This window comes from Papaver somniferum, chromosome 4 (assembly GCF_003573695.1).
Source record: "Papaver somniferum cultivar HN1 chromosome 4, ASM357369v1, whole genome shotgun sequence".
Classification (NCBI taxonomy): domain Eukaryota; kingdom Viridiplantae; phylum Streptophyta; class Magnoliopsida; order Ranunculales; family Papaveraceae; genus Papaver; species Papaver somniferum.
The window spans coordinates 605,842-677,930 of NC_039361.1; the positions used below are offsets into that span (position 1 = coordinate 605,842).

Consider the following 72,089-nt stretch of genomic DNA (forward strand, 5'->3'; position numbering starts at 1 on the left):
GTGCAGATCAAGCAGAATTTGACAAATAATATAGAGACAGACAATTTCAAAATCATGGAGGTAGTAATAAAATGCAAAGAAAGGATAATCCACCAGAAAGTTCAGGAGGTCAACAACCATATTATAATAAAAGACAAGGAACTGGAAGGATAGTATGGTAACAAATAAACCTGCCAAAGCTGAACACTACAGTAGATAAAGTATAGGAAGATGTCATTCTAATGGAAGAAACCCAGAACCACATAATGTAGGAGATGAACCACCACCAGGGAGGAGGAGCATAGAATTTTGTGTATATCATCGCTTTCACGGTCACACAACAAGTGCTTGCACAAATGTGAGGAAAATCATATTGTGAATGATTGAACAAGGAAAATTGGATCATTTCTTAGCACAACAACCAAAGAATTTACCACCACCACCACCAGGAGGAAATGTATATGCAAAACAGAAAGGAAAATATACATTTGTAATTGAAGTAGGCGCGAAAGTGAAGAACCTATATTGTAATTCAATTGTACATTCATTAAGAAACATAGAAGACTTCGATGACAATGTCTTAAGAAGGGCGTATGCGAGAGATGCTGAGGGAAGGGAAATTCTTAATCTTGCGAAAATATCACCATTGAAGGATTGGCAAAAACAGACTATCCCATTTAGTACGGAAGAAACACCAGGAGGAGGGGAGTCGCATGAATGTCCATTAGTAGTGAGATTAGGAATTAATCCGAAGCCAAAAGTAGAAGATGATGAAGATGATGAAGCAAACACTTGGGGAATAAATAGAATACTTATAGATCCCGGAAGTTCTGTTGATATTCTCTTCTATTGTACATATAAAACCATGGGTGGAAGGGACGACGAATTGATTCCTTCAACGTACAAAATTTATGTCTTCAATGGAACTGCGAACAAGCCAAAAGGTGAGGTGACTATGAGGATTCTTCTTCAGAATATGCCTACAGATATTGTGTTCTGTGTTGTAGATGTCGAATCGCCCTATAATGCTCTAATTGGAAGACCATGGCTGCATAGTATCTTGGGTGTGGCCTCAACATTTCATCAGTGCATAAAATTTCCCTTACTTCAGGGTGTTGGTATTATAAGAAGACACCCAATTGAAAATAGAAATTGTCAAGAAATTGACGTTGACAAGTGCGAAGAAAGAGAGAGTAAGCGAAGAAATTGGAAAAAACATGCTGCAGATAGTCAAAGAGCCGAGAGGTTAATGGTGGATACAATATAGTTTAGAGTTGGACAAACAGAAAAATAGAGTACTGAAACAGGGTTTAAAAGTATGTGAAACCCTAATAGTTATCGCACATAGAAGATTGAAAGGGGTATGCGAAATAGTATTCTGAACAATATCTACGAGTTTAAAAAGATACAAAAAATGAAGGGGATAAATGAGTAATATGGAGAATGCAGATGTCTTTCTTTATGAGAAATAAGTTCATAAGAAATCCATGTACTAGAGTTATATAAACTCAAAATTTGAAAATGGAATGACAAATTCTAGTTTCATGAAGTGATACCATGTCGAGAAAGAAAAATTAAAATCTTTATAATAAGACCTTAATAAAAGGCATCAAAAGTGATTTTAATCAGATTGGCTAGGAATTGAATGTGGCGTGCAACCTAGTTCGCATACATGCAAGAGGGAAAAAAGTAAGACCTATCAGACGTCATAGTCGGAGAACCTAAAAAGCATGACTCAAGGGAAAGCAACACCGACCCTGGAACTTGAGTCATGGAGATTTGGGGTGAGAACAAACGAAAATGCCCATCCGGGAGAGGTACCTTTGATTTTCAGTCTAAAATAATAATCTTAGATTGAGAGAATAAGGTGAGAAAGTCTCTCCTAAGGAGTACAGAAACTCGATCAGGGCTCCGAGGTACACGGTTGAGTCAAGAGTGCCCGGGGCGTCTGGAGCGTACCTTTCCACTCTTGACAAGTCCTGACTATGATGCACTCAGTCCGAAGATACCCCACTTAGGGTGCGGTCTCGCAACCATAAACCTCATCGGTGTTGGGATGTGAGACTGCAAAATCAACTGGTTGCGGAATTAACCAGATGGGAAGAGCCATAACCTTAACCCGGTAGAGGTAAGCTTCCTTGAAGGGGCAATCAGGGGGAAGATAAGGACGACACTCTCCATTAGGGAGCTGAATTGTGTCAAAAGACGTAAATGTCATAAGACTTTTTACTCAAGGGAGTATTAAGACTTATCATATTTATGAGATAAAACCTGAAGAGGAAATAATGCAAGAAAAAGATAAGATGAGGTCAATGGGTCGATACATTACAGTGTAAAGACCGCCTGCGATCTCATCGCATAGAATTGAGGCAAGATAAGACCTTTACATAGGAAGGAAAAATAATACCTTGTGAGAAACATAAAATTTTATACTAATTTTGTTTGCAGGAATTTACAGGGAAATAGGAATACTGTGAAAGCATTCACACCAAATGCATGAAGAACTATAAAATAGATTTAATCATACTAAGTCTATCAAGATGTGTCAATTAACAGAGGCAAGAATGGGAATGCAAAGGGAATGTTATTTTCCCCATTTTATAGACTCATATACATGCGAGAGAATGATATTTTGGACACGAGTGCGAGAAAAGGGAATTTATATTAAAGGAGTGAAAATTAATGCTCAAAATGTGCATTTTTTTAAGGTTACATGAAAATATTCAGAAGGCAAAGAATTTACAACAAATGAAAATGATTAATCTTCATCTCGCTCAGCCTCAGAACCACTTATTTCTTCTTCAGATTCTTCATCTTCTCCCTCACTGTCTGAAATATCAGAAATATGTTCATTATCAGGGATTTCAGGAAATTTATACTTTGTAAGAGGGATGTTATTCTCAACACAGACTTTCTTAACAGCAGCTTCGCGAGCAAGATTAGCATCATTGCTATTGTTTGAAACCATGATGATGAAGTTCTTCTTCAATTGCTGATACTTAGAGTTGCAAGAAAATAAATATTTTTCTTCAGAAGCAAAGCGAGTTTCTAATTCTTCAATCTTCTGAGGATAATTATTCTCTTCTTCAGAAGCTAAGCGAGTTTCTAACTCTTCAATTTTCTGAAGATAATTCTTCTCCTTATCTGTGAAATATGAATAAGCAAGTTAGAATACATATAAAAAAATGTCATTCTCAGAAAAAAGATAAGTATTAAAAGAGCAATATTTTACCTTTATAATTGGAAACAATGTCTTTAACCAATGCAAAATGTTCAGCTTGAAGACTCACGTTTATGGCTAAGTCCTTTCTAGCATCATTCAGAACTCTAGCAACCCAACTAAATTCAGCTTCGCTTTCTATGAGAAGCCGAGAGCGAATTAAATTTCTTTCTTCAACAAGTATGTTCTTTTCGCTTAAAGCTAAATCACGTTCTTTTTGAACCTCAACAATGGATTCTTGGAATTTTTCTAGTGCTTTCGCACCCTTAAGAGTGATCTCGTCTTTCTCATCAATAAGCTTATTCTTCTTTGTTTCCAAAACTTGAATTTGTTCTTGGCTCTCATGAAGACGATGTCTAAAGTTATTAAATGTAGTCAATAAAGATCTATGGCTTTTTCTAAGAGCATCATATTTCAATCTTAATTCTTCCAAATTCATATTTTCAAATCCTTGGTTGGGATAGTTATTTAAAGAAGAATTAAGGTGTTCTAAAAGAGTTTCACCATCAGGAAGATTGGCAGCCTCATCCGAAAGGTTATACAGGTATCCGAATATAAAAAAATAAGAAATGAGAATTATCGCATAAAATAGAAGAACAAGGAAAATAAAGGCTACATACCAATGAGTTCATCATTTCTTTCTCGGGCTCTGCGAATCAAATCAGAATTGGTTGAATTCTCAGCTTTAAGCTTGGCATTTTCTTTCTCAAGTTTACTAAGTCTCCTTTGGTAGTCCGAGGAGATTACATAAGATAAACGGGCTCCCTGCGAGAACGAAAGGAAGTATTACTATTAGGAATAAAGCAAAACTAAAGAAAAGACAAAAGGTAAAATTGCAAATATTACCAAAGAGCCGATTGTGAATTGTAGGTTTGGATTTATCGCAGAGGCAGCTCCACGAAGAGATCGATCATCTAAAGTAGGAGCATCACATATTTTAGAAACCATTCCAAAAGCACGATTTAATTCTTCATTATCAACAGCAGTTAGGAGATCTCCAACAAAAAGATTGGACAACTCTTTCAAAGAAGAAGGAATTGATGAATCATCAGAAACAGAGATATCATCCTCACTAGACTCTGAACTTGAAGAGGAATCGTATATTTTACGCTTCCTAGAGAGATCATCCATTGTAGATGTCATTTTTGATGAAGATTTAGACGTAGGCCTTTTAGGAATATACTTACCTTTAATTGAAGTCTTAACACCTAAAGATTTCACCTACGCGAATAATCAAGATAAGAAACAAAGGCAACAATATTTTTAAAATCAAAAAGAATGTTTCTTACTTTATTATTCTGCGAAGCTGATGCATTGTGTGAAGTTTTAGACCTCTTAGCGGTCTGCAAAAAGTGGGATTATTATGAGAAATTGAGAACATTTATACGACTATAAGAAACTGGAAGAAATTATGCGAGATTGAGAACATTTATGCGAAACCCCATACCACTTTCTTTGTCTCAGCTTCGGAAAGTACAAACTTCCAAGGTTGGTAAGAAGAAAAGTTTTCCGGAAGAGGAATATCAGAACCATCCTCAGCTTTACCAGAAATATAAGGACCCTCTAGAATGACAGAGTAATTAAGCCAGCTCGAGTCATTAGATCCGCGAGCAGAATTGTTAGATTTGTCATTCCAATCAACATCTCGCATGATCCTATCATCTTCAGCGATACCATATTTTCTTCTAAAGCGAACGACCCATTTAGTTAAATTGCTTTTCATAATTGCAACACAGTGATTTTTGAAGAAATTATCAAGAGTATATTCGGTAAAATCAATGACCTTATCACGATGCGATTCTTTTCGCACCTCATAAGGATAAGAGGACTCTAGCCCAGCTGCGCAACGAGAATATTCCAATGCTATTATGATCGCATCACCACTTAGTTGGAATATTCCCCGTGCGAATCGATCATCAGCAAGAATTTCATAAAATAGGGGTATTTCGGGGTTAAACAAGGGAATTGGAAGAATGGAAAGTTGTCCCTATGAAATAATAACTCTTTGATTATTCCATTGATCGGAATTGATCAAATCAAGACTAAGTTTGGATGAATAGTCAGATGATGGGGGAAGAAAAAATGAGTAACCTCTCGAATGGAATTCATTCTTCAACCTATTGAATTCTGTCTCCATCTTCTTGCCAACAGGAGCCATTTTAAGAATGGGAATGAAAATGGGTAGAAAGTAGAAAGAAATGAATTTAGCTTTGATCAGAGAAAGCAGTAGCAGAGAAGATGAAACAAGAAAGTAGAAAGAAGAAGACGAAATAAGATATATAAGGAAAAATCAGTCCCATTTTTCAAGGTTTCATTAATGCGAGGAATGAACGGATAAAAACAGGCGGTTAAAATGACGTGTCAGATAATAAGTGGTTAAAAATGCACGCGTAATTAAGGAAAACTGGAATTCCAGAGGAGTGTCGGTAAGATTGAATACGAAAAGATATACACATGCAATATTATAGGATGGAAATTTCTCATATCACTCACTTCACAATGTAAGCGAAATGAGAAGAGGCAAAATGTAGGAGTGGGATACCGCACATATAAATAAGTATGCGAAGTAAGGATTATCTGATGTAAGCGAGGACTATCGCACATGGCAAAGATGAAGTGACGTATTGGATGATGTCAGCAAGATCACGAGTAAAGTGTGATGTTCTATGCGAGGTATAGTCTGTGCGAGAACAAGTGATTGTAAATGAGCGAATGTATCGCATAGTGATTCCGAAAATAGTAGATCTCTTAGCTGTCATCCACTATGAGGAATCGCTATATAAAGGAAGAAATTCATCACATAGAGACAGAGATATTTTAGTGTGTGTTAGACAAGAAACTAGGAGAGAGAAAGTTTGTTTGGAGAGGAAGTAAAATCATTGTAAAGTCATTATTATCTATTGTATCCAATTATGTAGATGGGGAAAAACGATTTGCTGGTTTTTAAGGAATTGAGGAGACGACCGTACAGAGGAGACTCCTGAAACCGAGCGAAATTTTAAACCTCATACAGATACACCGCTGTAAAGGGGGTGCTTTAGATTCGAGAGATCAATCTTTAGTACTCCGACCTAAATCAAGACAATGACCGTTCCAGAGTCAATTCGGTCACAAGAGAGGATGGGTTGATCTGTAGGAGGGAAGCTGAGAAATGTGTGGAATCAATGGTAATCAAATATTGTGGGTGTGTGAATTATGAATACGATAAGCTCTAAGTGATTGAAATTGCTCAATTGAGGGTAGTTGCTCAATTGATGAGTTGATGATCTCGTGTTGTCGATGAGACGTGAGATTGATGATACTGATGATGCTTCAATCATGATTCAGAGACTTATTTATATTGATGGAATTCTAGACACCATGATTCCATGAAGTGTGACAGTTGATGGAATCAAGGAGTGGGGAAGTGGAGACCGTGTTTGAAACCAGTTGCTCAACGTGTGGAGACTTGGTCGATTTTCCACCCACTACCTTGTGAATTCCTTCAACTGATTGCACTACTTGCTCACATTCCATCGTGTGTTTGAACACACGTGCCGTAGACTGCCAGACCAAAACCTTAAGTGATATCCCCCAAGTGACACGATTGACGTCTCGTGGTTTGTTAGTCAATTGATGACTTCGTGGTTTGATGGACGATGAGTCCATTTAGTCGTTGAGTTAAACATGATGTTCTGAAACTCATGAATTGAACATGTCATGAGACAGAGGTATAATTCTTACGATGGAGTGAGCAAGTATTGCTCATTCGATGGATCGTTGAATATTGATTGTTGAACCAATATTGAGCGAATATTCCTCATCTGAGCAAGTGTTGCTCATGTGATGAATTGTTGAATATTGATTGTTGAACCAGTATTGAGCGAATATTCCTCATCTGAGCAAGTGTTGCTCATGTGATGAATTGTTGAATATTTGATCGTCTGAGCATGTGTTGCTCATCTGATGGATTATTGGCAGCGTACAAAAAATGTTAATTAGAATACTGGTCGTTGAACCGAGAATAATTAATAAAATTAATGACCATTAGGTCGTCGTAAAATTATTAAGGTTAGAATCTGGAATGATGATCCTTGGATTCAGAAACCCTAATTTGATCAATTGATGATCAATTCATGGTTCGTCAGAATTTCAACCATGGGACCAAGGAGGGAGCGACTACATGGGACCGTGGGTCAACCATGTAGTGTCCATATGCTCACGTGAGCAAATACGAAGAACTCCTGAAGAGTTGACGATTTATTGGTGGAAGAATGATTAAATGCTGGCTTAATCATTTATTCAAGAATGCTCGTCTGAGCCTTAGGTGAGAAAACCTAATTAATTATGACGAAGCGAGGGATCAACCATGGAGTCATGAAACCAGACCTGGTTGTTCCGTGACTTCCTGACGATCACTTCATGAAAATCCAAAGTGTTTGGGAGAGTTTTGGACCTAATACGAGCAATTGTGCAAATTAGGTCAAAACTTGTGAAAATTGATGGGACCGGCTTCCGTGAGCCAAAGATCCAATCTTGGTCGGTCAAGATAGCGTGCTCATATCGCCAAGGCGTCCGCGTCTCAGTCCTGAGAATTTTGATATTTCCTGGCGTGCAATTGAGCATCCATTCGAGAAAATATGTCAAAATTAGGGTTTCGACGAAACTGAGGAAAACACCATGATATGATGAAAAATAATTATAAAATAAGGAATGAGGAGGCGTGGGACCGCCGTGGTCAAGGCATGGTCGGCCGGTCTTGACCACGGTCCCGTGGTGCCTTTTCCTTATTTTTATAATACTTTGATGATTTTATGAAAAATTAATGAATTTTGAGAAGTTTAATGAATTTAGGGAGTTTCCATGAATTGAAGGAGTTTTCATGAGTTTAAGGAATCAAAAAATATTAAAATAATAAAAACAAGGGCGTGTGGGACCGTAGAAGGCATGGCCGGCCGGCTAGGGCCCGGTCCCACGAGTTTCCCTATTTTTTTTAATATTTTTAAGTATTTTGATGATTTGAGGGAATTTTTCCTAATTTGAGAGAAATACCATGAAATCAAGGAACTTGATGAATTCAAGGAATTTATTATTTTATTCTCTATTTTGCATAGGTTCATCGTTTCGTTGTATTTTTGAAATACTCGTTCGTGCGGTGACTGTTAGTGTATCGTCGTTGGATACACCTTCACCATTTGAATCAGGGCTTACTTAGAGGTAGATCAGACCCCCGGTTGTTGATTATTTATTACTAATTGTGCAATCCAGTAGAGAATAATTCACAAAACTGAGTAATAAAATGTTTATTATTAATTCATAGGATCAGCTGAGGATTCGACTATGAATTCAGAATAATAAAGTGAGCATTACCATTCCATGGGATCGTAGATTCGACCATAGAATCAGAGTAATTAAGATTTATCTATTACCATTTATGATACCAGTTGTGGATTCGATCATGAAATCGGAGTAATGAGATAATATAGTTATTGCTATTCTATGAGATCAAGTCATGGATTCAATCATAGAATCAGAAAAATTGTTATTGCCATTCCAGGGGACCAGTCGTGGATTCGACCATGGAATATGATCAATTGTAATTAGGAATAATTAAATTTGTGGCTCTATACTAGCAGAGCAAGCTGTCTAGGAGAATTAATTATCCCGATATGAGTTTGCCGGTAAGTCATATCCTTTATATAGTCATGGTAAACTTGTTGTTTGTTCTTGAAGACGTCATCGCTCTATACTAGCAGAGCAAGCTGTCTAGGAGCCGTCCATCACGTGATGCTTTATAGAAATAATCACTGAAAGTATTCAGTATTCATGAGATATGTCGTTGTCCAGTCATGAGACTACATATCCACATGTACTCTGAGAGAAAGTACTCTCCGTTGAGAATTCGATGAGAGAGCCGTGTCTCGATACTCACGTCTGATTGCTGAATCAGAGCTTCATATAATTATGAGTTTACGAATTTAGCCTTTGTCGAAAATCCACCATCTACATTAAGTACCCTGCTTACTGAGGAAAGTTGTGTTCCTCAGTCAGCATTAAATGGTGATTTTCCGGCTATCAATAATAATTCCAGTAATTGAACTTAGTCGTAAGTTGAGATATTACCGTATTTAGAGATCATGAGCAAACCACGACTTGATGGAGGATTCAATGTCATGATTGGAGTTTCGTTTGATGAGCATAAATTGGTGTTGAACCGCTGGTTTGGACGACAAGTCCGTGGTCGGTTAGGATTCGCGGGTCGGGCCCAATAAGGAAATCCTTAGACAAATAGGTTTTAGAAATAAAATTGATATAAAAGGGATTAATCCTTTTTATTTTTTTTATTTTCATACAACCGACCAGTGCTTCATCACCTCTTCACCACCTTTACGCTAGCAGCAGGAGGAAGAAGAAAAAATTTCGCCGGCGCTCCACCGTCCGCCGCCGTCCGATCACCGACCGACCAGATTCCGGGCAGCGCCGACCAGGTAAGCGCCGATTTTTTTTTTACAGATGTTATGACCTTCATGAGTTGTTCATGTTTTGATCATGGTGAAGTTATATACATGTGTGTATATTAGTGTGAGTCTTATGAAAAACCCTCGTTTTTTGAAAACGTATGGTCGTTTGATCGTTAGTTTTGAAAGCTAACTATAATCCCTGATTTAGGAGAGATTTTTTTTTTAATATGAACCTAGGTCCAATGATAAAACTTAATGTATGAGCTTTCATGTATACCAAAGTTCATCATAAAAGAAGTTAATTTTCATGAAATTGGAAAAATCCTTCGTTTTAAAGACAAATAATGATGACACGAAGGAAAATATGTATGATGAACTTGTGTCTAGTGATAAAATTTTTCTTATGAGCTTTCATGTAAATACAAAACTTTATCATATGTATGAGATGTGAGCTTTCACAATATTTTTTGAAATAAACCTTCGTTTTAAAGACAAATAATGACGATACGAAGGAAAAATAGTTATATATATATATATATATATATATATATATATGCAGCCGTGACATATATTGTGTAAAATATGATGGTATATTTTATTTGCATGAATTTGTTTTCATTAGATAAAAATCTTGAGAATTTATGTAAGCAATGTTGCATTAATTGTTGTTTTTTCGAAAAACCAGAAACGTGGGTTTTGAGGAACCTTCGAAGATAGACAATATATTTATGATGAATATTTTATTGTTGTAAACTTCATAGGTCAGTTGTGTGAATGTTCACATTATGAAAATTGTGTCCGTTATTTTATGAAAAATCAGTTTTGAAATTAATAAAGTTTCGTTCGTTTTTTGCAGTTTACGAAGATAGAACGATTTTGAGCTGTTTACTCTAGCATTACTATCACTATTGTTGGTGGAAGTATAAAAGGTAAGAGTTAAGAGTTACATTTTTTGCTTGTATTTCCTTGATTTGTATCTGGACGGCATACTGAAGTAGAATGTAGTGTGAACCTTTTCAGCTACTTAGCAAAGATGTCCAATTCCCAAGCTAACGACGCCTCGAGGGAAGAGATGTGCGTTGATGACGGTATCTCCAAAGATGAGACATGCATGGATGAAACTTCCGTTGGGGGAGACGAAGATGAAATCCCTGGTATTAAGAATGTCCCGAACATAGATGATGCATTCTTTGAAAAATATATTCCAGGAGCTGAGCAACATTTGAAATCCCCAGTGTATTGTCTTTTGATAAATCCCAGAACTGTTACTCAGAAGAAATTGGTGACTCCTAAGACAATGATTCGATTTTGTCTTGAACGAGGGGTCTTCACCTCATCAATCATATAGTTTAAGCTTTCTCGACGACCTTTGGAGAAATTTGCCGGATGGGCGAGGCATATGTTGGGTTTTCCTCATGTGAGGACTATGCTCGACCAGGCGCAGGTGACGAGAGCTATTCAAGCTTCTGGAGAGTTGTTCATTTATCATGATGCAAGTGGTATTGTGGCTCTGTTTGCTCGCTGGTGCATTCCCACTCACACTTTAATATGTAGATGGGGAGAGTTTACCATTACCTTGGAAGACGTGGCGGCTCTGATGCATCTCCCGATCACGGGCAATCTTCCTGGGGATCTTTCAGATGAGGAGACCGCCGTTTCTCATGTCTTGACAGCTGCAATAGAGAAAGAGAATAAGGCTGGTAGTAAAGGATGCTATGCTTCCTGGTTGACACACTGGTGGCCCAAAGACGAGGTTTCTGATAAACCCATCGACGGTATGTTACCCATTGCTGCTTTCTTATGTTTATGGCTGTCCAGAGACGTTTTTGAAGACAGTGGAAACCTGTTGAAGCCTTTTGTGATTCCCTTTGCTATTAAGATGGCTCAAGGTGAGCAACTTCCGATAGGTAGTTTATTCTTAGGCTCCTTGTATTACAACCTGGAATCCTTGATTATAGACTCCAGTGTGTCGTACGGCTCTATGAATATTGAGTGTTATGCCAACACGATGTTTCTCCAAGCTTTGATGTGGGAGCATTTTAAGAATTATGCACCTACTCCACGTAATGTTCTGCAAGGACCGAATACTGATGCGCGCCATACTTTCCCCGAGAAAGATAATGCTAGGATCATTCGTTGGTCCACCAAGCAGCCTCGCTCTAAAATACGTTTTATTGATGTGTTAGATGAAGAATCTGAGTTCAATTTTCGCCCGTGGGTGTCACTCCCTGATTATGTTTCTCAGTCGGTGACTTTCAATACTGGAGAAGGCACGAGTTTGACGTCTGGTGCGCATCTGAGTGATGGCGAAAGATCTTTCATGTTGAGTTGCACTCCTGGTCATTTGCTATCAGTCACGTTTGGATAGATTTCAGTGGATGAGTATAACATTGATAGAGCAGCTCGACAAATGGGTATGGATCAGTGTGTGCCAACCATACGGAGGAGGAAGCCATCAGTTGAGCAACTCATGACTCATTTGGATTATACTCACGTGGATGGGAGTATCTACTGGTTTCATGGTTCTGGTAGATTCGCCTATGTAACCCCGGGTTATGTGGAATTCTGGGATCAACAACTTGGGCGTTTGCGTGGCTTTGTAAGATTTACCAGACCTCCATTCAAGGATCTCCCTTCGGATGAGATGATTTCCAGTCGACCAAGATTGAAGTATCTTTCTGGTGATAAACGAAAGTCATCTCCAGGATGCTCTCAGTTATATTTTTTTCATATAATCTTCATGAAATTATAAGAACTGTATTCTGATTATATTACTGGATTTCACCACAGGACGGTCGTAATATACGACCTCGAATCGGTGTAGATTTCTCAGAGACTGAGGCGTTTATTCATGGCGGAGAAGGCAGGCATAAAGGTTATAAGCTGTTACCCAATACTGTAAAGTCCCCAGTTGGTGCTTTGGTGAGTTCCCAATATTTACCACTGTGACTTTCATTGCTATTAACATTAGAATCATGAAGCCAATGTTGTTAATTTTGTTGCAGAATTTTACTCCGTCGAGTCTTGAAGGTCTTCAATTTTCTGCTACTGAACAAGCAATCGCTGATTTGAGTGACTGATGAGTGCCAAATATTGTATATATTTATCCCTTTTTGTTGGCATTTAACTCATCTTTTATGCATTAATTCTACATTTTATCCCATATTCTGTATTTTCATTGTTTTCAAGAATAAATATTTTTATTAATTAATTTTGCATTTTTAGGTAATAAATAAAGTTCGGATGACTTGCGGAGCAAAAAGAGCAGAAAAGTAGTGAAAAGCCGGGAGAAATTACGCAAGGAAGCCGCGAAGAATGGTGCGCACAACCTCATTTTCTACACACAAAAGCGCCTCCGTTCTCAGCCATCAGATCAGTTCTCAGAAGCATCCGATGGTCGCTCCTTCATAGAGCATCAAAATCTGAAGTCTCTGCCAAGCACCACAGCGCTGAAATTCCAAGCCTTCAGATTAGATGGTAGTTGAATCCAACGGTCGCTCCCTTGCTGTGCATCGAAGATTGATATCTCCGCCTTACACTACAGTACCTAACTCCATCAAGTACCGTTCGTTTCGTTGTATCCATTCATCCGACGGTCGCTTCTCGCTTGCCTCCGCATCACCGTCCGATGCACCTACCAGCTTCGCATCCAGTGACTCAGCGTCGCAGAACATCAAACTCGATACGCCCGCCTAACACCCAAATACCTAATACCCTCCTTCCCAAAACAGTCGACCTCTCCTCCCTCACTTCTCCACAGCAGAGAACCACCATCACCTTCCCCTTCCACCGTACACCACCACCTTCTCCACCTCAATCACCACAACGAACACCATCATCACCCTACCACCCTAAACATCACCTCCACACTTCCCCCTTTCCTTTCACTCTCTCTAGCCCTCTATTTTAATGATTTCACACCATAACCCTAGGTGATAAATCATTAAAACAGATGAGTCTAGAGAACAAAATAGAGCATGGGTATGGAGTAGGAGCAATTACAAAGCATGGGTCGACGATTTCAAGGATCAATTTCAAAGAAATTAGGTAAACCTAATTCAACTGATTTTTGGGGAAGAACCCTAATTTTGTAGTTTTGAGAAATTTGTGTTGTGGGTATAAATATGGGTGTGGGATTGGTGTAGAAACTTTATGCTTGGATTAGCCGGCGTCCAGGACTTTCATGTCCTGTTAATGTGTTTTTTTTTCTCTTCAGTTTTGTGCTGTTTCATGCACTTTTCATGTTCTGTTAATGTTGTTTTTTTAGTTCAATTTTATGTTAATTTTCAATTTCAGTTCAATTTCATTTATTTTCATATCCTGTTTTGTTCCTTGTGATGTTTGTTCCTTCATTTCAGTTGTAATGTTTGTTCTGTTAAGGTTTAATTTCAGTTGTGATGTTTGTTCCTTGTGATGTCTGTTAAGGTTTAATTTCAGTTGTTTCATGTTCTTGTGATGTTTGTTCCTGTTGTCTTAATTCACTGTTAGTTTAGTGGAATGCTAGGCTAGAAGCCTTTGAAGCACTGAATTGATTGAGTAATGGAAGAAATCAGTGCTCATAGCAAGCTGATTATCTTGCCATTCCATTTTTGTATGCTTAGGGTGCATTGTGTTGATTGAGTAGTGGGGAGAAACTAGTGCTCACTAGTGACAATGAGCAAGCTAGTTCTCTTCCCACTCTGGAAGAATGCCTTAGTTTTGCTCCATTTCAGTTTCACTATCATCCCTGCCCTTGGCTTAGGCCTTGGTTCATCTTGCATTGTTCTTTACTTTTGCCCTGTGTTGCCCTGTGTTGCTTCCATGTTCATGTTGTTTGCCTTTTTCTTCCTTGCTTATGCTACTGCTGCTGTTGCTTCCCTACCCTGCTACTCAGTGTTTGTGCAGCTGCTTTCTTTGCACTGCTGCTGCTGTTGCTGCTGTTTTCTCCAGCTTTGCTGCTGCAGTACTGCTGCTTTCTTTCTTCCCTGCCTTGCAAACTGCTAGTGCTGCTGTGCACTTGCCTCTGCCCTGCAGTACTGCTGCTGCTTCCTTCTCTGCCAAGCTGTTGCTGTTGCTGCTGAGCTGCTGCTGCTGTTGCTGCTGCTACTGTTGTTGCTGCCAAGCCTGCTGCCAAGCAAAAGCCCATCAGTCCAGTTCAAGGCCTAGTTCTCAGTTCTAAGCCCACTGTCCATTGTTTGTCTAACCCAAAAGCCTAATTCAGAGACCAAAGCCCAAGTTCTTAGTTCATCATTCAAAGGCCCAAATCCTAGTGCACTTCAAGACTAACTGAGCCCAAGCTCAGTTCATTTTATTGTTATCAAACCCATTAGTACTCAAAGCCCAATTTAAGCCAAAAGGCTTCATAGCCCAATAGCAACTAGAACCCAAAATAGTTAGAAAACTCCAAAACACACCCGATCTCTGTGGATCGACCCGTACTTGCACGAGCTACAACTGACAACCGTGCACTTGCGGTATTACTGTAGGCCCCCGTTTTTATTGCGCTTCATTTTATACATATCTCCGGGCCCACCAAGTTTTTGGTCGGGGATAATTTTTAGAACCTTTTCAAAGCCTACCAAGTTTTTGGCGCCGTTGCCGGGGATTGGTGCTGTGTTTTTCTTGTATTTTTATTAGCTATTTTTGCATTTCACTGCATAGCATTTGCATCTGCTTCACTTCATTTGCTGTTGGACCTGCTGTTCTGAACCTGTTTTCCTCTGCTGGGACGCCACCAAGGAAAAGAACCAAAACCCAACTGGGTTTTTGCAACAATATCAGAGCAGCTGGGCTGTGCTAAAAAGGTAAGCCTAAACCCATTCCATTAAGAGAACCCAACCTGTGGGCTTCCAAATTTCTTTAATTGTGGGCTTGTAATAATTAACCCATTTTTTTTGGGCTTTTTATTTCTCTATTTTGGGTTTGTAATTAATTATTTTTGGGCTTGTTTGTTTAATTTGTGGGCTTGTATTGTGTGGGCTTGTTTAAATTCTTCCATTGGACTTGTATTTTGGACTCTGGGTTTAAACCCAGCTGAGCTTATAACTGATTGTGGGCTTGTTTCCACTCAAGAGTGGACCTCGAAACCAAAGTTTTAAAACAAACGTCGGGCCTTAACCAACTGGGCCAAATTCAACTTTCAAAGTTAAAACTTAGTGTTTCGTGAGCCGCAGCCTTCCATTCCGTTAGAGGACAAACAGTGGGCTTACTCCCATTCAAAAACCAAATTTTATTTTCTTTTTCTAAAAAAAAAAAAAAAAAAAAAAACAAAAAATTTCCTTTGCTCCCATTCAAAAACCAAATTTTATTTTCTTTTTCTAAAAATAAAAAAAAAAAAAGTTTTATTTTTCTCCCATTTAAGTCCAATTTTAGTGTTTTGAAACTTTCCATGTCTCTACACTTTTTCTTTTGGGTTGATCCTCAACTCTTTAGACTTTTGGTGTATGGTGATTTTTTTGTATATAATCCAGTAGATAAAATTTCTTAAAAACCCTTTTGTTCCTTTTGTATATATTTTGCTAATCCAATATGATCTCGGCTGAAATATGTTGGATTTTTGCCTTGAATAACGGAGTTTTAATTCTGCTTTCGCCGAAATCGGGTATTCTCTCTCCTTTTACTCTACTCAGCATGTCCCTTTCCATATGTTGCATTTTAATTCTTTCCATATTTTGAAACATTGAGGACAATGTTTAGTTTAGGTTTGGGGGTATAGAGTAGATACCATGATAATTTGCCATAATTGAAAACGAACTCCTTCTTCTTTTTTGAAAAAATTGAAAAATTCCAAAAAAAAATTGAAAAATCGAAAAAATTCAAAAAAAAAAAATTATTAAAAAATTGAAAAAAATCATAAAAATGGAGCTCATTTACCTTGAAATGTTGACTCTTGTGCAAATATGTATTTTTATTAGGAGTCTTAGTCTAGATATTTAGGCACCCTGATTCTAGCACAATTCACATAGTGATAAGAAATTTGCACGCGCACGATCTACCAATACATGTATGGCCTCGATCTTCAAGGTGTTTGATAGGAAGTTACGATTGCCAATCACTTTAGAATACTGAACGAAACTTGACTAGCTTGTTCTTTGGTTGGTTGGGATAGAAGGTGGAGGTTACATTAAGAAAGACAACCATCGAATTTAACTGGGTGCATCAAAAAGGGATACCTCTTGCAAAGTGTCATGTAATTTTTGTTTCCTTTTGTATATGTATCAAAAGTGTTTTCTTTTGCAAAAAAAAAAAAAAAAAAAAAAAAAAAAAAAAAAAAAAAAAATATCAGAAAAATAAAAAAAAAATATCAGAAAAATAAAAAAAAAAAATCAAGTATTTATCAATTCCATCATCTCTTGTTCCAAAAATAAAAAGAGAGTAGTCAATGTAAATAAGAGTCATGTAAATAGTCATCTTTTGTTGTTTCTTTGTAATAAGCAAGGAGGGTGTATGCCATTGATGTACAACGCGAGTAATTGTGAAATACCTCCAACTCATTCACAATTCTCGTAAAGTCCGGACAGCTAGCTAGATTTCGACCTCAGTTCTTAGCCTGAGAAACTATCTCTTGGTGATTAGTAGTCATAACTTCAGATCTTTCTTTACACATGTGTAGATACACTTTACACTCTTATCACATGTCTTTTTTTGTTATCAGTGCTAGGATTGTGCCTTTGATAGCTAGATTGACATCTCCATTTTGCTGTGAGCTTAAACTGTTTTGCACATGTCACATTTGATGGAATATGAGCTCATATTTTGTCCTTAGGTTTTGTAGGCACACCTCTGGTAAACCTTCACGAGACTTCACTCGTCCACTAGGGACACTTAGTGGTTTAAAAGGCTTAGTGCATACGCTAAATGCATTCGAGAGACCAGCGACAGTGGTATAGTTAGGATTTCCTTAGTTCTGTTTTACTTGAGGACAAGTAAAATTCAGGTTTGGGGGTATTTGATGAGTGCCAAATATTGTATATATTTATCCCTTTTTGTTGGCATTTAACTCATCTTTTATGCATTAATTCTACATTTTATCCCATATTCTGTATTTTCATTGTTTTCAAAAATAAATATTTTTATTAATTAATTTTGCATTTTTAGGTAATAAATAAAGTTCGGATGACTTGCGGAGCAAAAAGAGCAGAAAAGTAGTGAAAAGCCGGGAGAAATTACGCAAGGAAGCCGCGAAGAATGGTGCGCACAACCTCATTTTCTACACACAAAAGCGCCTCCGTTCTCAGCCATCAGATCAGTTCTCAGAAGCATCCGATGGTCGCTCCTTCATAGAGCATCAAAATCTGAAGTCTCTGCCAAGCACCACAGCGCTGAAATTCCAAGCCTTCAGATTAGATGGTAGTTGAATCCAACGGTCGCTCCCTTGTTGTGCATCGAAGATTGATATCTCCGCCTTACACTACAGTACCTAACTCCATCAAGTACCGTTCGTTTCGTTGTATCCATTCATCCGACGGTCGCTCCTCGCTTGCCTCCGCATCACCGTCCGATGCACCTACCAGCTTCGCATCCAGTGACTCAGCGTCGCAGAACATCAAACTCGATACGCCCGCCTAACACCCAAATACCTAATACCCTCCTTCCCAAAACAGTCGACCTCTCCTCCCTCACTTCTCCACAGCAGAGAACCACCATCACCTTCCCCTTCCACCGTACACCACCACCTTCTCCACCTCAATCACCACAACGAACACCATCATCACCCTACCACCCTAAACATCACCTCCACACTTCCCCCTTTCCTTTCACTCTCTCTAGCCCTCTATTTTAATGATTTCACACCATAACCCTAGGTGATAAATCATTAAAACAGATGAGTCTAGAGAACAAAATAGAGCATGGGTATGGAGTAGGAGCAATTACAAAGAATGGGTCGACGATTTCAAGGATCAATTTCAAAGAAATTAGGTAAACCTAATTCAACTGATTTTTGGGGAAGAACCCTAATTTTGTAGTTTTGAGAAATTTGTTTTGTGGGTATAAATATGGGTGTGGGATTGGTGTAGAAACTTTATGCTTGGATTAGCCGGCATCCAGGACTTTCATGTCCTGTTAATGTTAATGTTTTTTTCTCTTTAATGTGTTTCAGTTCAGTTTCATGTTCATGTTTCAGTTAAATTTCAGTTATGTTCATTGTTAATTGTTCATTGTTAATTTCAGTTATGTTCATGTTAGTTGTGTTAGTCTCCTGTTAGTTCAATTTTGTTAAATTTCTGTTAGACTCTAGAATATCTTGTTAATGTTCCTAATGTTTGTGCAATATCCTTTTAATTTCCTGTTAATGTTGTTCACTGTCAGTTAAATGTTCCTGTTATGTTTAAACTTGCTGTTAGTTTGATGGAATGCTAGGCTAGATACCTTTGAAGCATTGAACTGATTGTGCAATGGAAGAAATCAGTGCTCATAGCAAGCTGATTATCTTTCCATTCTATTTGTGTATGCTTAGGTTGCATTGAGCTGATTGAGTAGTGGGGAGAAACTAGTGCTCACTAGTGACAATGAGCAAGCTAGTTCTCTTCCCACTCTAGTAGAATGCCTTAGTTTTGCTCCATTTCAGTTTCACTATCATCCCTGCCCTTGGCTTAGGCCTTGGTTCATCTTGCATTGTTCTTTACTTTTGCCCTGTGTTGCCCTGTGTTGCTTCCATGTTCATGTTGTTTGCCTTTTTCTTCCTTGCTTATGCTACTGCTGCTGTTGCTTCCCTACCCTGCTACTCAGTGTTTGTGCAGCTGCTTTCTTTGCACTGTTGCTGCTGTTGCTGCTGTTTTCTCCAGCTTTGCTGCTGCAGTACTGCTGCTTTCTTTCTTCCCTGCCTTGCAAACTGCTAGTGCTGCTGTGCACTTGCCTCTGCCCTGCAGTACTGCTGCTGCTTCCTTCTATGCCAAGCTGTTGCTGTTGCTGCTGAGCTGCTGCTGCTGTTGCTGCTGCTGCTGCTGTTGTTGCTGCCAAGCCTGCTGCCAAGCAAAAGCCCATCAGTCCAGTTCAAGGCCTAGTTCTCAGTTCTAAGCCCACTGTCCATTGTTTGTATAACCCAAAAGCCTAATTCAGAGACCAAAGCCCAAGTTCTTAGTTCATCATTCAAAGGCCCAAATCCTAGTGCACTTCAAGACTAACTGAGCCCAAGCTCAGTTCATTTTATTGTTATCAAACCCATTAGTACTCAAAGCCCAATTTAAGCCAAAAGGCTTCATAGCCCAATAGCAACTAGAACCCAAAATAGTTAGAAAACTCCAAAACACACCCGATCTCTGTGGATCGACCCGTACTTGCACGAGCTACAACTGACGACCGTGCACTTGCGGTATTACTGTAGGCCCCCGTTTTTATTGCGCTTCATTTTATACATATCTCCGGGCCCACCAAGTTTTTGGCCGGGGATAATTTTTAGAACCTTTTCAAAGCCTACCAGTGACGAAGAAACTGTAAGTATTTCTTCACACGTTCAAATGTGGTGCTTCATGGACGAAAATATTGATTATAAAGGACGTGTACAGGAGGATGTCGTCATGGAGATGGAGAATTCTGAAACTCAATCATCCCCTTGTACACTTCAATGGGAAGGGGAATGGAGGTAATTCCAAAGATTCGGAGATGGATGGAAGTGATGTTCCTCTTGTCGTTGATGTGGACAATTCCAACCCCTTGGACACTTCGGTGACTCTTCAAGTAAGAATATATCCTGTATATTCTTCAGAGAAGTACAAAAGTGTTGACTTGTGAATGAATGAATGAGAACCCATGTGAATATATGAAAACTTAGTCGAATTTCGTCGTCAGAAAATTCAGAACCCATCTTTTTAGTAAAAACGCTGTAGAATCCTCGTCCGGAGTCGTATTTTGATGATCTGCATGTGCAAATTCAAGCCCGGAAAATTTCCAAGCTTTTTCAAAGAAGCTTCTTAAGTTTTGAGTACGTTCATAGCCTGAAAAAGTCGAAATAGTAAACTTCCAGGAGACTTCCAGAACTTTTTCAGATTGCGCATCACTTAATATTTTGGCCACATCTATTCACTCGTTCATCGTATTGTCATGAAAGTTTGACATGTCATAGAGGACATCCATATGAAGATAATGGAATATGACCCATCCTCAGATTCCTTGTAGATTGCTCCCAGTTCGTCTCCTAGTACAGGGCAGAGTTCAGTTTTCTCAGACGGACTCATCGTAAAATGTGTTTTCATGACTTTCATGTTATTTGCTGGTGCTTTGAATGTAGTATGATGAACCTTGATGATGTTGCGTTGATGGTATACTGTGTTTCATAATATCCTTTGGCTTCGTGATTCTAACCTCATGTAATCTTCGTATTAGGTGCTAAATACCGAAGTTGAGGATACTGGAACCCATGATGACAACTCTAACCTTTCCGAAGTTATTGATGAAGAGACAACCATCCCTGCACTTCGAGGCAATGAGATGGTCTCTTCTGATGTTATGGAAAACCAGATGGTTGTTGCTTCAGTGATAGAAGAAACCGAGATAGCATCGGAGAATACCGAAGGAACTGTTGCTTTGGTCGTGGAAGCCGCTCCAGTGACTGAGAACCATATAATAGTGTATGAATATCCAACTGCAGGGGTTTCTTTCGATCCTCCCTTTAACACTTCACTCCCGTATCATGAACTGGTCGGTGGATTCAGCATTCCCATTGGATATGCACGCTTGTACGAGACGATATGGAAGAAGTTTGGCCACATGATCGTTGACAGGAACCCTGGGCGTGCTTATGCTTTAAACATACAAGTAGGCGTTATCTTGCGTGTCGTGAGTGATATGCATATGAGACCCAGGAATACCGTGACTCCAGATATACTCTTTGATTGGAAGTTTAACTTGGAGAATTCAGAAAGACTTGGCCTTAACGTGAAATGGCTTCGTAAGAAAATAAACGTTATCAAGGATTCATGTGAAAAGAACATACCCTTTCCCAATGATGTTGTGGAGGAGAAGGAGGACAAGATTGCCAAGTTGACCGAGGAGTTGAACAAGGAGAGGGCGGCTTTGCAAATCTTGAAGGATGCTGATGAGCGAAAGCCTTTTCTTGCTGATCTTTTGAACTTCTGAACTTCTGAGAGATGTGAGGTTTATACTTGGGTTTTGATATTTAGATGGTTTTGGATCGACTGATGGTTAAGGATTTTCTTGTAGATTTGATAGAGATTTTCTTTTACGAAATATGAACTGAATTTTGATAAATTGCTGAATTCAAATACTGATTGCAAGTATTGCAAATGTTTTGGAGGAATTGAAATACAAACGAAAGAAAATCCTAAATGTTAAATCCCAACACCATGAGTGCTTCAAACGCCCAATACCTTAAATGTCCAATAATTTCAGATAAACGCCTTGAGCCAATTTTCGTGAATTACTGGTAGGGTTCTGCCATATGTGTTGGTCAATTTGTAGTATCCTCCGGCCACGGACTCAGCGACCATGAATGGTCCTTCCCAATTGGAGTTCCTTGTAGAATGAAGACCGCGCTGAACTGCTTTGAGAACCAGGTCCCCTTCATGAAACTTGTTAGGCTTGGTCGATCGTGCCTTGAATATCTTCTGCTGATTCGGAATTCCCTGTTTGATGGAATTCCTCGATTGAGGCCCGTATGGACACTCACGCGGAAGAGAGTATCCAGCATAGTGTTGATCATGGTTAGCCAAGTCTTAAGCAATAAACCTCTCGATGGAGTGACGGATTTGAAGAAGTTCTGAACCCAACCATTGAGTGTAATATTGCCGACGTGAAGTTACCCACTCGTAGCTTTTGATGACTGCTAAATTATTCATGGGAACAAGTCCCTGGACTATAGTAGCGTATTTGAACATTGGTAATATTGGAGCAAGAGGAGGAATAAGACTTTCCTGAGCTCTAAACCTTCTGACAAAGGTGTGCGGGTTATCTCCAAGATCCTGCGTAAGTCCCATCAGAGTTTTTACTTCTTCCAGATGCTCAAACGGTGGTGCGTCCTCTGCTTCGTTTTCCAACTCGGAATTCTTGTCGATGACAGGATGTGTTGAAGGCATCGCTGTCGTTTCAGCATGAATCCAAGTTCTCCCAAGGACCATGTCGTATCCAGGGTCTTCCCAGATTATGAAAAACTTGGCCTCAGTGCAGATCGATCTTTCCGTAACTTTGAGAGTGATGAAGCCGTATGCGTTTCTGGAGATTCCTTCGTGGTCCCTGATTGCTATGGGAGCGTGGGTGGCTTCCCGTCGAGTAATACCAGCCGCTCTGAGAGTTTTCAAAGGGATGATGTTGACGGCGGTACCAACATCGATGAACGCCCTCTTGAACTCATTTCCTTTAATGTGCACTGTGGTGAGCAGTCCCCCGTCATACATTTCTGCGTCGGTGGCTGAAGGTCCGGTGGTAGTCTCTTGGATCAGCGGACGTCTTCCGGACACGATGTGGTTCAGTGCAGCAAACATGTCTTTCCTTTGAGCTTTCGAAAGATACAACAACTCGCAGACATGTTCGATCAGAGATCGGACCGTTTCCTTGACAGGAGGTTCAGAGATGGTAAAAGTTTTGACTGGGAGGGGGTTTTTGTGCACCCCCTCAGTCCCAAGGTTGAGCTCTCCTGATTCGACCTTTTCTTTGAATATGCGCTTCAAAATTTTGCAATCACTCGTGGGATGGCTGACGTATCTATGGAAGCGACAATACCGAGGATTTACCATGGCCTCTTCAGTTGGTTCCTTCTTGACATAAGGAAATTTGATTGCGCCATCTTGAATCCAGGCATCGAGTAGTTAATTAACTTCTTCCATTGAACAGGAAAAATAAGGTGCTTCTGGATCTTCCGTATGCCGAGGAGGGATTTTCGAATTCTCCTTCTTGTGTGTCTTCGAAGGGGTGGAGGAAGTCTGCTTGTGTTGCGGTTCTGCTTTTCGCTTACTCCCTTCCGCGACAGCATTTGTTGAAGGTTGCAGGTTATACTGCTTGTTGATCAGACGCCTTCTTCCTCGAGTGTCTTTTGAATCTTCAGTCTTTGTAGACTTTGCACTTTCCAAAAGAGCGGGTGCAGTGGTTGCCGACCTCTTCGCAGCTTCGTGAAGCTCTGATAAAGTCTGGAATCGAAGGTTTTATAGCAAGGCCCTGTAGACCGGGAGCATGCCATTGATGCACAAGTCCACCAGTTGTTGCTCCGTGACGTTTGGGTCATGACAATCCAGGGCTTGGACTCTGAATCTTTTCACATAATCATTGGGATTTTCACTGACCCTCTGAAACATCCTTCCAAGGTCGGAGAGGGTGACTTGTTCTGACACGAAGAAGTATTTCATGTAGAATGAGTTAACCATTTATCCTCAATTGTTGATAGTCCCTGGTGCGATGTTGTTATACTAGGTGTATGCTCTGCCTTTCAGAGATTTTTAGAATTCCTTGAGACGGACGACATGATTGTGTTCATGTTCTCCGAGGGATTCGAGAAAACGAGAGACATGTTCCCTAGCATTTCTAGTTCCATCATATAAGGTGAAGGTTGGAGAAACGTAATCTTTAGAGAGTGGAGTCCTCTGCGTAGCGGCAGGATAAGGAGGTTGATGACGATGGACATGCAATGTTTTTTCTTTTTCACGGTTCTCCAAAAGGTGCTCCAGATCCTCGCGAGTGATGAAATTCGATGATCCCTTCGCTGATGAGTTGTATGCAGTAGTTTTGTGGACTTCGTCGTCTTCTACTGTATGGATTGGAATTACTTCAGGACCGTCGTCTGAGGATTTATCCTTCTCCTTTCCCTTATCTTGAGTCTTCTCTGACATCTTGTCAGTAAGAGTTTTGAGATAATTACACAGCTCTTTCTGTGTAGCATCCATGTCAGTATGGTTCTTTGCAAGAGTCTCCTGCGCTTTGATAAGATCAACAATGGTAGGCGGTGGATCTCCTTTGAGTTCTTCATGGTGTCGTCCAGACAGTGGATGACCTTCGGCGTGAGGAGGAGTAGTGTCACCACCATCAGTGTTGGAGGTCGGAATTGTCTCCGGGATATTTTGATTGTTGTTTTTGCTAGTGCTAGCACGGTTTGTGTTAGGATTCGTAACGAAACCTGACCTGAGATCAACCATCTTGTGAAATTGTGAGATTGCAACCGAGAGAATGATCTCCCACTGTGGTCGCCAATCTGTAGATGGGGAAAAACGATTTGCTGGTTTTTAAAGAATTGAGGAGACGACCGTATGGAGGAGACTCCTCAAACCGAGCGAAATGTTAAACCTCACACAGATGCACCGCTGCAAAGGGGGCACTTTAGATTCGAGAGATCAATCTGTAGTACTCCGGCCTAAATCAAGACAATGGCCGTTCCATAGTAAATTCGGTCACAAGAGAGGATGGGTTGATCTGTAGAAGGGAAGCTGAGAAAAGTGTGGAATCAATGGTAATCAAAGATTGTGGGTGTGTGAATTCTGAATACGATAAGATCTGAGTGATTAAGATTTCTCAATTGAGGGTAGTTGCTCAATTGATGAGTTGATGATCTCGTGTTGTCGATGAGACGTGAGATTGATGATACTGATGATGCTTCAATCATGATTCAAAGACTTATTTATATTGCTGGAATTGTAGACACCATGATTCCATGAAGTGTGACAGTTGATGGAATCAAGGAGTGGGGAAGTGGAGATCGTGTTTGAAACCAGTTGCTCAACATGTGGAGACTTGGTCGATTTTCCACCCACTACTTCGTGAATTCCTTCAACTGATTGCAAGACTTGCTCACATTCCATCGTGTGTTTGAACACACGTGCCGTAGAACGCCAGACCAAAACCCTAAGTGATATCCCCCAAGTGACACGATTGACGTGTCGTGGTTTGTTAGTCAATTGATGACTTCGTGGTTTGATGGGATGATGAGTCCATGTAGTGGTTGAGTTGAACATGATGTTCTGAAACTCATGAATTGAACATGTCATGAGACAGAGGTATAGTTCTTACGATGAAGTGATCAAGTATTGCTCATTCGATGGATCGTTGAATATTGATTGTTGAACCAATATTGAGCGAATATTCCTCATCTGAGCAAGTGTTGCTCATGTGATGAATTGTTGAATATTTGATCATCTAAGCATGTGTTGCTCATCTGATGTATTACTGGCAGCGTACCAAAAATGTTAATTATAATACTAGTCGTTGAACCGAGCATAATTAATAAAATTAATGACCATGAGGTCATCGTAAAATTATTAAGGTTAGCATCTGAAATGATGATCCTTGGATTCAGAAACCCTAATTTGATCAATTGATGATCAATTCATGGTTCGTCAGAATTTCAACCATGGGACCAAGGAGGGAGCGACTACATGGGACCGTGGGTCAACCATGTAGTGTCCATATGCTCACGTGAGAAAATACGAAGAACTCCTGAAGAGTTGACGATTTGTTGGTGGAAGAATAATTAAATGCTGGCTTAATCACTTATTCAAGAATGCTCGTTTGAGCCTTCGGTGAGAAAACCTAATTAATTATGACGAGGAGAGGGATAAACCATGGAGTCATGAAACCGTCCCTAGTTGTCTCGTGACCGCCTGATGATCACTTCATGAAAATCCAAAGTGTTTGGGAGAGTTTTGGACCTAATACGAGCAATTGTGCATTGCGTCCTAGATACGATTGTTACTGCTGCCAATTTGTACACTAAACCTGTATGAGCCTCAGAGTTCCAGTGAGGAACGCTCCGGTACGAGAAAGAAGTTGCAGACTGCTGCTATAAACAAAGCTTTGTTGGTTTGGAGGGAACCTGCCGGCTGTATCAGTTTGGTACAACAATTGGTTGGCCTGACCAAAAGAGCTTCTACACAGCGTGCTCCTTTCAAAAAGAAGACGAAGCGACATCTATAAACCTGTCGAAAAAAGCTGAGTTATGGCCACTACACATCAGCAATTCGCATTCTTTCTTGTAGTGGCGTTGCTCAACCTGCCGCAGATACCTTGTTCGAACTCAAGCAGAAACATCCATATGCTCCACCTCCTATTATACCCACTGAAGTTGTTTCAACACCTTCCCTGGCTGTTGATTCCAAGGCTGTACTTGCAGCCCTAAAGAGCTTCCCCAAGGGGACATCTTGTGGCAGAGACGGTCTCCGTGCTCAGCACTTGTTGGACGCCATGAGTGGAGCTGTTGCTGCGATTTCTGATGAGTTGCTGCTGTCGATTACTGGCGTCGTGAACCTATGGCTTGCAGGTAACTGTCCTCCTTCCCTTGGTATATTTGTGGCCAGTGCTCCCTTAACCCCACTACTTAAACCTGGTGGTGGTTTGAGACCAATTGCGGTAGGAACCATATGGCGAAGGCTGTGTTCTAAGTTAGCAGCTACTTCAGTTTGCAAAACCTTGAACAACTATCTTGGCAATCACCAATATGGAGTTGGCATCCCTTGCGGCGGAGAGAGTATTCTACACGCGGCGAATAGATTGCTTGAAATGCATGGATCTGATAACACCAAATCTATGTTATTAATAGATTTTTCGAATTCTTTCAACATGGTTGATCGATCCACTATTATCCGTGAGGTAAGAACACACTTCCCTAGCATCTCTCGTTGGGTTGAATTCTGCTATATGCAACCCCCCAGACTATATTATCAAGAGCACTTACTCTCCTCGACACAAGGGGTTCAGCAGGGTGACCCTCTTGGTCCCCTTCTTTTTGTTTTAGTTTTGCACCCTCTTATCGAGAAGATTGCATCCACTTGTATGTTGGATTTCCATGCCTGGTATTTAGACGATGGCACCATCGCAGGTGACACTTTGGAAGTGTCTAAGGCATTGAAGATTCTCCAAGAGGACGGACCTGTCTACGGGTTACATCTGACTATTTCGAAGACTGAATTATTTTGTCCCTCTTATGACCCGAGAAGGGATTCCGATACTGCCTTTCCTGCGAATATTGGTAAGCAAAAAGATGGTGTTAAATTGCTTGGTGGACCAGTCAGCCTAGATATGAACTTCTGTAGTAATGTGGTGTTGAACAGGGTTGAAAAAACCTCTCAACTCATTGACAAGATTCAAGAGCTGCATGATCCTCAATCTGAACATTTGCTTTTGCGCAACTGTACTGGAGTTTCGAGGTTATATTTTGCCCTAGCACTACTTGCCCCCAGGCGATTCATAATGTTGCCACGCGCTTTGATGATTATCTTATGCAGTATCTTCGTCGTCTTATAGTCGGAGATGGGGCTGGTTTTGGCTTAGTCCAACAGCGACTAGCCACTCTTCCCATCAAAGATGGTGTCCTGGGTATTCTTACTATGACATATACTATGCAGTACTGTTACCTTGCATCTCAGGCGCAGACCCAGCATTTGCAGAATTCTATTTTGAGGCTGCCTGCAACAACCGACTTATGCCTTGGTTTCCATACTACTTTACAGAGTTTCACACAAGCTTGTGAGATCCCCCTCCCTGATTTCAACATTAATGATGCCGCCCCCCATTACATGAAGTCATTGGCATCTATCTACTTTGGAGCTATCAGGGAAAAGATACTTACTCGCTTTTCTTTTTCTACACGTGAAGCTACTGTTTGGCAATGTAATAGATCTGATCATGCTATGGATTTCCTTAAAGCAATACCTATTCCTGGGCTCAACCAGGCAGTTGGTTCCAGGCAGTTTAGCTCGGTCTTACAATATCGTTTAGTTATACCCCTTTTTGAGGAAGGTAATAAATGTACCTGTTTTGGCAAACTCATGGATATCTTTGGAGACCACGCTATCCATTGTGCTAGTGAGGTCGGTCTTAAATTCAGACATGATTTAGTAAAAGATATTCTTGCAGACATGTGTTACAGAGATGGGGTTGTGGCTAGAAAAGAGGTTTCTTTGGGCGTCATCAATAATAAGGATTTTTGTCCAGCGGACATCATGGTTTATAATTGGGTAGATGGGAAGGATGTTTGTCTCGACGTCACTGGGGTCTCTCCATTTACCAATGCTAAGACACGCCACTTCATACCAGGTCATGCCATTTCTGCAGCAATCACTCGCAAGAACACTAAATACTTAGATGTTTGCTCTTCTCTCGGATATGGGTTCGGTATTTTGGCTTTCTCCACTTTTGGCGAGCTTAGTACGGATTTATTAAATTTCCTGAAGAGATTAAGGAATTTCATGGTAGGACATGATGCCAACTTTAAGATAGGCAATTCTCTTTTTCATAGGCTAGGAATCGTTATTCAAAAAGGTGTTGGTGCCCAACTTGTTGCTAGGATACCCACCATCTCTTGTAATATTTATTTTGATTAATAAATGCCTTAGTGGCTCCCTTTTATAATAAAAAAAAATAATAAAAAAATAATAATAATAATAATAATAAAATAATAAGGAACCGTGGGGTGTGGGGTCGGTCGGGACCAAGGCATAGCCGGTTGGCCAATGGTTACGCCCCCACACTCCTTTCCTTAATTTTATATTATTTTTTATGGATTTATGGAAGTACCATGAAACCGAGGAGTTTCCTCGAGACGAAGGAAATTTGACAAAATGAGAGAATTTTCATCAAATCATGAAGAATAATAAAAATGCATTAAAAATATAAAACTGGCGTGGGATTGACCACGACACGGTCGGTTGGTCGTGTGTCCGTGCTTCCAGCACCCTGGTCAATATTTTTAATTATTTATTATTTTCTTCTCTATTTTGCATAGGTTCATCGTTTCGTTGTATTTTTGAAATACTCGTTCGTGCGGTGACTGTTAGTGTATCGTCGTTGGATACACCTTCACCATTTGAATCGGGGCTTACTTAGAGGTATCTCAGGTGCCCGGTTGTTGATTATTTATTACTAATTGTGGAATCCAGTGGAGAATAATTCACAAAACTGAGTAATAAAATGTTTATTATTGATTCATAGGATCAGCTGAGGATTCGACTATGAATTCAGAATAATAAAGTGAGCATTACCATTCCATGGGATCGTAGATTCGACCATATAATCAGAGTAATTAAGATTTATCTATTACCATTTATGAGACCAGTTGTGGATTCGATCATGAAATCGGAGTAATGAAATAATATAGTTATTGCTATTCTATGAGATCAAGTCGTGGATTCGATCATCGAATCAGAAAAATTGTTATTGCCATTCCAGGGGACCAGTCGTGGATTCGACCATGGAATAGGAGAAATGTAATTAGGAATAATTAACTTTGTGGCTCTATACTAGCAGAGCAAGCTGTATAGGAGAATTAACTATCCCGATATGAGCTTGCCGGTAAGTCATATCCTTTATATAGTCAGGGTAAACTTGTTGTTGTTCCTGAAGACGTCATCGCTCTATACTAGCAGAGAAAGCTGTCTAGGAGCCGTCCATCACGTGATTCTATATAGAAATAATCACTAAAAGTATTCAGTATTCATGAGATATGTCGTTGTCCAGTCGTGAGACTACATATCCACATGTACTCTAAGAGAAAGTACTCTCCGTTGAGAATTCTATGAGAGAGCCGTGTCTCGATACTCATGTCTGATTGCTGAATCACAACTTCGTATAATTATGAGTTTACGAATTTAGCCTTTGTCGAAAATCCACCATATACAAATTATAATCCTTGAAAGTTAACAAAGAATTCATTATGATTACTTGAGAAATAATCTAGATACATTGGAGTGTGGTTGTAGGTTTTCCTGCAACTACAACTTGCGTTTGAATTTGTTCAATGAGGTATCAGAGATTGATAAATTTATCCTCTTATACCAGTAAATGGTTTTTTATTTAATTAACTTACCACGTTAAGCTTTGAGTATCAACCCATTAATTGGTTTTATGAACCAAAGTAATACACTAGAAATAGTATGAAATTTGTGAAAGTGAGGCTACGAGAGCGATATTATGAAAATTGCGACGGAAATAATAGCATATAACTGCCAATTTGGGTGAACTAATGTAGGACCAAAGGAATGTATCCAAAAAAAAAAGAAAAATTAGTACGTGCAAATACGAAATTAAAAAGGCAGCATTGTTATTTAGAAAATGTTAAATGACCCAGTTTAAGTTACCATGAGGTGTAACTTATTAACCCTCATTTGATCTAATTTGACGTTTCAGGTAACAGAAAGAAGAAGCCGTACATGGTGTGACAGCGAAGCACCCCAGAATATAACGATGTGAAATAGCCCGTGCCGGTACGGCACATGTGATTCCCTAGTTAACATATATGGTACTATACTTCAAACGTTGCCGGAATCCATTTCTCGCGTTGTCCATGCCAAGATATTCCTTGCACAGTTGTCAACGCTGCTTTCCAATGCACCGGAAGTTTTCCACTATGTAAGCATCATCCACACCTAGTGTAGGAGTGGAATATCGCACATATCAATAATTATTCGAAATAAGGATTATCTGATATAAGCGAGGACTATCGCACATGGCAAAGGTGAAGTGACGTATTGGATGATGTCAGCAAAGTCACGAGTAAAGTGTGATGTTCTATGCGAAGTATAAGCTGTGCGAGAATGAGTGAGTGTAAATGAGCGAATGTATCGCACAATGATTCCGGAAATAGTGGATCTCTTAGCTGTCATCTACTATGAGGAATCACTATATAAAGGAAACATGTCATCACGTAGGAGGGAGATCTTTTAGTGTGTGTTAGACAAGAAACTAGGAGAGAGAAAGTTTATTTGAAGAGCAAGTAAAGTCATTGTCATCCATTATATCCAATTATAATCCTTGAAAATTAATAAAGAATTCATTATGATTACTTGAGTGATTGTTTTAGATACACTGGGGTGTGGTTGTAGGTTTTCATCTGATCAAGTAAATATGAATGTTGCTTGTTTAGTTGGTTTAACTGAGTCTGCAACTTCTCGTTATTCGCTTGAGTATTCTCAGCAAGATATTGAAAAGTATATCTCTCCAAAACTCGCCTCTGATTTAAATCTTACTAGATGCATGAAGAAATTTAAGGAATGTTGGTAAGCGAAGAAATATATCATAAGGTACAGTAATCAAAGGAGAAAAAGTCACCTCTAAGTTCTTGGTTTCGGTTGCGAAGGTTTTCAGCCTCAAGATTTGCAACTTGAAGTTCTCCCCTCAATTTCTGGACCTCTTGAAGTTCCACTTTCAACCTATTGACTTCATTCTCCAAGGAAGCATTTTGTTGCGAAAGTTCCAATTGAGAGCAACTAGATTCAAAACGCACTTCGGCAAGAATCATTCGACGATGAGAATCCTAAAGAAGAAAGAAGATAAGGATAAGAGGTTAAGATATTAAAGTTGAACCAAAACATGAAAAAGGGGACTTACCAAGACATATAGAGCAGTATGGAAGCTTGGATCAATTTGAGAATGGATCTCATCTCTTGTAGCTCTATGAGAGGGAAATTCGCATAGAAGTTTACTTAAAGTAGAGCAAATGCGAAGTTTTCAAGTGTCATTAGTAGAGGATTGAGCGGAGTTGATGATGTCGGACAGAGTTTGGGAAGCAAAATTCACACTATTCAAAGCTTTTTTGCTAAGAGAAAGGGAATTTAATAACAGAGAAGAAGATGAAGAAGAAGGGATGGATATAGGAGGAGAAGGAATAGTAAAATCTGTAGGGAAGGATATATTAGCAGAATTTGGTTGAAGATCAGTATGGATGAATGAAGAAGAAGTCTGATTCGCACCCGATGAATTCGCAGAGGCAGTAATAGGGGTATCTTTTATCCCTTGATCAACAACAGTTTCCTTTTCACCAGGAAAAATTTCTTCAATGGTGACAGAAATATTTGCATCGAAAGTTTGAATTGGGGTGATAGAGGCATTAGTATCAGAAGTTCGAATTATTGCTAAAGGGGTGACGTCTGCGACATAAAAGTCAAGAATAGAAAGATTTGACTTCAAAACTGTGGGCTTGCGAGCTTTCTTAGCCTTTGGTTTCTTGACCGCACCCATCTCACAATCAGAAACCTGTGAAAACAAAGTAGATAAGAAATAGAGGCAACAATATTGTTTAGTTAAAATTGGATATTTCTTACTTCTTTGTTGTGCGAAGTTTTTTTGCTTATGAGATTCTTTATTTGTATCATCTGAAGAAGAATTAGGGTTTGGAACGGTTATCCTCAGGACGCTTAAAGAAGAATTTTTCCTGGAATAATATGGGAATTAGGTTAATTAAAAAGATCACAGTTACAATCAAGAATCATGATTATCAGAAGAATAAAAGGATAAATCTTGAAAGAGGAAAACAAACTTTGCATTTTTATCCATGGCAACAGTAGCAGAAGAACAACATCAGTAGAAGTAGAACAACAACAACAGTAGAAGCAGAAGAACAGTAGCAGCAGGAATGAAGCAAACAACGGAAAAAAGAGAAATTTTAGTGAATAAGAAAAGAAAAGTTTATTCTTCTTAAAAGAAGTCAATAAATAGGTGGAAGAGACGACCGGTTATAAACGGTTTGAGCCGGTAAAAAGGAGAAGGATCGACAAGTGTGAATAAATAAACTGGAACTCCGGAGGAATGTCGGCAAGGTAGAATACGAAAAGATATATACATGCGATATTATAGGATGGAAATTTCTCACATCGCTCACTTCACAATGTAAGCGAAATAAGAAGAGGCAAAATGTAGGAGTGGAATATCGCACGTGTCAATAATCATGCGAAATGAGGATTATCTGATATAAGCTAGGACTATCGCACGTGGCAAAGGTGAGGTGGCGTATTGGATGATGTCAGCAAAGTCACGAGTAAAGTGTGATGTTCTATGCGAAGTATAAGCTATGCGAGAATGAGTGAGTGTAAATGAGCGAATGTATCGCACAATGATTCCGAAAATAGTGGATCTCTTAGCTGCCATCCACTATGAGGAATCACTATATAAAGGAAAGAGGTCATCACGTAGGAGGGAGATCTTTTAGTGTGTGTTAGACAAGAAACTAGGAGAGAGAAAGTTTATTTGAAAAGCAAGTAAAATCATTGTAAAGTCATTATTATCCAATATATCCAATTATAATCCTTGAAAATTAATAAAGAATTCATTATGATTACTTGAGTGATTGTTTTAGATACATTGGGGTGTGGTTGTAGGTTTTCCTGCAACTACACCTAGTCTCCTACCGCCAGAGATTGGAGCTGCTATGGTTTGTGATGTTGCGTCATGCCATCATGGTGCAGAAACTAGAACAAAAGAATTTAGTCAGTTTTAAGTTTGTCAACATTTGACAGTAAAATGATCAAGCAACTACGTACTCTAGGCTTGAGAGACAAGCTGATAGATCTCCAATTTCAAAGAAGCTAGTTGTAGTAGTGATGATATATTGATGATATTGGCGGTGGGTTGATACATTCCAGATGGACCATGTTTTACACCTAATAGTTACAGACATTTACAGACAAAAAAAAATATGAAAAGAATCTTAGAGAAACCGTGTTGTTAGTTGGTCTCAAAAATGTTTATTTGTTTAAAAACATCAAGCTGGATGATTTTGATTTTGATCGGGTAAATCTGTTTAGAGAGTAGTCCTTTTAATTAAGCTGACTGACTTTAGCGCTTCTCTTTTAATTCCATCTTCCAGAAGGATAAAACATCCTAGAGAAACATGCAAACTCTAATCACAGACGAGTTTCGTGCCATAGGACGGCAGTAGGCACTAAACTGAAAAACCTACCTTTTCCAACATTATGAGATATTTTGTAATATACGATTTTGAAGAGATATGTCGACTGTCATACTTAAACATCAAACCCACCACACTTGCGCATGGTACACTAGTCAGGTCCTTTGTCTTGTCTTCTGGACGACAATAACACCTAATCTTATCATCCATCAAGCGCACTCTTATCAGAAGAAGTTCAGATTTCAGAACCAGATATGTTTTATACATTCGTCCATCCATCGGTTGTTCTAAAAAAGAGAGATTGAGAGAAACAAGATACGCATAGACTAATCAACGGTCTTAGGACCTAAAGTCATACGGGACAAAATTTTACTGTAGCAACCCGAAATTTAGGACCCTCTTGCACAGAAGAGAGATGAAATAGAGTAGATTCGGAACCACCAGCTGATGCCGACCACATGACTGAGGTCCGATAGATAATGCCGTAGACCATGACTAATCTTATATATAGAATTACAACTAATTGTTGAATTCTAACACAAGCGTAACCCGAGATATTGCATGATGAAGTATAACAGTTATTCTATAAAGACAAAGAAACCGGTGATCATTATTATCTTGACATCATAATGCTCAGGTCAAACGGTTAATGACATTCATTTAGATTCAAGACAATCCCAAAAAGATTACTATTGGAAAAATGTAAGAAGCCGTCCGTTATATGTAGCATAACTGATAATATATAGATGTTATTTAGGTTGTGCAAGCTTGGCTTAGTAGATGTTACGCTTGCCTTGTATCCATAAGTGATAAAGGAACCCATGGCTGGCCCTGAGGCTATGCAGGAGCGAAACAATAAACACAATGCTAACGAAGGCAAGCCAAACTCAAGGCTAGCAAAGCAAGACTAAAACCAACAAAGCCATGCAATCTACTCGACTAACATGTATTCATTATGAAAAAAATTAAGTCAGAAAATCTAATTGACTAAGATTACCGAACACCAGTTTTGGTAAATTTGTTTCTTTTCATCGTCCGCGCATTAAACAAGAAATAAGATACTCAAATTCTTCTTACTTAAGTTCTTTGTTCCATCCGCAACCCCTGACCGCCAAAACACTAATATTTCTCTTTCATTTCGCACTGGACCAATGAGTAAACTCGGGACCGGAAGCCTCAAGGCACCATAACATGCAATCTTTAGCCATGAGTGGAGGAACTCCTTTGAGCCTTAATTTTAGTGGATAATGACTAGAGGTACCTACTACTATCTACTGCTCTATACCCACGGGGCTTAAAAGTGTGGGTGATGTAAGAGTGACCACAATCACAAAACAATAATTATAGTTTATAACATTCAATATGAAGAGGATCCATGGACACTCTTAGATGGACAAGGTCAGACAAGATTTGCGTTTTTTTCTCTGCAAAATCCAAACGACAATGAATTTAAGTGTAATATTTTGATGATATGTTTCTCTTATAAGACTCTACATTCCTACAAAAAAAAATGAACGCAATTCGAGATAGCAAACCTCACCATCTACCGATCTTAATTTCAACCGTTAATTTTGAACAGGCTGATATTCAAAGGGGTAGATGGTCTTTATACATCTCGAGTTGTGTTCATTTTTTTTCTTGGAATATAAAGTCTTATAAAAGGAACGTATCATCAAAATATTACACTTAAATTCATTGTCGTTTGAGTTTTCCGGAGAAAATGACATAAATCTTGTATGACCTTGTCCATCTAAGAGTGTCCATGGATCCTACCTTCAATGTAAAATAAATAAAGACATGAAATCTTAGATAGAACAGAGAAGTGAGTGTGGGGTTACAAGGGGTTGTATCATGTGTGTGACCAAGACCACCGCTAACGGGCTACAATCAACCTGTCCTTCCCTTTGAACTGTCTTTTTTCTACCTCTTTAATGCAGCCCCTTTCTTCATCACCTCCCATCTGTAGGGTCTGAAAGCTATGTTGATCTTTGTCTAACGCTTGAACACCATATCTCTTCTTCTCTCTTCTACTTCTTCTTCTCTTTTCTTTCCCTAATTTTTCTTCTTTCTGGTATATAGAAGACAGAAATTTACAGACAAAAAGGTTCAATTGTTTGCTTTTTTTTTTTAGTATACAGAAATGTGTACATATACTCGCTTTTATGCATGTACTCCATTTCATTTATCTGATATAGGAAGACCAAGATATATATATATATATGCCGTACACGACTTACTATAGGTGTTGTTAATTATTGATGAAAAGTTGTTCTGGTATTGCAACTACAAGACCAACCAGCAACAGCCGGTCGAAGGCAAGGATCTCTTAGCTAGTATATGGAAACCGCAACAACGATGATAAAGATGAAGACGATCATGACATGGTTATGCCCGGTTTTAGGTTTCACCCTACAGAGGAAGAACTTATCGAATTGTATCTTCATCGTAAAGTTGAAGGGAAGCGATTTAATATATTGAACTAACAACCTTTCTCGATCTGTATCAGCATGACCCTTGGGAATTTCCAGGTATATAACCAACAAATACAGAGAAACCTAGAGAATCGTATGTTTCTTTTATTGTTCAGATCATGCATGTATGAGTCTACAATTTTCGGATATATGGGAATCATGGGATTGCTTTCAGTTAGTACCAAAAACAATTATATATAGTTCGGTAAAGTTAATTATATAGTACTTATTTTATCTTCCTGTTTTTACGATTTGACGATATCTTCAATTGTCTTGTTTGTCTCTTTGCAGAGCAGCAATCGGAGAAAAGGAATGTTTTTTCTCTGTGCCTAGAGATCGAGAGTATAGGAATGGTGATAGACCGAACCGCGTAACCCCTTCTGGATACTGGAAGGTTACTGGTGACGATCGAATGATTAGAAATGAAAGTGGTAGGTCAATTGGTTAATTGGTAAGGCACCTAGAGGTATCAGAACAAGTTGGATCATGAACGAGTATCGATTACCACAAGACAAGACTGATCGATACCAAAATAAGGTATACTTCTAGCATGTACATACTCACGTGAAGTTGTATATAAACCATATATATTAATATGCCCAATTGTCTTATCATCATTTTTTTAAACAATTTGATTACTCACGTGAAGACGAAGTTGTACATAAACCATATAAATTAATATGCCCAATTGTCTTATCATCGTTTTTTAAACAATTTGATGAGTTGATGAGTACTAGTACTAGAGCTTCTTAGTATTTCAATTTCTCAAAGTGAACTTGGCTTGCTACAAATGAACATGAATTAGGGGGTGAAATATGCAGGGATAAGTTTGATTTCTTCTTTCTTCAAGCTTCGTCTATTTGTATATTACCTAGCTAGTTAGAGATTAAGGTTTCAATATGAAGTCCTTATTGCTCTATCTAGAAGATTATGGACATGGTCACATGTATATAGAGCATGATCGATGAATGAGGTACGTACATGAATAAGCAATGGCGTCTATCATGTAATAATACTTCAAATATTGAATTGCTCTGCTTGAGCAAAAATCTTTTTAAGGACAACTAACTTATATATATCATTTGATCACTCCCATCTATTTATCTTTCAATCTTTCATTCATTCAGAACATCACATACGCAATTGTTTTGATTTTAAGCGGAGTTTCACTTTGCCGAGTATACAAAAGAGTCGGAGTAGTCACCCCGTCCTCATCGGAAGGAATCATGCCACGAGAGAAAAAACAACACAACATGGTTAATCATTCCACACCGAACAATAAAGTCCAGCGCCACCACATGCACCAATGGAACTGGAAAATTCACATGAACTTGATGGGGGAAGCAGCAGTGCCAGTGCCACCACTGATACTTGAACAACTCTATAATTCCCTAACCATACATTTAGTTACACCAAAATTCTATGGTAACCTCTACCATACTAATGCTATCACCACCACCCGTCAATAATGCTATCACCACCCCCGTCAATCGACGATGAACAAACACTTCTACCTCATCCCAAGCAAACGGGGGGTTCAGCTCTATTGCAACCTAATAATAGTAGTCTCTTTAAGGTTCGTCTTCCATCACCGTAACCCCAGACGATGATCTCCATATAATTTAACTACCAACAAGCTTACCCTTCTATCATCAACAACAACATTATCAGCATCAACGTGAACAACATCAACATTCAACTTATTTTAATGATTTCGTGTCCAACAACTAGCTACATGATTGAAATCAATATTAACGCCTTAAGGTCGGAGGTAATAGAAATTATATATTGACAGAGGGAAGGCAATGCAAATTGATCATGAGTCACTCAACGAACAACCTAAGAACGGGAGATTTTGTTGATTAGCCATCTTTAAGGAAGGTAATGCAAATTACACAACTTTAGAGGTGAGAAAACACTTCTAATTATAATGTACTTTGTACGGCCATACAAATTTCTTAACACAACAAATTAAAAATGAAATGGTCCATAGTTTGCTAGGATAAATACTATTTGTGAAACATACATGCGAAATAATGTATTATGTCGTGTTTTACCTCGTGTTGCGAGTTGTGCTTATTCGTGCCGCATATTGTACCTTGATATCTGTGTCACATGTCGTGTTAGTGTGTCAATTAGGGCCGACAATTGTGTTAGAGTATCGCTTGGACAAACTCACAAGATTTGGTATGTCAAGCTTGTTGTTAATTTTAGTTTATCAAAACTACACTCTTGATTTGTAATCTGCTACAGTTAGTCACCGATTAGGAATATGACATGGTAGTTGAGTATCATAATTTTCCAATCGGGATTGAAGATTCAAGACTAAAGACGACATAACGGAAATTTCATCGACATAGGAATATGAAGACCTATTTGCTCATATTATCTACCATTTTATCTACGTCCTAAGACAAGTTTTAAGACTTTAGTATAATAAGGAACATTGTAAAGAAAAATTCAAGCTATAAGGAGTTGTCAAGCTAGTTCTTAAAGTTCACAAAATTGTTTTACCAACTCACAAAATTGAACTTATAAGTATAAAGACTTGACATTTAAATTCCAATTAACTCGTGTACAAGAACTGAATTGCTCGATTCCCGAACTAGACGATTTGAGATAATATTGAATATTAATTCATTCAAAAGTACACGAACTGATTCATACAGTTCCAAACTAAATGATTTTAGATGTTTCTTGTACACCTATTGTTTTCAAGTACACAAATCATTTTGACAGTTCACGAACTTGTGTCAATAGGTTCCTGAGTTACTGACCAGTTTGAGTTCACAAACTGTTTTGACATTTCTCCAACTGATTTAGTATTGTGATACATACCCTACTTATGCTTATCAGTTCCAGAACTATTTAACCGTGCATCTTTGGGAAACCACTTGGTGCACTAAGGTTGCACACATCTTCTTTGTAATTTAAAGAAAACTTTTCACATGCTTTCATGCATTATCTATATGGAGAAGTTTAGCTTGCTTAACAACAAATCAATTCGTCAAAATGGAAACTAGTTCATGAACCTGCTTTGTTTAGAATTGTTCATCAATATAAATAGGGGACTCGTTGCACACTAGAATCTTAATCCTGATACTTTTGTATCCTAGTTGTGGCGAGAATCGTTCCTTGAAACCAAAGTTTCCTATGGTGAAACTATATTAGGTTACGATTTTCAAAGAATTCATTAAGAGTTTCGTGAAGCCTGGTCATTCTATCTTTTACCTGATAGTTCTTGTTATATGGATATTGTTCTTAATCGATCGTTATAATCAAACTTTAGATCATGACCAAGATAGATAGAGAAATCACAAAGTACTCTTCATCTCAGACTTTGTAATTCTACAAGACAGATATCTAAATCACTTCTTGTTTGATTTGTTTAGATTGTTCTTCTGAGGTGGAATTGATTAGGAATCTCTAAAAGATTTGAAGAGAAGTTCATCTTAGTATTGAGTTTGTTTGATATCTTCTTGTCTTGAAGAACCCTCATAAGTATATAGATTTTCATATATACCTTGACCGAATATCTTTCTGAAGGAAATCAAACAGGCATTCTGTTAGAGGCAGGATACTCACAAAAGTTTTCACTTAGGCTTATGCCTGTAAAGGATGTCATTTATTGGAATCGTGTTATGTAAGGTGTTGCGAGATCCAAGAGACGTAAAGGAGCACAACTGAAGTTGAATTACTCGTAGGGTCGATTCGTTCTCAGCTACATTCCAGTCCGAAGTCTGATAGTAGGGTAGTGTCTGTAGCGGCTTAACACAGTGGGGTGCTCATGTTCTGGACTGAGTCCCAAGGTTTTGTGCTTTGTCGTTTTCCTCGTTGATAAAATTTCCGGTGCCTTGTGTTATTTCTTTTCTACATTATATTGCTTATCTTCAAAAAAAAAAAATCACAAGTAGTTCTTTAAGTAATCTAGGAAAATTTTATGCCTAAAAGACTATATAAACCTACAAGATTTATTCCTGAGAATTTATATCTTGAAAAAAAGATTACAAGATTTGTTCTTGTTGGAATTCGGTTTTGTAACAGTTTAGGTGCATATTAGGTTATTACTTGGATATTAATTTTTGAGATCGTCCATGTTAAACTTGTCTTCATATCACGTATCGCATCTTTACTATTGATCCTTGCTACTGATTGAGATAAATTTGTACATACAAGTTTCAGAATTAATCCGAAGTGTACTTTGTACCCTCTATTTTTCAAATATGATACTAAATTATCGTGTTGTTTCAGGTGTCATGTTGTACTTAATTGTGATCAAATTATAACCTGTTGTGTTGTGTCGTGCTCATGCTCATGCTGGAACGACATACTTTACACATCTAGATGCATGGGAACATAAACTTTTTTCATCAATAAAAATGTGATTTTAGTATCTTTCTTATTGAAAAAGATTAATCAGTAATAACTTATAACCGTACAATATGCTCCTACAACATAATGTATGTATCACTAGAAGTATGGGTACTGCTGTAAAAAGCACTTTCCCTACTTTCTCCCTTCGTATTTAGGAATGTATTATACCTAAATAGGTCCTTCTGCTGTGATTTTTTAGATAACACACAAAGAATTCTACTTCAACATTTTCCATATGTATATTGTAGAAAATCTGATATCACAAATTTATAAGATAAATAACTCAAACTTCCAACAAATATGATGCAGTGTTAAAGTTTTTAATCTAACTTCATAAGAAGAAAAAGATAAGTCTCACAATTACCTTGGAACATTTCATGAGTCATCCCGACAATAACCAGTGTATTTTTGTTGTTACAAAATGAGGGGCCATCTAGTTCGTAACGTTATCACTTGTGATCCGTGAAGCAAGAGAAGTAGACAACACAATTAGCAATGACTTTTCAGCAAACCAAAACAAACAAGAAGCATGGTATCAAAAAGAAAAACACACAAACTCATCTCAGAAAGTACTTGGTCTTTTCTTCTTTTTTTTTTTTAATTGTTATCCATGGATTCTGACAAATCTCACTGGCAGTCAAAGTAATAATGTTAAAATAACTACATACATACTGTAATAGTAGTACCAAAAAGTGTCAGAGGGTCAAAGCCTATTTATTTTCGGTATGATGAATCAATTATTGTTGAATGCCATCCATCCATAATTAAATGAATCCAACGGTTCTGTTTGGTCCCACTCTTTATTGTTGTCTCAAAGAGAATGTTACTCTTTCGAGAACTGAAGCAACCATATCCACTGACTCTTCTACAGCATTTTACGGGGGAGAGCTACTGTTCGTACTACTCCCTAGAGTAGTCTTTACACTTGAAGCGCATGAATTGCACAGACAAGCTAAATGAACTTATGGTTGAGCCAATATACATTACCTCTTTTCTCCATAATGCATATTGCATACAAATAAAGCAGCAAAACCAACAAAAAGTAATCACATGACATTTCTGCGAAAAGAGAAGATGCCAAAAGCTATCTCAAATGGAATATGTAAGGCCAATTAATGTGCAACGCTTAAGCGTGCGATCTTCAGAATGCAAATGGTACTACTGTCCATGAAGAGAGGAATAATGAATTTGGGTCAACGACAAGTCCAATGAGTGTCATCTGTCTTTGGTTTTAGCTCTGGCTGCATTTATTGTCGGCGGTGCCTGAAGACCCACCACCATAATTTGCACTTGGGGCCAACTCGTATTTATCTTCCAGCGGTATCTGGCATTGTTATTTGCTTCCTAGCTCAGTAATATAAGATGGGCTACATGTTTTTTAAGAAAATTACAAGAGGGGCTAATTATAATAAGCCTATTAGTTATTACATTAGTAGTACTCAGGTGTGAAACACCAGATCTGAGACACCACTCGATCAAAAGACAATTAAGAAAATAATAATTCCCCAAACGCCCTTGCCGGTGGTATTCCGTATCCCATTTCTACTGTTGTTGTATGCCGAGAAGTTCCATGCAATCATGGTATATAAGCTAGTACACAAAAGACATATTCTTTGCGTGAAGTTTGTCAACTTGTAACAATAAAATAATTAAGCAACTACATATATATATGAGAAATTTTTTGATGGAGGTGTTTTTTGAAGGGATATGGAGATCAATGATATGTTGACACGTGCACTTGATATTAATGAATTCACTTGATATTAATGAATTCACTTGATATTAATGAATTATATTTTCGAAAATACACGGACTTTGAGAGGAACTTTAGATAGATCTTCAATTTGAAAGATGCTAGTATTGATATTGGCGGTGGTGGGTTGGTAGCATATAGGTTATTGACAATGTACCATGTTTCTACTCCTATTATTTACCACTTGCATATAAATGAAAAATGAAAAGAATCTTATAGAACATTTAAAATCTAATCGCAACCGAGTTTCCTGCCATAGAACAGTGGGCATTGGGCAGTAAACTGCAAAACCTAACTCTTTAACATTATGAGATATTTTGTAACATAGGATTTTGTAGAGATATGTCGACTCCCATACTTCAACATCAAACCTACCACACTTGCGCATGGGAGTAGAATATGCATGGGACCTTTAGGTTAGGTATATTAGTCACGTCCTTTGACATTAGTCTTTCTCAACGACAACAACACCAAATCTTATCATCCATCAATCACTCTTATCAGAAGAAGTTCAGAACCAGAAATTTTTTATCCGTCCGTCCATCCACTGGTTTCTCTAAAAGAGAGATCGAGAAGTGACATGATGCAATTGTGGGGATCAAATAGTAGGACTAATTAAGAGGGTCAAATTGGATGCATTATTCATTTTTGGTTTTATTGTTAACAAGACAAGGTATAGCTTTTTCATAGCAAAAAGCAATATCGTAAGTCGTAACGTTAACATATAACAAAACTGAAAATGATTTGTCATTTCATAAAACTTATACGTAAATTCTAAAAAGATAACTTTAATAATTTAAGACGAGAGATGATAAAAGGAAATAAATGAAACGAACTTGTTGCAATCGATGAGAGTGAAGTCACTGAAGTGAAAAGGAAATCTGGAAAAAGGAAATAAATGATTTTATACATCGATGGATATATATCATTTTATAGATATAGATTTGTTGGGCGGTTTGGAGTCTTCAAACTACTACTAGTGTGTAGATATATCTAGCAAAGCAAAATTAGTTGCTAGAAAACAACACTACCGCTACAACATGTAATCGTAATGAATGTAAAAACTGAAAAGATTTAATGGTTCTAGCATGGCTTCGTGGTTTGATTTTATCTTTTTTTTATTTTTTTATTTTTGAAAAACAATAATAATTACGTCCCGCCCCGGCACAGTCCGGCACATGAAGTCGCGTGCTTCACGTGCCATGTGGCGTGCTGTGTTGTGCCAACGATTTAAACGTGTTGTGTCGTGCTGTGCTTTACTAGTCAAAAGCTAGGCACAACACAGCCACGGGCACAACACACGAATAAACACGATGTGATGTGCCGTGCTGGCACACGTGCTATAAAAATTTGAAATCACTTAACGTATATATTAAGTCGGACATTATCACGAGAATTTAAATAGACAACATATCATTTGAAATTATTTCAAGTAAAATTAACAAGTTTATTCAATAAAAAGAAATAGCCCATCAAATATAAAATTGGATCATTGCCATGTAAATTAATGTTCTAGTCAAATATAGGTAACGACATTATAACAACGATATTGATGTTACAGGGCCTACGGCCCATGGATGTGCGGTCCATGGGTTATCCATTTATATGTATATAATGTAACCTATGTAATAGAACTACTGATCTCCCTAATAAGATTCTACTTCTTCTTCCTCTCATCTCTCCATGTTTCACCTCTAATTCTCTTCAAACACGTTATCATGCACGATGTTGTACCGCAGAGCGATTGATTTTTTTGTACATGGATTAACGTCAAGCTCGATGAAATCAAATCAGAGAAGTTGAATCTATTTTTTTTTTTCTTTTCCCCGTTTTTTATTTTGACATATATATTGGGTATATTAAATTTACGGCGAAAATTAACTTAATATTAGGAATTAGGATTATGATTTAATCAAGATTTAGAGATTATGTCGATTGATCTAATCGTTAATGTGATGTATGTACTAATTTAATCCATCAAAAAAATGTACTAATTTAATAATCATGAATTAGTTTTGCTTGATTATTAGTTTTTTCTTTCTTCTTCATGCTGTGTATGTTTGTTAATTAATTTTAGAAATAATTTTGGAAATTTGTTTGTATAGATAGAGCATGTTTGCATCTCTGTGACTGATATATGTTTGATGTTTTATAACAATAGTAAAATTATAGGTGATTTGTCCTGATATGAGTGATCTATAGTAATTAATTAATTTGTCACCATCACATGTATTCTCTTATTTCTTTAAGAAGATTTGCCTGTTCTAAATCTTCCTTTGATTATGACATATATTTAATTAGTATAATTTTAGATTTTTTTACGGTCCGCGAGTTATAACCTCATAGGTGTCACCATCCTTCCACAAAAAATTCATCAAAATAAAAATAACACAAAAATCCCATAAAAACAAAATTAACACAAAAACTGCAAATTTAAATGTTTGTTTCATCAAATTTTATTTTGGTTTCATCAAATTTTATGATGAAACCAACATTTAAATTTGGGGTTTTTGTATCAATTTTTTAAAATTTGGGATTTTTGTATCAATTTTGTTTATGATGGAGTTTTAATGGATCCCAACATTTGAGTGGGATTTTTGTACCACAAGTTTGGTCATCTTGGGTTTTTATGACTAGTTTTGTTATGTTTATTACAATATTTTTTTATATATAAGAACATTCTATTAAGTCGTTGAATGATAAATTATAATTACATGAATATTAAGTGCATCAAGAACTAAATGTAACAAGAATACGTATATTTGCTGTTTTTTTTTTGGGACAATCAACATATTTCAATTCATTCAAATCAAAACAGTGATTACATGTTCGCTTACAAATATAACAAAAGCATCAAAATAAAAGATAATCAAGACCCTAATACAAATAAGGACATCAATTACAAGTAGATCGCGAAGAGAAAGAGCAATAAACTGCAAAGATATCCAATTCTTTCTTATGTATAAGGGAGAGATGATAGTATATCCGGAAATGATTTCCGATCGACCACTTAATCAGATTGTAGTCTTCTTCGATAAGAGATGCTCCTAAAACAAAGGAGTAATTTTCCCATGAATTTGTCGATCCACACAAACACAAATGCTGATTGAAAGCGATGTAATGATGAACCGTCGATGTTTTTGAATCGAGATAAGAAAGCCACGAACCAGCCATTAAAATTTGAAGAACTCGCCCCATAACGACGAAGAAAAATCACCCCAAAACGGTGAAGAAATATGTCAAAAGACACCAGAAACGATGTAAAAACATTTTGGACCAGATCTGAACATGGCAGCTCAAAGGTTTTTTTTTTCCTTTGGAGAAAGGGTGGAGAAAGAGAGAGAAGTGAGAGGAGAGAGTAAGCGTGAACTTATCGTCCCTATATTTTTGTTGTTTTTGTTGTGCTGTTGTGCTTGCTTAGCACTCATGAAATGAATTTTGTTGTTTCGAAAAAACAAGAGTAGTATATTTGAAACGGTAGAAGATCAAAAATTCGAACAAGGAGAATAGATAAATCCTATTAAATGACCTGATAGAAGTAGAGGTGTAAATTGGGATGTGCCAGCACGAGCACAGCCTAGCCCAACACCCTAAAATCTTAGCCCAGCCCAGCACGTGATTTAGCCCAGCACGACCCAGCACGTTAGTTTCGTGGGTTGTGCTGGGTTATCCTAATCGGCACAGTAGCACAGCACATCACGCGGCACGGATAAGCACGTGGCCCATGCCAGCCCAGCACGTTAAGAAAGCACGTCATAGCATGCACGGGTACACCATATAACAAGGCATAATACATCACATTTTGTGTATATTCACAAAAGAGTTACTATTCTAGCTAATTTTTGACATTTTATGATGACTTATTTTTATAACAACACATAATACCTTAATATTTGGAAAATATATTTCAATTGTTTGAGGAGAATTAGACGTGAAACATGGAGAGATGAGAGTAAGAAGAAGTAGAATCTTATTAGGGAGGTTTGTAGTTCTATTACATAGGTTACATTATATACATATAAATGGATAACCCATGGAACGCAAATCCATGAGTCGTAGACCCTGTAACACTCCCCCTTGTGCGGTTCAATAACAAAACTTTATACATAATGCTTCACATATAGTGTTTTGAATGTATTTCTTCAAATGAAGTCATCTCCTTGATGGCTTGTGCCAAAATCAATCGCCTTACTAAAACTTTGAAAAGTAAAAACCTAGTGGGATAAAGCCTTGGTACATCTCTTCACATGTTGTCTCGTATTTTACATATAGTTCGTCACATGCAATAAGATCTTTAAAGATCGATGAGTCTAAGTTATTTGCCTCGTTAAAACTTCATTAGGAAAAACCCATAGGGAAAAAACCTGAACTATAGAAAAAGAGTACAATATTGATTAAACTTAGATCTAGTTGGATACGTATACGTTGCCTCATTAAAACCTTGACAAGGAAAACCCAGTGGGATAAAACCTTGATGAAGGGAAAATAGTACAACGTGACAGATGCAAATAAAGGTGATCTGTTGCAGATGATCACTTTTCTCCGTTGAAGTTGACTAGTTGCTTCACAACTACTAAGGCAGAAAATCCTCGTGGGAAAGACAATAGCCTTAGCTGGGAAATTACGTTCCCTTTGTTTGTTGTTGTCTCATTAAAAACCTTGCCGAGCAACAAAACCCTGTGGGAAAAAGTAACCTCGGTGAAGGAAAAGAGTTCGACACACCTTTATATGCTCCCCCTGATGTCAGACAATTTTCATTAGTCTAATGCAGTCAAAAGGAGTTTATCACACTTAACTTTTGTGACTTGAATGTTTATAAGACCATGTTGTTGATTCTGGAAGTTACGTTGTTAACAGACTATCGCGTTTCATTTCTTTGATTCAGATATTTTCAGTAATATCAACGACGATGTTTATGTCTTCAACGTTCAACATACTTGATATTTATAGTGTTGCCTTGCTAAAAACCTTGTCGAGAAACAAAACCCTTTGGGAAAAACTATTCTCGATCGAAGGAAAAAAGCGTACAACACCACTTCAATTTCGAAGTAAAATATGTCGACATCTTATCCTTGGATCCTCCCCCTGATGTCGACATCTCTCCATGATTACTTTCAGAGTTGTACCAGATAGTTCCTTCAGTCATGTACTTTTCGAAACAGAATATCGGTAATGACCTAGAAAATAGTCTACCGTATCTCCCTCATAATTACTTTCATTGGAGAAGAGATTATTTTTACTTCATAATCAACAACTTTTGGATTACACTTTCATTAGCATTCCTTTTTATGTATTTGCATGGATAAAAATAACTCATGTCAATGGTTACTTTTAAGTACATGATTACATTTATTGTACCATTCCAATGACGTTGCGTTGGCGCGAGCTATATCTAGCTAACAAGTTCCATGAGGGTGTAAAATTAAATCGAGTATATTATTAATTATACTAAGTAAAATAATGCGTATATTGTACTTAGATATGGGAATTTCATCTCCCAATACATCTTCCTCATCTTCCTTTAGACGAAATGGTCACTTACTTAGATTTGAACCTCGACTAATCGTGGGAGTGCTATCAGGATGCATGTCTTTGTTAAATTTCCTGAGAACTTTAGACATATGCAAACTGGTGGAATAATATACCACAAGCTCAGTATTCGGTCAAGCTTTCCCCATATTTTTCATCTTAAATTCGGATTTCAAATAGCTTTTAAGGTCTCTTTTTACATCAAGAGTACACATCATGTCTATACTATCAACATGAATAGCTACGATTCCAAATGAGGAACTTTCTTATGAATACGCAAGGAAAAATAACTTACTTGTCTATCCTCTCCAAATCAAATAGTCACTTAGACGGGCATACCATATCCGCCTGATTGCTTGAACCTATAAGTGAGCGTTCTATCTAACTGTAAACGTACTCTGTGGTTTAGAGTCATTTGATTTGGGCAAAGAAAGTCTATCAAGTACTTTTGTAAATATCTTTTATCTCTTGATTCTTTCAGAAATACGTAACAACCGCATACATATGCTGCATTTCAAGTTCTATTGAAATTACCAAGCTAACTAATTAGCGGAACTCTATAACGTTCATTACAAGTGAAAAATTCCAGAGATTTGTGAGAAACCTCGCGCCACAAGGCGAGTCTTTTTACTTTAAGACTACTTTCTTCTCATTATACTTTATGACAAATTAATTATGTATGTCTAATAGGCTTTACACTTGGTTGGTTAGCACAACCACACCAAATACCCGTATATTTGCCAAAGAACTAAGTTCTACCTGGATTGTGTAGGCCAAATATGTTATTATTTGAAATTAATCAAAATAAAACATGGTTCGATCTCATTGTGCTCTAATTCTGGAGCAATTTTTTTTATGGATTATATCATCACTGTGCACGCATGATCCTTCCATTGACTCATGTGTACTCTCATAATCCGTCAGGATTTCAGTGTTCTCTGGAATCATTTAAAACTTCGGAGCATCCTCCAGTATTCATGGACATAGTCAGAGACAATCAAATGAGATGATTTCGTTAATGATACAAATTAGGTTGTGCCTTACTCATCTACTTCCTTTCTAGGTGAGCATTGATCGAATCTAGTGGTCTCTCCATATTCCTTTATGGAGCCACGACCTCAACTACACTTCCACAAAGTGTAGTTGCAACACCTTAGTCTATGGTGTACCCCATACTGAGAATTTCTAACCTTGCAGGAATATTTGCAGCTGGTATGTGTGATCTTGTCACTTTAACGACATCAGTTTCCATTCTGAAAATTGATTATTCTTTGTCACTTCACATTTACATTTGTGGAGTACAATAATCAATATGAGACATAGTGGGAACACACCACGACAGTTCATGTCGTTTCCTTAGAAAATACTTTTTCTTTCTTATCTCCCCCTAACGACGGGAAGACTATCTCATTAAAGTGATAACCTGCAAATCTAGCAGTAAGAGATCTCCTGCCAAAGTTTTTAAAATGTGGATAATTGTTGAGAGTAAATATCCAACAAAATTACTTAATCATTTCGTGACCCATCATAGTACGATGTGGACTCGTAATGGCACATATATAGTGCAACCAAAAATGCGTAAGAACACAAATGTCAGGCTTAAATTCAGATACCAACTGGTACACAGAAAAGGTTGACTAATATTGGATTCTAAAACGAATTAAGTAAAGATGTGCGTGATATTGCATATCCCCAAAGAAATAAAAGGTAGGTTGGTACGCATAACCTATTCCTTAGACACCATTTGTAACCTTTGATGGTAGCCTCTGCGAGACCATTGGGTATAAGATGCTCTATATTGATCCTATTGAACATGCAATCTTCATCAGGTCCTTTTGATGTAAATTCTCTAGCATTAACAAGGGTGGTTAGCCTTTGCAATTTCAATTGTGTAATATGTGTTAGGAGTTTTCAAACGCAAATTTCTTGGGAACTATAACTAGTCCAAAATGTCAAAGCATTCACCAGATCCATCAGTCACTTTAATGGTCCGCTTTCTGCATGAATATTTTTCTAAATTTCACATTGTTTTCTATGTAATATGGAATTTTTACCATTTGCATCTTAGGATGGTCTCAATCCTGTTTTACTGAAGACATTGTAAAAATGAGTGATATGCTTTCTTACCTAAAAGCATAATGGGAAGGGGGGTTGTGCATCTAGTAATTTAGAAAACACTTATTGAGAGATATGCCGTCACTTTGCATTCTGTCAATCTTTTTCCCATTTCGTTCACTCAAATAAAGTGATATTTGTATGAGTTCTTTCGAAACAATCATCATGTCACAACCAAAGTTTCCTTATGGTTATACCCAACGTCTGTATGAGTCAGTTTCCAACATTTCATCGTCGGAGTCAATATGGATTCAATAATCCAAATATTATAGTGAATTACATTGCACTAGATTGACTCATTAGTTTCTCTAAAATATATTTCCTTCTAAATATATTAGAGATTATAAAAGATGCAATCAATTACATTCTCATCATTTTGATGCTCCACATGATATCCATTTGCATGGGTTACTTGGGGAATTTAACAAGGTGTGATTATCTCTTGGTACATCTAGAGATTTTTCGACGTATTTGTTCTATCTTGAAAAACAAAATGAGCAGTGCTGCGCTCGATTGGCCAGGCAAAGTTCTTGTTGCCATTAAAGTTGATGTGAAAATTGGTTGTTACTATGATATTCATACACATTACATTGTATATACCAACACCTATGACCAGGTGTGTTTCCAACTCTTTTATTTATGATGGGAGCTAGAATTACATTTTAGCTGATCCCATGTTCAATTGATACCTATACTTTGGTGTCATTACTGCTGGGGAAAAAAATAAAATATTTTTTTCACATGATATATATGTCCCTTTTCACATGCTTTATATGAGTCGGTACGTCTAACCCTCATTAATTTGGGTTTTTTTTTTTTCATTTTCAATTTTGCTACATCTAGCTTAATTTGAGAAATTTCTTTATCTCAATATTTCAAGAGAATCTCACTACACATGTCAACCAATTACTTTAGGTTGAATATATTACTAAAGATAATACTTTTGTTTTCATACTTCAACATATACTGGTTCGTTAGTATTATGATGCAATAGAGAAATGAAAATTTTATGACTCATATCAGTTTTTGTGAGTTCTTCCACAAAAATTGGAATACATGTGATTTTATTTGAACATATGTTTTGAAACTACCGACTCTTTAATAGTCGAGCAAGCGGATTACATCCCAGAGAACATTCAAATTTGGGCAGAAAATATCAAATACACAATAATGGTGCTCAAGTACTTTTAAACCCCAAATAAATATATTTGAAATAGAGTTGGTACAACCAATTAAACAATAGACAACATTCAGCTATAGCCAATTTCATATTTAAGAGAATAAAATAACAATAAAACCAAAATTCTTAATGGTCGAGATAAACATTCATAGTTTAAGTTGATCTAGTTTAAATTGACCGTTTATAAGATATGGACTTATCTTAAAAGAAAAAAAAAAAACACAGAACTAGGCATGTTCTAAAAATAAAAATAAGTCCAGTGTGAACTCAATTTAAAAGCACAGGTAGATTACATACCTTAAGTAAGCTCTGGCTCCTGCTGGATATGTATAGTCCAGAACCAAACTGGAACAACACATGATGGGACGACCAAAACCAAGCTGGAGGAATGGAACAGGATGGTACATCCAGAACCAAGCTTGAGGAACGGAACAGGATGAGACGGCCAAAACCAAGCTGGATGAATGGAACAGGATGGTACATCCAGAACCAAGCTTGAGGAAAGGAACAGGATGGGACAGCTGGAACCAAGCTGGATGAATGGAACAGGATGGGACAGCTGGGTCGGAACGGCTGACGGGGCTCCTCCTTCCCATCTTCTCCCACAGACGAACAGAAGGGTTTCCTCGAACAAAGCCACAGTTTGAAAATGAGTCAAATATACGGTACCAAAGCATTAAAGACAAAATTAATTACATCATTAATTAAAGAAAATATTTATTTTATTTTATTAATTAATATAATAATAATACAACACGGACACCAAGAAACAAAAAACAGCACAGACGTAGTAAGATCATCGATCAAAAATTTCCAAAACTTAAGAAAAAAGTAAGAAAAAAACAAAACTAGTCATAAAAACTCAACGTGACCAAACTTGTGGTACTAAAACCCACTCAAATGTTGGGATCCATTAAAACTCCAGCGCAAACAAAATTGATACAAAAACCTTAAATATCAAAAATTGATACAAAAATCCAAATTTCAATATTAGTTTCATCAAATTTTATTTTGGTTTCATCATAAAATTTGATGAAACCAAAATAAAATTTGATGAAACCAATATTAAAATTTGGAGTTTTTGTGTTACTTTTGTTTTTTTGGAGTTTTTGTGTTACTTTTATTTTCATGGATTTTTTGTGGATGAACGTGACACCTCCGGAGTTATAACTCTCGGATCGGTAATCAAGATATAAAACCCATTGATAATTAGTCAACTGACGGGTCTTGGGACGGGGTCTCATACCAAATTCTAGGACCCTTCTACAGTAGAAAGAGCTGAAATACATTATTTTAGGACCCTTGTACAGTAGAAAGAGCTGAAATACAGCAGATTCTGATGTGAATTAAACCAGTACCAGCTGATGCCGACACAACATGACCGATGTCCGATAATACCGTAAACCATGACTAAACAGGACCCTTGTACAGTAGGAAGAGCTGGAATACTTACAGTAGATTTGGATGTGGATCGGATTAACATCAGGATGCCGACGTATCATGGCCATTAATACCGTAAACCATGAATTTACAGTACTGTCTCACAATGTGTATCAAGTGACCTCTTAGACACAACTGATCATTCATTTTTAACACTCATCAGTCTTATTGGAGCTATTGCGTGATAAAGTATAACAATGTAACTAAATAAACTGTATAGATTCCGGGGACTATTCTTATGAAATGACAGTTTTCAAGGTTTGAATTTTGAATGCGTAAGTCCACTCGTCAATAATATTCAAAGTTTCGATTCAAGACTATCCCAAAAAGATTTCGGGAAAAAATGTAAGAAGTCCTCCGCTGTATGTAACTTTTAAACTTCATTTACGTAATGAAATTAATTTCTTTCTTTAGTTACCAACCAGTAAGTGATGTAAATATCCAGTCTACGGAAGCATTCATTTTGTTGTACTGCATGCATTAATCATCTACAAAACTTAGAACATTTTATTTAATTAACACGTACTAGTTTTGGTAGAATTGTTTCTTCTCATCATCTATCAAAACAATAAGATCCCCAAATTCTTCTTACTTGTGTCTTAGTACCTTATAATGTTCGGCAACCTTAGACCAAAAATATAGTGTTTATATATTTGTTCATTTTGCATTGGACCACCGAAAACGCAGGACCGGAAGCCTCAAGGCACCATTACATTCAAACTCAAAGTGGAACTTCTTGGAGGCTTAAAGTGGAATTGGATGATGACTAGAGGTACCTACTGCTACTGTATACCCACGGGCCATAAAAGTGGGGGTGACGTACCAGTGACCACAATCATACAATAATTATAAACATTCAATAAAACATGTGATTTGGTTACTTTTATTGTATGGTGAATGAGTTACAACTTGAGTTATTGGTTGGATAGAAACTATAAATAATAAAGAGATAAAATCTTAGATAGAAACAAAAAGAGAAGAAGAGAGGTGAGTGTGGGGTTATACGGGGGTGTGTGAGACCAAGGCCACCGCTAACGGGCTACAACCAATCTGTCCTTCCTTCGAACTGTCATTTTCTACCTCCTTAATGCAACCCCTTCCTTCATCACCTCCCCTTTGTAGGGTCTGAAAGCTATGTTGATCTTTGTCTATCTCTTCTTGACTCTTCTACTTCTTCTTCTCTTTTCTTTCCCTAATTTTTTCTTTCTGCAGTACGTAAAAGAAAACAGAGATTAATAGACAAAAAAGGTTTAACTGTTTGCATGTTTTTTTTAGTAAACGCAAAATGATTTTCACTGTATACATATACTCACTTTTATACATGTACTATAATTCATTTAACTGATATTCATCTTATATATTCTTCCACTTCTCAAGAATCTTTATATATATATAGGAAGATCTAGATATCTATATACAGTACACGGCTTAGTATAGGTTTTTAATTATTGATGAAAAAAGTTGTTGTGGTATTGCGACTACAAGAGCAAGCAGCAATAGCAGCCGAAGGCGGCAAGGATCTCTAGCTAGTATATGGCAATTTCAGCAACCATGAATCACAACGATGATAAAGATGAACACGATCACGACATGGTTATGCCTGGTTTTAGGTTTCACCCAACTGAGGAAGAACTCATCGAATTCTATCTTCGTCGTAAAGTTGAAGGGAAACGCTTTAATGTTGAACTTATAACCTTTCTGGATCTTTATCATCATGACCCTTGGGAACTTCCAGGTATATATATATATATATATATATATATATAACCAATATATAGATAGCTAGAGAATTGTATGTATCTTTTTATTGCTCAGATCAGGTATGTGTAAAATTCTCTGATATATAGGAATCATGGGATTGCTTTCAATTAGTACTACAAATAACTTTATATATAGTTTGGAAAATTTATGTTGTACTTCTATTTATCTTTCTGTTTTTAAGATTTGATGATCTCTTCAATTATCTTGTTTGTCACTTTGCAGCTCTAGCAGCAATTGGTGAAAAGGAATGGTTTTTCTATGTGCCTAGAGATCGAAAGTATCGGAACGGTGATAGACCCAATCGTGTAACCAAATCTGGATACTGGAAAGCTACTGGTGCCGATCGAATGATTAGAACTGAAAGTAATAGATCAATTGGGCTTAAGAAGACATTAGTCTTCTACTCTGGTAAGGCACCTAAAGGTATAAGAACTAGTTGGATCATGAACGAGTATCGGTTGCCACAACACGAGACTGATCGATACCAAAATAAGGTACTTCTAACTCACGTGAAGCTGTATATAAACCATATAAATCAATATGCCCAAGTTGTCTTATCATCATTTGGAACAACTTGAGGAGTTGATAAGTACTAGTACTAGAGGTTCTTAGTATCATGGGTTATGATCTCAATTTCTCAAAGTGAACTTCACTTGCTACAAATGAACATCAATTAGGGGGTGAAATATGCAGGGATTAGTTTGATTTCTTCTTACTTTAAGCTTCTTTTGTATATTCTTAGCTACTTTAAGATTAGGGTTTCGATGTGAGGTCCTTATATGCTCTAAGAAGATTATGGACATATGTATATTGAGCATGATGGATGAGGTATATGCATAACAATTGTTATTGCTCTGCTTCAGCAAAAATAATTTGAAGTGATACATAATTAACTAACTCGTATGTATCATCTGATCACACGAACATATTTATCTTTCTTTCAGAAGATCACATAAGCAATTTTTTTGATTTCAGGCGGAAATTTCACTTTGTAGAGTATACAAGAGAGCCGGAATAGATGTCACCCCGTCCTCATCTAGAGGAATCATGCCACAAGAGAAAAAACAACGCAACATGATTAATCAATCCATGCCGAACAACAAAGCTCAACGTACACCACAGGCACCAATGGACCTAGAAAAACCACATGAACTTGATGCGGGAAACAGCAGTGGCGCCACCAGTACTGATACTTGGACAGCTTTAGGGTTAGCTAACCATACACCTAGTTACACCAAAATTTCTCCAGTGACATCTTCCATACTAATGCCATCACCACCAGCGTCAACCGAAGAAGACGAAACACTTATCCATCATCCCAAGCAAACGGGTTGTTCAGCTCTGTTCCAACATAATAGTAGTAGTCTCTTTATGGGTTCTTCTTCAATGCCCGTAACTCCAGTCGATGATCTCCATAGGATAGTAAACTACCAACAAGCTTACACATCATATCACCATCAACATCAACATGAGCAGCATGAGCAACACCAACATTCGACTTCATTTCTGCACCCGTTACCACAATCTCATGAGCAACCACAGTCAACACTAGGACTTGGCACGATATCGAATTCAGTGCCGACATTCCAGGACAAGCTCTGGGAATGGAGTCTAATCCCAGAGGCAAATAGAGACTACAGTAGTAGTAGTACTAGTCATTTCCAGTAATAAATGGAGTGATCCCTATTTTCTTCCCACATACAATATTGATAAGTACTATTAGCTCTTCTTATATTTTATATTACTGACTTATTTCTTTATAAAAGAATGTACATGTACAACTTCCAAAACTAGTTGTTCATGTAGGAGTTGATATATTTAAGATTCTAAGGTAATTAATAATCATGGCATTTATTTTTATTTTTCTGCATTTTTTTCTTTCTGATTCATATATAAGTGTTTAATTATGAGTAGCAATTTAGGTCAGATTTAATGTAGTTGCAGTACTAACTATGCTGTAGTTGTACTGACAGAAAGATCAACAACAACTAGTGCACCTCATGCAAAATCCGTGATTCTATTAAATATGCTTTTATTTCTTGTCTTGAATTCATTTCTGTTGTAGTTTCATTATCTTCAATGGTACCACATATGTATTTTGTATAATTTATTTATAGCAGCAATGTGCCAGTGTCAGTAATTGATCTACACCAGCAAACTAAATGTGGATTTTTCCAAAGTGTTGTTTATGATAGATTTGCTTTTGTTTTAGTTTCTGTCTTTGTTAGACACAATTCACCAAGTTGATTTTCATTCAACTCAAAAAATTAAAAAAAAAAAAAAATTACTAAGTTTTTTATTTTGGAGGTCTGTAAGTTATTGTTTAAGGTAATGAAGTTCAGTATTTCCCTAAGCTTAAAGTTAAGTCATGATCAGCTCGCCAGATTCTTAATGTGGTTAAATATTTGATTTTCTATTGGCCTTTCCTGTTTAAGTATTTTCTTTTTTCACTAGATCTTGTTATCGAGTTAGCCTCTTTAGTGTTCTAATTTGATGGTACAAGCCCTTTTGTACCCCTGCTTTGATCAGTATAGATCATTTCTTTATCGATGAAAAGAACTGGGGCCAAAGGAGCTTCAGAGTAAACAATTTTGCACCCCATGCCATGAATCTAAGCAGTATTAGCTGAATGCATGAGAATGAGAATGAGAATAAGAAAGAAAAGTAGCAACAGACATACGTTGGTATTTGGGGTTAACTGTATAAGGTGTTCAATGTGGTTATGTGCAAGGTAATCCTTAATTTAGTATCTTTTCCAGTATTTACTACCTTCGTTTCCGGAAAAGAACTACTGTCATTTTTTTCATTTTATTCTAAAAATAGGTCAAAATAAAAAAGTGATAGTAACTTTTTTCCAGAAACAAGAGATTAGTTATTACTGAGTTTAGATCGAATCTTGTCTCGACTGACTTGGATTAGACACCATACGCTCTTCTAGTAGTTTTTTATCATCATGCAATAAAAACATACTTCCAGTCCCTGACTTCTCCTTCTTGACTTTCAGTTAGAATATGTTTTTTCATACTGACTTTGTGTAGATTGTAGACACCATATGCGCCCATATCTTCCTGAGTAGATTTTAGGGTGTAGGTGATGGAGAAGGTCAAATATAAGCTTGCTTAGTCTTTTTTAGCTTTACTCCCATAATTCAAACTAATGTGGAAGGTCCCGGAACCTTTGAGGTGAATGGAGAGCATTCTATGACAACGTCAAACCTCTGACTAACCACAGGGGACCATGAAAGCGAGAGATACAAAGATGATCTTTCAATTCTGCATGACTTTCAGTGATCTATCTATGGCTTTTCGAATGATACAAATCTGTCTTCTTGTTATTATTTCCTTAAGCTGAAAACATTAAAATGAAATTTCCAAACTTAGTTCGTATGTATTTGATACTGTCTTATGGAGTCCTTGAACTTACCTCTTCTTGTGCCCGAAATGGTGCTGCAATTGGTGATATATTGGCACCGAGATGATCAAAATGAGGAACATGATCCCTGCTATGAATTTTTGGTCAATCTGGCTCGAAAGTAACTTGAGATCGAGTTTTTCAACGCTTGGCTTTAAACAGTTTGAAGAGATTTCGTATTAGTCTCTTGTTAGTAGACTGCTAGTAGTGGTTGGAGGAGTCAATATTTTGATCATCCCCGAGTCATGTTAATGTAACTTCCTTTTCTTTCCTCTCGACTAGTTTCCGGTCCCCCTCTTCTTTGTCTCCCGTTCTCCCCTTTTGGGTGGTAGAGATCTTTTGCGGGGAACCTTTTTTCTAGCCTACTTTTGCTTTTCTCTATATCAGAAATCCGCCATTTAAATCATAAATATCTGTAACCCAAAATTTGTTAAGATAAAACTTGATTACCTTAATAACCTTTTATCTAATTAAATAAATTAATTGATAACTATTTTTAGTAAATAATAATCCAGAAAATGTCTTTTTTTCCTTATTGGCTTGACCATGTTAATAACCGTACGAGTAACGCTACTAAAATCACTCGCTGAGTTCGTTCGTTTAACACATATTTAGTCATAAATTATCCCTATAATCACTCCTTTTTCTCTCCCTATAATAATAACTGCATATTTAATTATCCTTAAAATCACTCTCTCGTTTTGGTTGTGCTTTTTTCTTTGTTCGACACCTGGTTTGATTATCCACTGTGAAAATTATAATCCGGTTGTGTTTTATGAAATGCTAAGTTATCACCAGTCACTAAAATTTTGGTATCTAGTGAAAATTATAATTTTCATTTGTTTGTGCAAATCGGAATTATCACCCGCTTTGAAAGTTCAAAAATTCTAATTTTCACAATTCAAATTAGAACCTCACTGAAAAAACCCAATGAAAATCTAAATTTTCACAATAATTCGTTCTCGAAAATGATCGTCATGAAAGATTTAGAAAAACCTAATTATCATCATCATGGAAAAACCTCATGGAAGATTTAAAAAAACAAAATCCATTTTTCACACGGACCCTCGATTATTACAACGGGATGTCTAGAAAACCCCGATTATCACCATGGAAGATTTAGGAAAGATCCACTTATCAGAATGAAAGATATGGAAAAAATGCATGTTTCACCAATTACACCGGACCCTTAATTTGTTACAATGGGAGATTTTGGAAAATTCAATTATCACCAAGGCAAATTTGGGGAAATCCAATTGTCACGTGTAATAACTAGAATTTTCTCTCATAATTTACTACGAAACAAGTAGCTTCTAGAGACGGCTGTTTTGAAAAAACCGTTCCTAAAAAAGGATATTTGGGGCGGTACATAAACCGTCCCTAATACCTCTTGGGACGGTTTTTTGTCCTCTTGAGACGTTTTTTGGCCGTCCCAAGAGGCCTTCTGTTTTGTAGTGATTGCCACATGAGATTAGTGAAAAATTCCATTTAATTGCAATTTTCACTTCAAATAATAAGTTGTGTGTAATGAAAATTGCGATTTTCATATGTAATAATCATCAGTAACACAATTATCACCATTTCACTTTTCAAGGTAAACCCTTTTTTTTTATCTACAATGGTCAATTAACACGGCCATGAAAACAAAACTAGATTTGGGATTAATAATAAAGTAATCATGATCAGTTAATAGCACGGATACATGCCTTTTCTAATGTATAACAAGCCAGCAACATCTTAGTCCTGTTTGCATTCAAGATTGTTTTAGGATGTTGTAATCATACAAAAGACACAAACAGTCGAGAGGACATAACTAGCTTACTCCAAAAATCATAACTCCAAAGACATGTTGTGTCTTTTTATGAATCCGGATCCAAAAATCATAACTCCAAAGCTTGATTATGGAAAACACATTAAATCAATTGAATTTTTAGAAGGTGGAAATCCTTGCCAGATTTTCACTCTATAAATACTCAATTGAATTTTTAGAACCAACCCCGTTATGAATATGGAAATCCAAACTGGAATACTCGAGAGAGAAAAAAGAGAGAGAAGGAATCAAAGAGTTGTTGCGGAAAAAAGACTTTGAGAGGGAGTGAAGCGTGGAAAGACTTTATGAGAGTTGAATTAGGAGGAGTTTTAGGTTAAGACTTGCCGTAAATAACGGTAAATATTTTTTAAACGGCCATGACCGATTATAAGTGAAATTAATTGCACTATTCATTTTTTCTTGATAAATCGTAATTTGTAAAGGTCAATTTAGTCTCACATAAATTATAAAAACCTAAATTCAATTTAAAACTAGTAATCTCAACCATACATTTTGTATTTTGGGCTACAAATATAGATCACCTTAATGATGGGTTTCTAAAAAAAAGAGGAACCAGACATGGGTTTCTCAGAAATTTCCACGATCTTTTGCGCTCTCTTTTTTTTTATCAATAAAATCTGGATTCTCTTAAATGTTGCCCACACTTTTATTAACAATACCCCCAAAAAATTTAAGTTAAAATGAAAAGTCAAAGTTACCAAACACGTCTTAATGTTTTTTACTAATAATCCCAATTCTTCCCCAAAATCATAATATAAACCCTAACTTTTTGTTTTTTAGATCCAAACTAAATTATACTTCAATTTGTTTCTAATCGTTCTATCATTATTCTTACAGATTGCCTTATTATAAACCTTAATTTTTACTTTTCCCAAAACAAACTAAATCCAACTTTGCATCTTTTCTCTAAAATGATATACTTATTTTTCCTAAATCATGATTATGGTAATATCGATTGATATTATTTTTTGCCAATCATGATTATATTAAATTGATTATTCTAAAAGATCATCAACTATGCAATAGATCTTACATAACTTTTATTATGAAATTTATATAATTAACTTTATTTTATTTTTTTGATTTAGGGATTTGAGAATTTATTTTGGACTATATATAAAAATTATTTATCATTTTATGGGTTATGTTAATAATTATAAGAATCTATTTAGTTAGACTAATTACTTATTTTATGTGGGTTACAGTTAATAAAAGCATGGTCTATATTTGAGAGAAGCCTAAAATCTGGCTTTAATGATAAACAAAATAAAAATAAAAAAATAAGACAAATTTGCCAAATAATTTGGACATGTATCACTAACACAAATCCGGATCATTAGATGAATTTTAAACCTCGGTGGAAGATTTCATATTACAAGGTGGATCGTAGGTCACATGGAATGATTTTGGTCACGAAATAAATTTTGGGTTGAAAGAATCAAGAATGAGAGAGAAATATGAGATAACTACAATGGATCAGGAGTATGTGTTTCAGACAGACACTATATAAAGAGAAAAAGCCGTTACAACAGCTTATAATGGAATAATACCAAAAACACAAAAATAAATAAAGAATCATTACACTAAAGTTATACCTTTACATTAATATTACATTCCCCTCATGATGAGTGCCAAATATTGTATATATTTATCCCTTTTTGTTGGCATTTTAACTCATCTTTTATGCATTAATTCTACATTTTATCCCATATTCTGTATTTTCATTGTTTTCAAGAATAAATATTTTTATTAATTAATTTTGCATTTTTAGGTAATAAATAAAGCTTGGATGAGTCGCGGAGCGAAAAGAGCAGAAAAGTAGTGAAAAGCCGGGAGAAATTACGCAAGGAAGCCGCGAAGAATGGTGCGCACAACCTCATTTTCTACACACAAAAGCGCCTCCGTTCTCAGCCATCAGATCAGTTCTCAGAAGCATCCGACGGTCGCTCCTTCATAGATCATCAAAATATGATGTCTCTGCCGAGCACCACAGCGCTGAAATTCCAAGCCTTCAGATTAGATGGTAGTTGAATCCAACGGTCGCTACCTTGCTGTGCATCGAAGTTTGATATCTCCGCCTTACACTACAGTACCTAACTCCATCAAGTACCGTTCATTTTGTTGTATCATATAATCCAACGGTCGCTCATCGCTTGCCTCCGCATCACCGTCCGATCTACCAACCATCTTCGCATCTCGCAGCTCAGAGTCACAGAACATCAAAACTAGATACATCCGCCTCACACCCTAGTGACCGAGCACCACCCACCTAACCAGACACACCCCCCTTCTCTCCCAAACCATCGAGCCATACCCTCTCCACCATCTTCTCCACAGCAGACCACCGTACACCACCACCTCTGCCACCAACTCACTGCCACCACCACACCTCCACCATCATCACCCCTATCTTTCTCCATCATTACCCCCTTGTTCTAGCCTCCTATTATATAGTTTTCTCCCCTAATTTCTCTCTAAAAACCTAGGGAAGAAATCAATAAAATAGGACGAGTTGGAAAGATGCAATTGAGGCATGGGACGGAGCAGGTGAACAAGGAAGGATGGTTCAGCGATTGATTGAAGAAATTGCGCCATCAAAGTAAGATTTTACGAAACCCTAATTTCTCAATTTTTGGGATTTTTATAGAAAACCCTAATTTTCTGTTAGGAAGGCATGGAGGAGCTAGAATAGGGATGTGGGTTCGAATTAGACCCATTACGTTAGGTAAAATCATATACCTAATTTACTGTTCAATTGGGTAAATTTGGGAATTGGGTGTAAGAACCCTAAAATGTAAATTGGGTATAAAAAGGGAATTGTGGTGTGATGTGAACTTATGTTTGGACTAGCCTACATCCAGGACTCTCATGTCCTGTTAATTTTGAGTTTCTGCTTAATTTCAGTTCAATATGTGATATTCCTGTTAATTTCATTTTATGTTACTATCCATGTTCTGCTTAATATTGTTTCCTGTTAATTGTTATGCTCCTGTTATGTTTGTTATGTTATGTTATTTCCTGTTGTGTTCTGTGTGATTGTATTATCCATGTTATGTTTGTCTTAATTAGTTTGTGTGTTTGTTTCTACACATGAGCTTGTAAGTCCCCTGTTTCTCACATGTTCTTATTCTGGGGTTTGATGCTTGACAACCATGAGGTCTCTTAACTGCAACATGTTCTAATTCCCCTCTAGGATGAGAAAAGAACTGAACCATGATGGTTAGCTATTAGGATGGTTTTTGCTGAGCTTAAAACAGTTTAGGCTAGTTGGATTCTTGAAAGATCACCTGATTTGTGATTAGTGGTGCTGTAAGAAGACCACTAATGCTAGGGGTCTGTGGTGGTTCTAAGGAATTCATTAGCTACTTTAGTTAGTGAGCCACTGCCTAGTCTGATTGGTTGTGCTTTAAACAGACAGCCAATACTAGGGGTTAGCTAAGGCTGTAAGGTTGGTTAACTAGATATTTGACAAAAACTTAATCTAGGTGAACTGGCTAGGTGAAGGAAACTCATCCATCTCCCTGCACTTCCCATCCACAATTTCTTTTCCATGTTTTGTTTTGATTAAATTGTTCTTGAATTTTCTTATTCTTTCACTGCCTTTGGCTCACTGCCCTGCTTGTTTCTTTCTCTTAACTTCACTGCCTGTCACTAGCTCAGCTATCTAGGAAACTTCAATTCACCCCAAGTCTCTGTGGAATGATCCCTTGCTTACTTTCTATACTAAAACTTGGCCTTGTATACTTGCAAGAGTTTTTGTGTGTTTTCCAAACCACACCAAGTTTTTGGCGCCGCTGCCGGGGACTTGGCGTTGTGATTTCGAAGCATTCTTATTTGCTGTTCTTAGTTCATCTAGCCTCACCTGCATATTCATCCTTGCATTGCATACTCATTGCATCTTGCTGTCCTGATTGCATATCATATTTGCATATTAGTCATCTTTACATTCTTGCAATCAATCTTGCATTACAATTCTTGTTCACCGCCTTGCTGCTGAGCTGCTATTGCTGAACTTGTGGTGCTGAATTTGTGGTGCTGCTATTGCTGCTGAGCTGCTCCACCTGCTGCTGCTGGTGCTCTTGTGCTGCTGTGGTGCTCCTGCTGGTGCCAGGCCAAGAATCCTGTGAGCTTCTGCACCTGTTGCTGTTGATCTGCTCCTGCTGCAAGGCCCTGAGCTGGTGAGCCTGCTGAAGACCAAGCCCAACAGGACTGTGCTGCTGAAAAAAAAAATCACAAGCCAATCAGTAGCAAATCACAAGCCCAACTGGGCCTGCTGAAGTTGCTGCCAAGCTTAACAAGTTGAGCCAAGCCCAACTGGGCCTCAGAAAAGCCAAAGCTTAGGATGATCCAAAGCCCAACTGGGCTTTTGCAACCAAACTGAGCAGCTGGGCTGTGCTTAAGCAAGTAAGCCTAAACCCATTAAGAGAACCCAACCTGTGGGCTTCCATTTTTAATTTGTGGGCTTGTAATAATTTTTTCCATTTTTCTGTTGGGCTTGTAATCTTAATTACTTGTGGGCTTGTTTGTTTAATTGCTTGTGGGCTTGTGATGTTAGACTGATTTGGGCCTGTAGTTTTAAATTAGAAAAACTGAACTTTTGAAAGCCCAACTGGGCCTCCGACCAAACAAGCAACAGTTAGGCTATTTCAAAAGCTACATTGGGCTTCAGTTTGCATACACATTGTAGGCTTAGTTCACCTTCCCTTGACAAAGCAATTTCTCCCACCAATGTGGGCTTGCTCCTAATTTCAAAAACCAAAATTGCTCCCAAATTAAACCAAATTTTTATCATCTCCCTTGGGCCTTACTTTTTTGTGATTTGTGTGATTATTTCATAAAACAAAGACATGTCTGGATTTTGGTCTGCCTCTGGGAATAAATCTATTAGAGATGCTTACGGGCAAGATTCACCTTATGAGCCTCCCACAGACCATGATGTCAATAGTTATAGGGATTATAATTATGGACCTTTTCAAGGTCATGAGCCTCAATATGCAAACCCGTATAACTATTCACCCATGTATCAACCTAGCCAACCTAATATGCATGTTTGTACCTTTTGTGGTGGTTTAGACCACCCTGATGAATATTGCTATGTTTTGCATGAATTTAGGAAATCTAGGGGATACCATGAAAATCCAAATTATGAAATGCCCACAAATTGTGAGGCTGGTAGTCATTGGGACCATAATCAACCTTTCGAAGGTTGTGATCAATATTTTGTAAACCCTAATGACCATGCACACATGTACCATTCACCACAATTTGAACATGAAGAATTTTGTACTCCCATGAATTTAGACTCCACCGTAGAAGCTCTCAGACTCGGTGAGCAAAATTCTGATAGAACTATGTCACGCATTCAGGCGAAGTTAGATCAGATTTTGCTTCAACTACAAAAGGAGGAAATTCATGAGGAAATGCATGTTGTCCCTAATGAAGTGTCCAGTCCCATTCATCTAAATGATATTGAATATGAACCTGATTTAGAGGAACATGAATCGACTAAGGACACCACCACTTTTAATGAGGATCAATATGCATGTTACCATGATGATGATTATGATGATAATGATATGTTAGAAGAACATGTTTTTGCTGAAAATATTGTGGAACCTTTTGGTTCAATAACATATGGCTTCTCAGCCTCAACCTTCATGAATGTTGTTTCTTCTGATACTCATTGTAATTCATATGATTTTGATTCTAATATGGGGCTTGTACAATTCTTCTGTGAAGATGAACATGACATAGGAATAGTTGAATCTTCTGTAGACACTAATTTTATTATGCATGAGGACGAATTTGATGTGTCTGATTCCTTGCCTAAGTCACAAAATGTTATTTCTTCCGGTGATGATTTGAGTACTTCGAACAATCATGATACTGATTTAGGTCTTGATGTTTTGTTCGATGAATGTGAGCATGTTTTACCTGTTTCTGATTTAGGGAAAGTATGTGTTGGTACTATTGATCTTACCCATGAAAATAATTTAGATGTACCCACTTTCTTACCTAAATCTCAAATTGAGATTATTCCACCCAACCTAGATTTGGTTTGCAACAAAAAATTTAAACCAACTTTTCTGAAAATTCCCAATCTAGGATTGGAACTGTGTGCCTCCCAAGTCCTCTTGGACTATTTTGCTTCAAAATATAACACTTCTAAAGAGCCACAGTTGGAATGCATTTCTTTGCCCATCCCGAAAACAGTCCATTATGAGTTAGACCTTTTGAATCCCGAACCCCTAAAATTAAAAGATTTTGTGCTTAAAAGTAAACCTGTTGAACAATTTAGGTTTAGGGGTGATTCATTCGGTTTTTCACTCTCACTCCCATTTCAGTCCAATTTTAGTGTTTTGAAACTTTCTATGTTTCAACACTTTGTCTTTTGGGTTGATCCTCAACTCTTTAGACTTTATGTATATAGTGAATTTTTGTATATAATCCAGTAGAATTTTTAAAACTTTTTGGTTTCTTTTGTATATTTTTGCTAATCCAATATAATCTAAGTTGAAAATGTTGGATTCTAGCCGGTGAATAATGGAGTTCGGTTCGTGTTTTCGACGAATCGGGTATTCTCTCTCCTTTTACTCTACTTAGCATGTTCCTCTTCATATGTTGCATTATAATTTTGTTATCTTTTGAAACATTGAGGACAATGTTTAGTTTAGGTTTGGGGGTATAGAGTAGATACCACGATAATATGCTATAATTGACAACGAACTCCTTCATCTTTTTGAAAAAAAAAAAAAAAAAAAAAAAAAAAATTAAAAAATTAAAAAAATCATAAAAATGGAGCTCATTTACCTTGAAATGTTGACTCTTGTGCAAATATGTATTTTTATTAGGAGTCTTAGTCTAGATATTTAGGCACCCTGATTCTAGCACAATTCACATAGTGATAAGAAATTTGCACGCGCACGATCTACCAATACATGTATGGCCTCGATCTTCAAGGTGTTTGATAGGAAGTTACGATTGCCAATCACTTTAGAATACTGAACGAAACTGACTAGCTTGTTCTTTGGTTGGTTGGGATAGAAGGTGGAGGTTACATTAAGAAAGACAACCATCGAATTTAACTGGGTGCATCAAAAAGGGCTACCTCTTGCAAAGTGTCATGTAATTTTTGTTTCTTTTTGTTATGTATCAAAAGTGTTTCCATGTTTTAAAAAAAAAAAAAAAAAAAAAAAAAAAAAAAAAAAACGAGTATATATTCAGAAAAAAAAAAAAAAAAAAAAAAAAAAAAAAAAAAAATCAAGTATTGTTCAATTCCATCATCTCTTGTTCCAAAAATAAAAAGAGAGTCAATGTAAATAAGAGTCATGTAAAGAGTTATTTTGTTGTTTTTTGTAATAAGCAAGGAGGGTGTATGCCATTGATGTACAACGCGAGTAATTGTGAAATACCTCCAACTCATTCACAATTCTCGTAAAGTCCGGACAGCTAGCTAGATTTCGACCTCAGTTCTTAGCCTGAGAAACTATCTCTTGGTGATTAGTAGTCATGACTTCAGATCTTTCTTTACACATGTGTAGATACACTTTACACTCTTATCACATGTCTTTTTTTGTTATCAGTGCTAGGATTGTGCCTTCGATAGCTAGATTGACATCTCCATTTTGCTGTGAGCTTAAACTGTTTTGCACATGTCACGTTTGATGGAATCTGAGCTTATATTTTGACCTAGTTTGTAGGTACGTTCTAAGCAAACCTTCACGAGACTTCAACTCGTCCACTAGGGACACTTAGTGGTTTAAAAGGCTTAGTGCATACGCTAAATGCATTCGAGAGACCAGCGACAGTGGTATAGTTAGGATTTCCTTAGTTTTGTTTTACTTGAGGACAAGTAAAATTCAGGTTTGGGGGTATTTGATGAGTGCCAAATATTGTATATTTATCCCTTTTTGTTGGCATTTTAACTCATCTTTTATGCATTAATTCTACATTTTATCCCATATTCTGTATTTTCATTGTTTTCAAGAATAAATATTTTTATTAATTAATTTTGCATTTTTAGGTAATAAATAAAGCTTGGATGAGTCGCGGAGCGAAAAGAGCAGAAAAGTAGTGAAAAGCCGGGAGAAATTACGCAAGGAAGCCGCGAAGAATGGTGCGCACAACCTCATTTTCTACACACAAAAGCGCCTCCGTTCTCAGCCATCAGATCAGTTCTCAGAAGCATCCGACGGTCGCTCCTTCATAGATCATCAAAATATGATGTCTCTGCCGAGCACCACAGCGCTGAAATTCCAAGCCTTCAGATTAGATGGTAGTTGAATCCAACGGTCGCTACCTTGCTGTGCATCGAAGTTTGATATCTCCGCCTTACACTACAGTACCTAACTCCATCAAGTACCGTTCATTTTGTTGTATCATATAATCCAACGGTCGCTCATCGCTTGCCTCCGCATCACCGTCCGATCTACCAACCATCTTCGCATCTCGCAGCTCAGAGTCACAGAATATCAAAACTAGATACATCCGCCTCACACCCTAGTGACCGAGCACCACCCACCTAACCAGACACACCCCCCTTCTCTCCCAAACCATCGAGCCATACCCTCTCCACCATCTTCTCCACAGCAGACCACCGTACACCACCACCTCTGCCACCAACTCACTGCCACCACCACACCTCCACCATCATCACCCCTATCTTTCTCCATCATTACCCCCTTGTTCTAGCCTCCTATTATATAGTTTTCTCCCCTAATTTCTCTCTAAAAACCTAGGGAAGAAATCAATAAAATAGGACGAGTTGGAAAGATGCAATTGAGGCATGGGACGGAGCAGGTGAACAAGGAAGGATGGGTCAGCGATTGATTGAAGAAATTGCGCCATCAAAGTAAGATTTTACGAAACCCTAATTTCTCAATTTTTGGGATTTTTATAGAAAACCCTAATTTTCTGTTAGGAAGGCATGGAGGAGCTAGAATAGGGATGTGGGTTCGAATTAGAATACGTTAGGTAAAATCATATACCTAATTTTACTGTTCAATTGGGTAAATTTGGGAATTGGGTGTAAGAACCCTAAAATGTAAATTGGGTATAAAAAGGGAACTGTGGGTGTGATGTGAACTTATGTTTGGACTAGCCTACATCCAGGACTCTCATGTCCTGTTAATTTTGAGTTTCTGCTTAATTTCAGTTCAATATGTGATATTCCTGTTAATTTCATTTTATGTTACTATCCATGTTCTGCTTAATATTGTTTCCTGTTAATTGTTATGCTCCTGTTATGTTTGTTATGTTATGTTATTTCCTGTTGTGTTCTGTGTGATTGTATTATCCATGTTATGTTTGTCTTAATTAGTTTGTGTGTTTGTTTCTACACATGAGCTTGTAAGTCCCCTGTTCATCTCACATGTTCTTATTCTGGGGTTTGATGCTTGACAACCATGAGGTCTCTTAACTGCAACATGTTCTAATTCCCCTCTAGGATGAGAAAAGAACTGAACCATGATGGTTAGCTATTAGGATGGTTTTTGCTGAGCTTAAAACAGTTTAGGCTAGTTGGATTCTTGAAAGATCACCTGATTTGTGATTAGTGGTGCTGTAAGAAGACCACTAATGCTAGGGGTCTGTGGTGGTTCTAAGGAATTCATTAGCTACTTTAGTTAGTGAGCCACTGCCTAGTTAGTCTATGATTGGTTGTGCTTTAAACAGACAGCCAATACTAGGGGTTAGCTAAGGCTGTAAGGTTGGTTAACTAGATATTTGACAAAAACTTAACCTAGGTGAACTGGCTAGGTGAAGGAAACTCTCATCCATCTCCCTGCACTTCCCCTCCACAATTTCTTTTCCATGTTTTGTTTTGATTAAATTGTTCTTAGTTTTTCTTATTCTTTGCCACTGCCTTTGGCTCACTGCCACTGATTTTTTCTTTGGTTCTTTAGTTCACTGTCTGTCACTAGCTCAGCTATCTAGGAAACTTCAATTCACCCCAAGTCTCTGTGGAATGATCCCTTGCTTACTTTCTATACTAAAACTTGGCCTTGTATACTTGCAAGAGTTTTTGTGTGTTTTCCAAACCACACCACCTCAAAGGTGTCCACGACACAAGTACATCAGCTTGTTAACCGGAGTAGAAAAGAGAGACTGAACTAAACCTTTGGTGAAGAGATCAGCAACCTGGGATGATATGCAACAAAAACAATATTCAGAAAAGAGGCAGCAACCATGTCCCTTATGAAATGATAATCAATTTCAATGTGTTTGGTTCTAGCATGGAAAATGGGATTGTTATCCAAACTTGCTGCAGACATATTGTCACCGTAGAGGGTAAAATGAGTAGTGAGTAATACCCGATGTATGAGAAGAAAAGAAAACTAAAGTAGTTCAACATATGCCACTGCCAAAGACTGATATTCTGCCTCAGCAGAAGATCTGGAGATGGTAGGCTATTAGTTTGAAGACCAAGAGACCAGAGAATGACCAAGGAAAATGCAGAAATCAAAAGCATAGCGTCGTGTGTTTGGACATCTTGTGAAGCATAATTGACTACAAAACCAATATGCTAAAAGATAATTATCATCACCAGAAGAAATAATAACTTCAGAACCCAGAGTACCTTTGACATATCTGAGTATTCTTTTGTCAAGAACAAAATGATCCTCAGATGGCTGATGCATAAACCGACAACATAATTGGCTGCAAAACTAATATCTATTCTAGTCATAGTAAGATATTATAAGCGTCTAATCAAACTTGTATATGCAGTAACATCTGAAAGCAATTTACCTTCATAGGAAGAAAGTATATGACCTTTATAAATAGGTGTTCTACAAGGTTTACAAAAAAGCACATCAAATTTCTCTAGTAACTCCAAAGTGTATTTCTTTTGCGTAAGAAGTAGTTTATCATCGGTATAATGAAAAGTTGCTTCAATACCCATAAAGTAATATAAAAGGCCTAAGTCCTTCATAGGATAAGAATTTTGAAGAAAGGTGATCAATGTATCTAATTAACAGTGTAGCAGAAAAACCTGTAAGAAGGATGTCATCTACATATAACAGAAGTATCTTCATCTCTTTACCAGAAGTACAGATGAACAAAAAGTGATCACATAAATAACTAATGCAACCAAAACCTAAGAGATAAGAACATAATCTTTCAAACCAAGACCTATGGGCTTGCTTTAGGCCATAAAGAGATCTTATCAATCTAAAACAATGTGTAAGTTTAGTTGGATCAACAAAGCCAATGGGTTGCTGCATATACACTGCTTCCTTAAAATTATCATGAAGAAAGGCATTTGGAATATCAAATTCTCTGAAAGTCCATTTTCTAGATAAAGCAATAGACAGAACACATCTAACATTGGTCATCTTAACAGCAGGATTAAAAGTCTCACTGAAATCAATGTCATCTAGTTAATCATAACCATTAGCAAAAAGTCTAGTCTTGAATCTCTCTACAGAGCCATCTGAAAGCAGTTTTACCTTATAAATATCCACTTGCATCCCAAAAAAATGATGCGAAGGATCAAATGCACCAACTCTCAAATATCATTAGCCACTACACCAGTAAATTCTTCAAGATTAGTCCAAACCCATTTAGGATCCTTACAAGCATTTTTATAAGTCTTTGGTTCAAGGAATGCAAAAAAAATAGTGATGATATGATATTTAGTAGAAAAATGAGATACGAAATCAGTGGGAAAAGGTGTTGGTTTAGAAATTCCAGTTATATCCCTAGTAATAATAGTAGAAACAGAAGGTGGAGATGCGACTGTGTCTTCCAAGGGTATAATAGAAACTGAAGTAAATGATGGTTTAGAGTCAGAACTAGTAGAGGTGAGAGAGTAAGGGGAAGAATTAGTATCAAATGTAGGTAAGGGATGTGACTCAAGTAAGGAATGTGGCTCAGGTATAGATGAAAATATAGATGTGGATAACGACAGTTCAACAGTGTCAGAAACAGAACATGATGAAGTAGTAGGGGTAAAACTAGATGATGAAGCATCAAAAGGAAACATATTTTCATCAAATACAACATGGACATTGAAAAGACGAGGGTACCAAAATATACCTCAATCTAAAAAATTTCCA

The 72,089-nt window shown here is 37.3% G+C and overlaps 2 protein-coding genes and 1 long non-coding RNA gene across 3 annotated transcripts; all 3 read left to right on the forward strand.

The window, feature by feature from the left end:
* The first annotated feature begins 20,135 nt into the window (after positions 1 to 20,135).
* On the forward strand, positions 20,136 to 30,735 carry LOC113274469. Its single transcript, XM_026523850.1, has 4 exons — positions 20,136 to 20,200; positions 26,529 to 27,679; positions 27,793 to 28,739; positions 30,673 to 30,735. Exons 1-4 carry the CDS (start codon positions 20,136 to 20,138, stop codon positions 30,733 to 30,735), a joined length of 2,226 nt encoding a protein of 741 aa, XP_026379635.1.
* A 5,513-nt stretch (positions 30,736 to 36,248) lies between these two features.
* Positions 36,249 to 37,337, forward strand: LOC113273403. The gene is made up of 2 exons (XR_003322380.1): positions 36,249 to 36,696; positions 36,931 to 37,337. It is a non-coding gene; the product is annotated as an uncharacterized LOC113273403 (long non-coding RNA).
* A 16,909-nt stretch (positions 37,338 to 54,246) lies between these two features.
* Positions 54,247 to 56,653, forward strand: LOC113274535 (NAC domain-containing protein 35-like). The gene is made up of 3 exons (XM_026523899.1): positions 54,247 to 54,765; positions 55,014 to 55,285; positions 55,767 to 56,653. The coding sequence occupies exons 1-3, from the start codon at positions 54,564 to 54,566 to the stop codon at positions 56,457 to 56,459; spliced, it is 1,167 nt and encodes a 388-aa protein (XP_026379684.1). The 5' UTR covers positions 54,247 to 54,563; the 3' UTR covers positions 56,460 to 56,653.
* The last annotated feature ends 15,436 nt before the right edge of the window (positions 56,654 to 72,089 follow it).

What these genes read in the sequence shown, in the direction of transcription:
- LOC113274535 (XM_026523899.1), top strand. Translation starts at nt 54,564, where the DNA reads ATGGCAATTTCAGCAACCATGAATCACAACGATGATAAAGATGAACAC. An exon ending in TGACCCTTGGGAACTTCCAG is followed by an intron (nt 54,766 to 55,013) that starts GTATATATATAT and finishes GTCACTTTGCAG; the next exon opens with CTCTAGCAGCAATTGGTGAA. An exon ending in CTGATCGATACCAAAATAAG is followed by an intron (nt 55,286 to 55,766) that starts GTACTTCTAACT and finishes TTTTGATTTCAG; the next exon opens with GCGGAAATTTCACTTTGTAG.
- LOC113274469 (XM_026523850.1), top strand. Translation starts at nt 20,136, where the DNA reads ATGGAGATGGAGAATTCTGAAACTCAATCATCCCCTTGTACACTTCAA. An exon ending in CAATGGGAAGGGGAATGGAG is followed by an intron (nt 20,201 to 26,528) that starts GTAATTCCAAAG and finishes TCTTTCTTGTAG; the next exon opens with TGGCGTTGCTCAACCTGCCG. An exon ending in AGAGATTAAGGAATTTCATG is followed by an intron (nt 28,740 to 30,672) that starts GTAGGACATGAT and finishes TTGACGTTTCAG; the next exon opens with GTAACAGAAAGAAGAAGCCG.